Source organism: Plectropomus leopardus, chromosome 1 (assembly GCF_008729295.1).
Source record: "Plectropomus leopardus isolate mb chromosome 1, YSFRI_Pleo_2.0, whole genome shotgun sequence".
Taxonomy (NCBI): Eukaryota; Metazoa; Chordata; class Actinopteri; order Perciformes; family Serranidae; genus Plectropomus; species Plectropomus leopardus.
In genome coordinates, this window is record NC_056463.1 from 32225566 (window position 1) to 32290165 (window position 64600).

The 64600-nt window shown below is 39.4% G+C and overlaps 1 protein-coding gene across 1 annotated transcript; it reads right to left on the bottom strand.

The window, feature by feature from the left end:
• Nucleotides 1-9070: 9070 nt before the first annotated feature.
• On the bottom strand, nt 9071-51692 carry LOC121941079 (collagen and calcium-binding EGF domain-containing protein 1-like). The gene is made up of 11 exons (XM_042483802.1): nt 51326-51692; nt 48282-48362; nt 18910-18962; nt 17265-17399; nt 16824-16961; nt 15920-16053; nt 15535-15649; nt 14735-14874; nt 14206-14241; nt 13592-13627; nt 9071-12495 (listed from the first exon to the last, which is right to left on the bottom strand). The coding sequence occupies exons 1-11, from the start codon at nt 51436-51438 to the stop codon at nt 12307-12309; spliced, it is 1170 nt and encodes a 389-aa protein (XP_042339736.1). The 5' UTR covers nt 51439-51692; the 3' UTR covers nt 9071-12306.
• Nucleotides 51693-64600: the final 12908 nt, after the last annotated feature.

Sequence of the window (64600 nt, forward strand, 5' to 3'; positions counted from 1 at the left end):
TGAGCTGCCAAGCTCTGGTTGGGTTGACACAGAATGACCCTCAAGCATCTACAGGGTAAATAGCCAGATAATTAAGTGCCACGTAACAACACTGTACATGAATAGTTCAGTATAAACTGTGGAAATTAACCTCAGAGTCACTCTTATCCTATAGCCGACATGTCCTTAGCCAGTTATAATCTGTCCTCACCTGTGAAGCCTCACGCTGATGGTCAGTGCTACAGCCTGGTCTCTGTCCTGACAGCTGCATACTGCTTTCTCCCTGCTTGATCTAAAACAATACAGACAAAAAACATGTTCGTAGAAATTTTAGAAGAAGAGCTGTCTATTGCAGTAATACAGATTTAAAAAATTAAGAACAGTAGTTTTGAAATAGCTGTGGAAATTAATCTCAAAGTCACTTGATATATATTTTCTCATCTGTGAAGCCCCTGCATGACCACCAGTGTTGCCTTCTGGTCCACCTTCTCCTCCCTGCTCTTTCTATTGTAGTATTAAAGATTACAAAATGAGTGCAAATCAATAGTGAGCAAAAATTCTGCGCAGAAATTAAGGAGGAGTGGGTCTTTTCCTAGCATGAAGCTAGCTAGCCAGCCATAGGTAACAATATGATTAACATTCTTGTTCACCGAGCTATGTTGGCATCTAATTAATTTGACATCATTTAGCTTAAGACAAGCAACAGCATTACTCAACTTACATGGTTTGTTTTGAATAAAGAGTGCAAGGTCTTTTGCCTCTTGATAGTTGGTTTGATGTACATTATTTGTGGTACTTTAGTTACAACCAACAGTTCAGAGAAGAGCTGCTCGCGCACGTACGCCGCTTATTCAGGGTGCGTTTCTAGACCGCTTGGAAAAAGGAGGTACGACATGTTACAAAGAAATTGAACTGTTGTAAAAAGTGAGGGCATGTACTCCGCGTCTGCTACACGCCTGAGTGGTAGTAAATGTACAGTGTAGGTTTCAGTTGTGTGCATCCATGGCCCTTTTCACACAGAGGTTATGCTATAGGGCCACCATGAAGTCCCTTCTTTATACCCCCTTTGCATTTTTACACAAAATTAAACTTCACTCCAGTGTGTGATTGTAGACAGGATGCCAAGACCCTCGGGTATAAAGAAAGACATGACAGGCATGACAATACAATAGCGTTGGCCTCTTGGGTGACAAATAACATGTGTTGGCAGCATTTTCTAAACAGTTCTGTTATATGGCGGCTACTCTCATCCTCCACTCAGAAGGAAGGACCTCCAGAATCTTTTTGTTTTCCCAATTTGCAGACAATAACAGCCACTGTTCTTCCTCTTTTGGTTATTTGCTAAATGCTGCTGGCTGCTTTTTAAGTCCACCACAGTGAGTCACACTCATAACACATTGTCGAACACACCTGTCCTGTCCATGATCCAATTCCGCTGGCTGTCCTGTTTAAACAGACACTGTTTAGGTGCTGTTACTACCTCCTGTGGTAGTTTAAAGGTGAGGCTACTCTGTTTACCCATTCCACAATCCTTATATACTGCACAGCAAGGCTGCACAACAGTGCGATATTTCTGCCCTGAACGGGCAGTGTAAAAGTGGCTGATGTGTGTTGTACCCTCTCATTCCTAAAAAGCAGAGTTCCTCCAAACAGTCAAATTCAAATACTGGAATTTACCAGCGGTGGAATAATGCAAATCTTTCTACTTAAGTAAAAGTAATGATACCACAGTGTAAATATTTTCTGTAACAACTTAAACATAAAATCAAAATCATATTCCAACATAAGTAACCCACTTAAGTATTCAAAATCAAAAGCTAGAACCAAAGTGAACGTATTCATTATATTCTAATTATATTACATTCTGCTTTTGACTCTGTTTTGGTCTCCATCAACTCCTGCTGAGTTCTTTAGTTGCTAAATGCTCCGCTATGTTCACCAGCTAATCGCTAACCATATCTATATGCTGTTTATTGGTTTTATGAAAGATGTTGATGTTGAGCTTGAAACAGCGGTTTGATGTGAGACACTGATGAAAGTGGTGAGGGTGAAACAAACACTTAAGAAGGGGGCCGTAAAAACCAAAACGACCTGAAAGACGGCAAAAATTTTTGAAGATCTGCAGGGAACTACAAAGTCATTACTTGTGTGTTTCTCTCCATTTTTTTTTACCATTAATATAATAATACTTAGTGCAGCTTTAAGAACACTGGCATGGTTGCATGATTTTCATGTTAAATGATTGGTATCTGTCACAACCTTTCCTACCTTCTCAGATCTAATAGCCTATCTGCATTACTTTACACATATGGACGCCTTTTTTAGGGCCCAGTTAATTTTAATAGTCTCTTTCCCAGGAGGCGATAATATAAATGTAAGCATGTACTTAAGTTTTGTTCTCTTTTTAATTGAGCAATAATTTTATTTATTTATTTTTACCACGTCCCACTAAGTCCAGGCACTGGCTACATTTAATACTGCCAGTGTTGAAAGTTTTATTTCCTGTGTTGCTGATCATTGTGCAGAGATGCCGCTCCCATGCTAAGATGCTGCCGTCAGTCAGATGCATACAATTGCCTTTCATTGAGGATGTGTATGCCTCTAAGCATGTAAAAAAGAAAAAAAAAGTTGTAAAAGTGCTGCTGCCACAGGCCAGGTCAGGAGGTTGGTAGGACTAAAAAGATGAAGCAGTTGTCCTTTCGCACTCTGCAACCAGAGGCAACACTCGCTTTTCCCTAAAAGACAAGCAAGCTGTGAACTTGCTCATCCGGTTCTTCACACTTTTGGCTCTGCTGCGTGCATGCGAACAGCTTGTAAATGACAGAGGAAGCCAAGGTGTATAGAGACCAAGTGCCTCAGGCCAGGGGAGTTTACACAACAAGTTGCCATTAATCCGCCCTCTCAGATTTTTCTATTCAATTCAGCCATAACAATGCCAATCAAAGTGCAACTTTCCTGTGAAGCTAAGCGTTTGGCAGCTGTTTCATATGCATTCTTGACAGATGGGATATTGTATCTGTGTTGAGTCTGCCAAGAAGCACTGCTGTGGACAATAAGATAATGTGTGTGTCATGTACATTGTAAATAAATCAGGCCTTTCTAACTGTGAGACTATGGAGACATTTCTTACTCTTGCAGACATTGCTCCGTGCACCAGGCTTTTTCAGTATGTAATATTTAATACCTTCATAACCTCCTGAAATTTCACCAGTGTATACAGTATATGACAGTATAAGTGGACACTACTTAATACCAGCCTTTCAGACCAATTAATACACAATAGTAACCCACAAAATGTTAAGAAAAGTAATATTCTCACACCTATGTTCCTTATTAAACAGAGATATACAACTGCACACCTTTGAATTCAACTTTCTCAGAAGACTGCTGAGGCTTAATTACCTTGTTAATTCATCAGAAAACACACTTCATTCATACTTAACAGAAACAAAAGAAAACTCACCCAAACCATTTTGATAACTCTTACAAGTAATCTAGTTTCTAAGTCTACTGTTCCGACATAAATCTTTAGAGTTAGATGTAAAAAACATCTGCTGTAATTTCATACAGTCTCTGCCATTGCTGTCCGCTGGCTATTTACAGTTCTGTAACATCTCCCTCCACCACTAGGCGTCACAATGTCTTTCAGCTTAGCTGCCTCTTCCACCAGCAGAGACCAGAGAGTGAGCTCTGGTGGTGCATGCTGTGCACTACATACAATGAGTTTAATAAAAAGAGGAATGCCTGTATTTATGACGATATTGAAAAACATACTTTTAGGATTTCTAAATACCCTGGTATACAGCAATACCGTGATACTCCCCAAGCCTATTGTGCACTTTTACATTAAACCATTTGGTGTTTTAAACATTTATTTGTTGCCTACACTGATCTTCACTGAGCTTGCATGCATGCCTCAGAGGGATCTGCATAGAAATTTTCAAATACACTAGAACCTATTACAGTGTGTAGACAGCATTCTCTACAAAATGTCAGATTATGCACTGTTGTAATGTCAGGGATCAGTGTCTCTGAAAGAGCTTCATGAAGTTGCCTCTTTAACAGACACCTGCAGGACAACAGATAATACATACTGATCATGGGATTGGTGGCATGCTTTTGACATAGCTAATAAGTCCATTACTCATCAGACAAGTGTCGATTCTCAGGCCTCTTAGCAGCTCCATTATGAACAGAATGACAGAAGTTAGCCTACTATCGGAAGAGGGTGTGCCCAGAGACAAGGACTGGAAGAGGAACAGGCTTCAAAGAGTAAACTAGGGTGATTAGCCTCAGGCACGTAGCTCAGATTTAAGAATGAGTTAGCGTGTCAAGATAGCGTGTCTAGCAGCAGACCACGCCTGCACCTGTCAGGTGTTTGGTGGCATGCCTGAGTTTCGTGCAGGAGATAGTATGTGTGTGTGTTTGTGTGTGTGTGTGTGTGTGCATGGTTGCATGTTAGATAGTAAAACATGCCGATATGCGTGTGTGCTCCCTCTTTCTGATGCACGCAGCTGCATACTCTTGCAATTATGGACACCTGCAATGATCCCTGGAAACACCTAAATAGTGATCAAGGGTTGCAGTGGTTCAGCTGCTTGGCCAGGTAACCTTCTCATCCTTTTTGCTGACTCATTCAATTTGGTTACATAAACTGTAATATTTCAGTGTCACTTCCAAATATCCCAATTCCCTGTGCCTGTGGGTTTGATCAACAGACTCTGACTGAAGCTGTTCCAACCTGTGTTGTGATTGAGTGATGTTAAATTTTTGTAGGTCACAATTTTCACATAACATAATCAATCTGTAAAACGAATTGCCCTTGGCGCTCTGGGAATGCTCCATAGTCTCTACGCCAAACAGCACAAATTTGTGAAAGAAAGTCGGGAAAAACATGAGAAGAAGTAGGGAAGGAAACCACACATTTTTGACAGATGAGGAGACACAATTTTTATATTTTTTTTAGTTAAACATATTAAGTACATGGATAGAAGGAAAATCCGGAATAGCGAACGTCGACATGCAGCCCGTTTGCTGCTTGCTAACTTGTTTATGTGACATAATAGGTCAACAGGAAGAAGCTGCAGCTGAAATGGGGTATTTACCACCTCCCATGGCAGAGTCGGACATACTTCCATCAATAAATCGATTCACCCCCAGCGCTTGTATACTGGGACAAGGAAAGTAGTCCAATTAAATGGCCTAATAGAGCTACGATCTTAGCTCAGCTTAAATGTGCATGTAAACATACTAACTCATCACATGCCTCCTGCGAAACAATATACTTCCCGTCAAGATGAAACTGCAAATGATGTTGTGTATAAACCATGGCTGTACAAAATGAAAAATATTGCAGATATAGGGCCTTGCCATTTTGCGATAGCAAGATAATTTAGAGCAACAGTCTGTGCTGTAGCAATCAGGAAGAAAATTTGCATGTATAGCAAAGACCTGCCCTACTCTTCCCGGATTGGCTTGTACTCAGTGCCTTTGTCGATTGGATTGATTAGGTTTGGGCAGGAGAAGTGGCTAGGATATGGGTGAGAATGTCAGGGTGAGCTGGAGTAAGGCTGATCAGGGAAAGTAATGCCTTCACTATTCTAGGAAATGTGGAAGTGTGGTAGTTTTCCCACCCATACCCAATCTGAACTAATCACGAGCGCACCAATTTATACACACAGCTGTCAATCACGACGCCAAACCCCGTTTTGAGGACTAATTAGATTCCAACGGAAAAAAATCTCACATTTTCATGTAAATTATGCCCGCTTAGCCTGACAAAACAAGTCAGGATGTTAATCGACACGGCAACAAATTTTAAACTCAGGTAGCATGTGAACAGTTTTGGAAAATACCCGTGAGTAAGTGATGATATTGATGATTATAGCTTTAACGTTTGTCCCTTGCTTATTATACCAGAGGGCCCTAAAGAGGTGAAAGATGTTATAAGCAATTCCAGCTTATAGGGCATTCAATTGCTGCTGTTTGTATTTCATTCTTTGGTTTTTGTGTCAGCCCTCAGACACTGAATTTTTATCTTAGTACGTGCCTCTTCTTTGTGTCACTAGGTGGTTTCTTCATGGGGTTACAAAGAATAGATGAATGATAAACTTGCAGCTATGTTGACCTGCTGTTGGAGCCTGCATTCACTGAGAAAACTATTTTTATACTTTGGTGGAGAAGGCTAAGTTAGTCTGCTTTCAGAGTGAATACTTTTTCCTTCATCAGTTACATCAAACTGTGGAGAAAAGTACAGCTCAGTGGTTCCTTCTCATGTATTGTATGCAGTTTCCATATGACTTTATAGCAAAAATAAAACAAGAAGTTCAGAGTGGTTTCAGGAAGCCACACAGAACCTTAAATGTCCCATTTGGAGTATTTATATAAGGAGGAGGCTCAGTTCCATTAAGTTTCCCAGTAAGCTATTCCAATGATCCAGTGTGGACAATACTAGTGCCTTCTATAAGTGGAATTCAACTACTGTTAATGTAATTAGATACAGCTTTGCTTTTCCAACATGTCAAAATATCTCCAGTGAAAAGGTCTACACTTGGTCACAAGCTTCTACAAAGATGCCCACAGCCTGTTTTTTTTTTTTTGGTTGCAATGAAGAAATGGACTGTAATTATTGTATGTACTAAATGATGTCAGTCAATAACAAAAAAAATCAGCAGTTTCACTGACCAACAATATCCTTATTATTTAGGGTGGTTATTTGCTGACACTTTGTTTAGTGTGTAAACAAAGTGTAGTTTAGGCACATCAGTGTATACATGTTTTAGCCCATTTACTTCATATTACTCACAGTTGACATTATCATTAACATTTAACAAAGCATATCCCATTTTTAAGATATACAACACTTATTTCAGTGGATTTTGATACCTTTATTTGATAACCCATGAGCGTGTTATGAAACAACAGGCCCCGGGGGCACAGATATGCAAAAGGCTCCTCCACCTCTCCTACTTACAAGCAAGACACACAGACTTTGTAGTGGTTTTGCATGTCTTTGTAGTGTTAATGCATCTTTTTGTGGTTTTGTGTCTCTTTGTAATTTTCTTGGGGGGGTCTTATTGAGGTCATTTTATTTCATTTTTGGTTGTTTTGTGTTTCTTTGGGGTTGTTTTGTGTCTTTTTTGGCCATTTTGTGCCCTCTTTTGGTTGTTTTATGTCTCTTCATGGTTAGCACATATTAATTGGAGTGAAATTTTGCTGGTGAAGGCCAAAGGAGGACAGACCATTAGGCCCGTTCAGTAACCTATCCATTAAATAACATTCAGTAGTGAGATGACATTGACACGGCCCTTTGATAGCAACTGGGGCATAGTGATGTGGAGACTGTCTGTGACCCTTTCTGACCTGTTGATTCGTCCTTGAGCTTAACACTGAATAATAAACCACTTCTGAGTTCGACCCCTGATCTCCCCTGAAGGCAGCCGAAAGAAAAGACCTACAGTCACAGACCAACAGAAGAGAACACATGCATCTGTTGACCTTAACATTATAAACATATTTCCAATAACACAAACCGCATAAACACACTTCCCTTACACACAACCCCACCGCATGCACAAAGATGCTCCTTCACACAAGAAAACACCACACACACACACACGCGCACGCATGCACGCACGCACGCGCGCGCACACGCACACACATACACACACACACACACACACACACACACACACACACACACACACACACACACACACAGGCCCAGGCTGTTTGAAGTGACAGCCCTGTCGTGCATGAAGTGTATTTATGAATGGTCATAGTGCGCCAGTGAGGAAATTCCTCTCATGCTTGGAAACATCTGGCCAAATTTTGTCTGTTGTGTCTTTATTGTCATCTAAAGATGCCAGCAAATAGTTACATAAGTCTCCTCTCAGTGCAACATTGGTGGAGTTTGGAATTCGGCCCGAGAGAAAACACTTGTAAGATTTATTATGTCATAGATAGTCAGATATAAGATTGTATGAAAAGCTTTAAATGAGAAAAAGGTGTATGTTAAAAAGAAACTATGATATTTATTATTGGAAATCTGAGCAAACTGGGGAGAAGGCAACAAAATTAGTAATAAGAAATGAGTAGAAATGATTTAAAATAAGCAAAACAAAAGACAGTGAAAAACAAAAAAAAAAGAAAATTACCTTAAAAAGCACTAAAAATTTGGATTTTTTTTCTTAATTTTAAATATAATCATAATTATGTATGTAGTTTTCTAGACATTTTTTCATAACTCTCTTTCAATCCTGCCCTTAGAAAAAAAAAATAATTTTAAGGTAATTTTCTTTTTCTTGTCACCTTTTACTAATTTCTTGTCATTTGTTGACATTTCTTGCCAAGCTAGTCACTGATTTTTTGCCATGTTTCAAAAGTAATCAAACCAGTTTGCTCTGGTTTCAAAGGGTCACATAGCTAAATAGCTTGTGAAAGGCAACTAAAAACAGCACAAGAAAATTGATACAGGTTTAAAAATATATATATATATTATAAGCTGACAATTATGAATGATGATATACTGTGAGTTGTAAATGTAAGATAAATGAATGTTTTGTTGACTGAAATCAGGACAGTTTTTCTCCCATTTCTGCTTTAACTGCGATTGAGGTGACAGAGATATTGTCACAGTTGGTATTTGAACTTTTTGCTGCGAAGTGAACTCTGCTGACCTCATCTCTGCTGTCCCCTACAGGCTGTGTGGAAAGCCTCCAGTTGCATGACAAGTGGTGAAGGAAATGAGATAATCTCTTTCACTCTTTTGCCTTTCCCTCACTGACATGGTTCTTAAATTGTTTCATGTTGTTTTTCCTGACCCTGGTTGCCCTGACAACGACTGTACTGTGAGCAGTGACCGCACGGCAGGAGGCGGAGCTGTTAGGTGAGAAGCCTGTCAAGTCTCTCACACACACACACACACACACACAAACACACTGGTATAGGTATGAGGATAAACATAAACCAATATTAAAAATACACACACAATCAATATTCTGTACTCATCTATAAACATTTATTTGTACATAGACACACACACACACAGCTCTGCTACACACTCACTCCCTTTCTCTCTCACACAAACAAAAGCACAACAGAATTTACTGAGATTTGCTCCTCAGGATCAAAACATCAAACACAGCAAAAGGCCAGACAGGGTGAACTCTCGCACAGCAGATCAAACACTGCAGCGTGTTATTTTTCAACCTTCTCTTCGTCGGTGGGTACGAGTCCAGACAGGCCCCCTCTAACAGCCTGTGGTCTATAATCATCCCTCCAGCTGTTTATACCCCGGCATTTGACCTCTCACCTCTGATACCTACTCCTTTCATAATGACAGTCAGTCACGCTACAGTTCAACAGTGCTGAGGATAATGAGCAGGGGCATGTGCCTCGCACATAAATTCTAGCATGATTTACTCCTTTTACATAACTTACGTGTTTGGGAAACAATTAATATTTCTGGATGGTTATTATGAACTGTTTGTAATGCTGTCAAAGCCGTGAGCTGTCTCACCTGGCTGGTGATTTAGTGATTCAGTGGTGTGGCCTAACTTTCAGGAGGATTATCTGTCACTTAGCACCCTCTGCTGGTGGAGAGACTTGAATTCAGGTAGCAGGTGCAGAGCAAAATGCATTTAGTAGCAGAAATAAAGAAGTTGGAGAAAATTGTGGGATTTGAAATGCTGAATCTCTTAGATTTTTTTTACCTGCTAATGGCATTAATGGTTTAATGCTTTGACCAAATAAAAATTCCCTCAATCAAGACATTAGAGCCCCAGCTAATCTACTTGAGCTGTCCACTGTAATAACAGATATGCATTGTGCATGTGAGCAGTGCTGTAGCCTATAGCAAGAGACTGTCTGTGAGAATGCACTTAACTGTGCTCTCATGGACATATACACATACAGGCTGCTGCAGATCCTAAATGAAGGTTCCTGAATCGATATACCTGTCTTTTGAACAGCTGCAAAGAATCACTTCAATCACTGTTTTATAGTGGTGAACTGAACTGCATTTCCAACAGATTTTTTAGGGCTATCACATCACACTGTATAAAACATAACAGTCAAATGGGATAAAAACATCATATCACCTAGTGGTAATTATGAGTAAGAGAGACATTTCTGAAGGTTATATGCATATCTCCAGCTTAGTTTAATTAACTGTAGTGTGGTCACTGAAGTGTCAACAAGCTGGTGCCCAGATGACTGTAAAACCACTGTACTGGGCACTTACAGGTAAAGTGCGAGATTTTGCAGTTAGTTAATTGATCTTCTCATCTCTGCTAGAGAATGAAAACTTTTCAACATATTGTATCTTATTTGTTTAATCTACACAAAAACATTCAGAGGAGTCACTAGTTGACAGACTCTGTTTCAGTTGGATAGAATCAGGCTAGCGAGAAGCTCCAGTTTATTCAACAGACAAAGGCTTACATATATTGTTAATATGACACTACCTCCTGCAGGTGGTTAGCTAAGCGTAACATAGCGTAAAGACTTGAAACAGCTAGTCTGGCTCTGTCCAAAAGAAAACAAAAATCTGTGTACCAGCCCCTCTAAAGCTAATTGCATTTTTGGCTATCTCTTGTGTCAACCTGCAACCCCGTATCAACAATAAATGTTGTCATAAGTTTCTGCAAGCCATGGATATATTAAATTTGTACATTTCATATATTATACATTTCATATGTTTATATTAGGGTATTGCTGTGGTTAACATGTGGTGGGGCTTAGGCAAGAAAAAAAAATTGTAAAGGCCTATGTCACTTTAGAAAGGTTGATATGATACGTATGAAACTTGCAAAATGTAACATACCCGTGGTTTGCAGAAACGTACAATGCCAACATTTGACTCTGGCCAAAGGGCTGTGTTTGTTTAATCTGCAAAAACCCGAGTCTACCTTGTTAACTGTTGTTTTCAGTCTATAAGTTAAGCTTTACTAACCGGCAGCTAGTGGTAGCTTCTTTTTTTAATGGACTGACATGAGTGGTATATTCTCATCTTACACTCTGCAAGACAGCAATTCCTCATATTCACTCAAAATGCCAAACTGTATCTTTAATTGGTTAATTTATGGTTATTTATTTTACTGTTTTTATTTCAAATACTGAACTGCATGACACAATATGCACTCACCTTTGCCATGCTTCACCAGAGCACATGTACTTTAATTCGACAAACCATTCAATAAAAAATAAAAAAAAATATTAAACAGATGTAGATTAGGACAAACAATTATTGAGCAGTGAGTTAGCCCATGTTGACAGCTGCTTCACAGTAAAAACCTCTTAAGCAGCCGTCCTTCTTTATGTCTCTTTGGTCAACTCCCAAGTAAGAGTATGAGTTTATGTGACTCTGAAACATCTATTTATTGAGAACATGTTCACAGTCAACTTGCCTGACAACACATGCGTTATAACAGTCATCATAAAAAGTGATTCTCTGCCTCTCTATACCTTTCAATGTAAAGTTCAGATTGTTTACAACCGCTGAGTGTAATATTTTATGCTGCGTGTTATTTCCAAGGAGCACAAAAAAGCAGCTTCCATTTATTTAAAATTTACTTCCAAAACATGTCTTACAAATTTAACATCTCTGGAAAATACCTGATAAACAAGTTTGTTTTTTTGTGTATCATACTTGAACTGAAGTTGTTTGATTTAATAGTTTGGAAAATACACCAGACATGACTGCTTTTTTGTCCAAACAGTACAGAATTGGCATTGTAATACTCATGAATATTGTGAATTTTCGTGAAGATGCCTCAGAGTAGAGAAGAGCTGCAGAGCTTAGACTTGAGGTCTGGATACTGCAGGCAGGTGCAGGGGAGGCTCACAATGCGGGTCTTTGGGTCTTTGTACCAACGCCCTGCAGGCAATCTGTCAGTGGCAGCAGAGCTTCCATGGGCAGACTCAGGAACGGGAAGAGATGTAGACGATAAAGTTCCTCGTTTGAAGTGGTTGAGCTCAGAGGCACAGCTTAGAGACTCAGACATAAAGGCACACAATGCATCATTCTCACTCTATGTCCTGCACACACATCCCTCGCTCAAGCCACAGCACATGAAAAGGCAGCCAGACTCCGCTTGCTGCGGTTAGAAGAGTCCAATTTTCAGTCCTTGTATCTCTCTGTTTTACTGTCTGTGGCAGTGTCCAGAGTGTAATCAAGGCTCCTTGTCCAGTTTCTCCCAGCTGTGTGGTTTGGGATTATTCACATTGTACCACCAGTGTCCTTTATCAATGAAGAAACAAGAAGTCAAGTTTGGTGTTTGTCTGGCTGAGTTTGAGTGGCTGTAGCTGTGTGCGGGATGTCAGAGGTCAGGTACTCAGCAGGAGGTCTCCTTGTCCAGAGCCCCACTCGACAAAATCCATTTCCCCGCTGGAATGAGGAGGACTGTCCAGAGAGATGCCTCGCCGCTCCCCAAACACCTTCTCCTGCAGTTCAATTATGTCATTACGGATGTCGGCCATCATTAGCAAAAGGAAATCGAAGGAGCCGGGTGGTCCCTGCAGACAGAAGAGAAAGTAAGAAATGGATTAGTATGCCCTGCTTGTCATTTTTCACCGGGTTTCCTTTTGGGAGGCATGAGGCCCAACAGTCCTTTTTCACAGCAGACATCATGTTATGTCAAAATTGATTAAAAACACCTGTATTCTATTAATTCTGAATGCTGGCTCACCGGTATGGCTCACTGGGACACTTGATGGAACAGAATCAGTGTTTATTAAATTTGATTTAGCTGTGCTTTTCCTGCCAGACACAAGTTTAAAACTACATTGTAGTGAGATGAAAGCTCTTAATCTAGGAAAGAAAAGCTGGCCAACATGGCAGCAAAGAATAAAAGTTGCATTAAAATGCAATCATTAAAACAAAGTTAGATTACAGATACATCGTGCAAATTGCAATGGGTGAAGAGGTGGTGTGCTCTCCCCCGCCTCCCCACCCTGCAGAGAGTGATACAGCACACCTGTAATTAATCTGCTCATCAGGATCATTGGGTAAATAAGGACTGAAGAAGCTAAACATCGGTGCTTGTGGGCCACGACGTGGCTACTGTGTGCCAGATTGAAGACCAAAGAAACTAGTTGTAGTGCACATTTGGAGGGCGGAGGGTTAACTCTTGTGTGTTTAGTTATCTAGTCAAGTATTTGAAAATTTAGTGTTACTTTCTTTGATTTGTAAAGAAAGTAATTTGTTATATTTTTAAGAGCTTATTTTTGTACACCTTTATCACCTTTTTTTAAACATAATCACAACCATTGTTTATATAGCCATTTCATCTTGCCTTTTTTTAGAAAAAAAAAAAAAAAATATTACCCACTTTATAATAAACATTTTTAAATGTCTCCGCAAAAGAAAACAAAACATGCAGGTATACATTTTCATTTACATGTGTCATTATAGAATAAGGGCATCATGTATAGATATGGGAGCCAAGTTAAGGTTCAGTTAGCAATGCTGGGCGAGCGACAACCTTGGATTTATAATCAGTCCAAAGACTAATCATGTGGGAAATGTTACTGGGGCATTTTAGAAGCACAACGAGAAGATTAACACAGTGGCTTTAAAAAATATGAATTTACTAATTTAAAATGGACTCACAGGTGGACCTCTGGGACCTGGTGCTCCTCTGTCACCCTGTAGATGAGAAACAGCGCAAATTGAACCAATCCAAATACACACAACTTTTAAAAACTGCAAGTAATTAGATTTTTGAACTTGATGGCCATTTGAATTTGGGCCTGAATGTTACCCAGTCAACAAGGCAATAATGCAGCTTTAATGGACTCCATTCACAGAGTGATAGGGGTCTAAGACAACAGTGTAGCTCCCAGGGCCGGCTCTTGGCATAGGCGATATAGGCGGTCGCATAGGGCGCCATCTGCTGGAGGGGCGCCGCCACGCCGCCAGTCCCCCTTGGCCTCGAGGGAAAATAATAATAAAATAATAATTTTCTATGCCCACTGGCGCCCTCACTTAGTGTTTTCTGTCTAGAAAATATATATATATATATTAACATTACAAATAAATAAACAGTGACATGTTCCTAAATTATGTGTGAGCACGTGATGTGTCATTATTGGGTGCAAAGGTGCGGGTTAGGGTTAGGGCGCCTAGGGCACCAAATTGGGTAGAGCTGGCCCTGGTAGCTCCACATATGCATACACAGACACATGTCAAGGCATGAGTTCATACAATAAAAATGTAATAATGACCTTTAGTCCATCTCTTCCTGTAGCACCAGGGGGTCCCTGTATAAACGATAAGACACATGAATGAAAAGGTTTATCAAACTAATAAAAGAAGGCAGCAGATTTTTAGCTGCAGCTGCACTTTTCATCCCAAGTCTGTCTGAAATTAGAATTTACACTGTAGGAGCTCTAAAGCTAAATCTCAGATAATTTGCTACCAGATTTGGCAGTTTTGATCAGAGGTTTAACATAAAAAAACTAAAATCCCACCACATGGTTTTAAATGAACACTAGTTGGTAACTGAGGATGATGGCAGGCTGCTGCTCGTGCGCACGATCACTTCCCACTAGATAGATACTTGATTGTTTACATCCAACCAGTGGCACCACATCTGTATTTGTCTGAACTGCTGACACGTTGGATCACTGGACACTCTGAGGATATGACCTCTGTCTTGAGACACTACTGGGATGTCCTTAAGTAAAGGATCCCATGGGAAATAAACTGAAAACTAAACATGATAACAGCATCATGAAATGTTTTTTTTCTTACCACTGGCCCCCTGCGACCTCTTTTCATGTGCTTCAGGTCAGGCTCTGGACCCATGGGTCCCATGTCTCCCCGAGGACCCCGAGGGCCAGGAGGGCCTCTGTCACCAGGGTCCCCTCTCTTCCCTGGTTCTCCTGGGTGCCCTGGTGAGGACAGATGGATACAGCAAAAAAGAGAAACATTTTAAATTGACAAAGTGCTGTATAAAGGAAATGGAGCATATCTTTCTACTGAGCTCCTCAACGGATCATTTAAAACCCTGCTCTTCACTTTACTTGTACCTCAATTTTTACTGACCTAATCTGATATACATCGTTTTCATTTTTTGTACATTTATTATTATGAGAAGAGCATTTTCATTTATCCAATTCTTTTTCAGCGCACCTCTTTAACTCTGAACTTTGCAATAGAAATGCCTACATTGGTATTTTTGCTTATTGTGATGTATTTTAATGGAGTACCTTCAAATGCTCTCTAAAGTCTGTACAACCTACCTACAAGGTATTATTTAAGTCATTAAACCATTATAACTGATAAAAGTATTTAGATGGTGTCAAAAAAATTATCGTATGATTTCATGAAATAAAATGACAGAGCATATTGGCAATAAATAAATTCTTTTTAAAGGGTTAAGAGATCAACATTATTTTGAGGTCCCTTTTTGTCCATTTACTCTCGATATTTACATTTAAAGCATCCTCTACATCTGCCTCTTTACCCTATTACTTTTTTTGGTATTCAAACAACTATAAGCAACATTGTAATTTTTGCAGTTTCTAACCTTCCAGTTATGTCTATATTACCTGGGACCCCGGGAGCTCCTGGAGGGCCAGGTAGACCAGGAAGACAAGAACTATCAGGACTTTTTCCTGCCCTCCCCAGATGTGGCTTATCACTGCTGTTGGCCAGGCTGGGTACCTACAGACACAGACAGAAAAGACTGAGTAGGATTAAGAGGAGAATGCAATGTAAGGTGTGTAGTTCCCCAAATTTTGATGTATGTCACCCTTAAATCTGAATGTATTGCCCAGTCTTGTACATGTTGAACATGCTGAAACATTGGCTGCAAAAAATTAAGTAACCAAATATTACCAAGTGATGACAACTGTTCTTGATTATTGTTCAGAATTAATACTTTATTTGGTTGAGTTTAAAGTGGACTAAAAGCCTCTTAAATAAACATGTTACCTGGTTGGGTGACTGTGTGTTGCCCAGCCTCAGTTTTAGTTGCAGCAGACTGTTTTTCATGTTCATAAAATCTTGACAGGTGAACGAGCAGGTACCAGCACTCATCAGGGTGTCTGACTTCCCCGATGAACTCACTGCGAGAAAAAGACATATATTACATTTTTTTCTAAAACACATCTTCAGCATAGCTGACCACACTGGGAATCAAACCCAAACATCCCTATTACTGGTGTCACAATGTACTGATCAAAACAGAATCATATCCCATTCAAATGCAATTAAAGTAAATTTCAAGAATGTAAAATAGTAAAATACTTACTGTAAAAATTCTAAAGCAACCACCATCTTAAGATCATCACTATCATTACCTATTGTTAAACTGAACAAATAATTAATGAACCCTAGTACTAATGCACTGACCCCCACTGGGGGGTGCTAAAGCTTCACAAAGTGTTATGGAGACTTCTTGATTTTAAGGGGTGTACTAAAACTGAAATATATGTATACAATAGGTTGACATCTCAGCATTTCATTATTTTCTGTAAAGAAAACTAAACAAATTTGTTATTTTTAAAGTTTAGATTATTATTAAAGGTATAAACTTTTTAAGAGCATAAGGGCATGGTGAAGACCTAGACATAAGTTATATTAGCCTTCACTCTTTGTCCTGCATTACAAAAAACAAAAAATTCAAAACAAACCAAAGAGCTTACTGAACACTGGATTGGTGTCAGGGAACAGAAAACATTTATTCTTTTTTTTTTTTTTTTTTTTAAAGCCGACTGAATATTAGATTGTAAAAACTACTGAGAAAAACAAAACAAAACATGATGTGGGCAGAAAATGTATAAAAGTTCCTAAAATATCAAAGGCTGTAAAGCTAAATTGTAACATATAAACTCACAGTTGTGTACAGGAATACAGGAGCGCTGGTCCGGTGCGAGTATATAGCCACTGCGACAGCGACACAGGAAGCTGCCAACTGTGTTCACACACTCATGGTCACACATGCTGCTGCCTGGGTGCTCACACTCATCAATGTCTGCATATGTGTGTGTGTGTGTATGTGTGTTGGGGGGGAGGAAAAAAAAATATCACAAATGAAATAACATTATTTTAAACAATCTCAAAAACAGGGAGGAGCTGTTTTTCCAGTTAGAAATCCAAAAAGTAACTTCCAGCATTTTACAGCTGTTTAAAGAAGCATTAAGAAGGTTATTTGTTTGAAGAACCTCTTTTAATATGCATGTGGGTCAGTGTTTGCTTAAAATGTACAAAAAAACAACCTCCCATTACAGAGATGAAAGTGTAAAGTATTAAACTCATGAGAAGGGAGTGAACTGACCCAGACAGTAAGGAGACTTGTGGTTGCGGTGTCTCTCTCGGTCAAAGCGATAGCCGGGGTAACATGTGCAGACAACTCGTCCAAAGTTATCAGTACACTGCTGCTCGCAGGGCGATGCCGCACACACATCTACACCTACAGAGAAGTAGGAGGAGAGTACACAGACTGAGCGAGTAATTTTGGGCATCAAAACCAACATTACTGGAATCATGCAGGAGAGCTATCAGTCTTTATCACCACATCCCTACATTCATAAAGTTCCACATCCACCACTAGGAGCTGACCAGTACATCTTTCACAGTCAGCACACAGACAGCTCTGTGAAATATCACAGCCAGAAAAATAATAACGTGTAAATAATAACATGAATGAAGGCTTGGCTCACGGTCAATGGGATCCTTAAATAGAATGGAGCCATTGTTAATGTTATAAGTAACAACTGTGCACACAGTGAAAAAGCTGTGTCCAATATCACTTCCATGTTGCTTCATTAGCTACTCCCTACTGTATTAACATTAAGTACATTACTCTAAGCAGTAAATTTTTGCATCTATAAATGAAACCCAATGCATTGTGGGATTATAAGCAGAAATTAGTCTACACCCATGGACACTAACTTTTGAGGGTACTATAGTGTGTATGTTTCACACAGAAAATTGGGTCTGCTGTGAAAAAAGCCTGATATAATCACCAAACTCACAGGAACGGCTTTTACCTGCTTCCAGGACTTTTTTGCCTTAAAGGTCCAGCGTATAGGATTTAGTGGCAACTAGCAGTGAGGTTTGCATAAGATAACTATGGTGGCCTACAGGAAATGGACATAAAAATGTCTCTTACTACAGCATGGTAGACTCCACCGAAGAGGACCCGTTCCAGATGTAGATATAAACAGCACACTTCATTTTTTTATATTTAAAAAATATGAGATAATTACTGATGCCTTTTCACCATTATTATATTGTGCTCTGTGGCAGTTTTCATTTCATTTCAGTAACTCCATGGAACATGGAACAGTTCAGAACTTTTAATACTAAATTGTTGATAGATCATATGACAATTATGTACTGTATTATGTATTGTATGTCTATGTGCATAATACAAAATATGAGTCTTAGGGCACATCCATCTTTAAGAGGCTGTTGTGTTCATGGAGGAACAGTGTTCTCTAGTGGACGATGTGAATCACTGTTATTCTGTGGAAGCACTCTACAGTATTTTGTGTATTGACGCTATTTAATAAACATGTTTGTCAATACTATTCACAAGTAGTGTGATCATGATTATGTAAGTCCAATTTTCACAATTATCTTTTTGTATGTATAATGACAACGAAATGTGTCAGTCCTCTGTGCCAATCCTGTGGGCACTTTCCTTTTTGGTTGGCTCTAATGTGCAAGTTATCTGAAACGACCCCTTAAATATAATCACTCCAAAATGACAAAAGTCAAACATAATATGTGCATTAAAATATCTGGGCTTCTTTGGAGGAGGTGCACATAGAAGAATTTGGTCTCCATCAGGCTTGCAGCCTGTTTTGATCTAGAAACTGCTGTAGTGTAGAAATGATATCAGATTTGGAGAATGTGAATCAGGTGTGGGAGTTCATGTGCTAATTTTAGAGAGTGTGTAGCTATGGTTTACCTACTTTCAGGTATGCAGTGGCCCATCACAAACCTGAATCCATCACAGCATTTCCTCCTGAAAAAAAAAGAAAAAAAAGAAAAAAATCTGAGGTTTACAATTCTACAAACATTTTCTGTTCAATGATACATATGAATACATGTGGAAGCATTGCTGCAGATGCTGATTCTGATTTGGCTTATTTCTCCTTTTGCTCCCTAACCGGCACTTGAACCGTGACCAAATACACAAGTAAAAACTATTACTGAAACTCACGTTTTTGAGTCCTTTACAGCCTCTGCTCTTGTGATGTAAGCTCGTAACGGTTCAGCAGATGCAGTAATTTGGAAATACAACATTGTGCAATGAATATTGGGAAACAATGTCTTCCCCAATTGATTTATGGTGTTTGGCAATGACACTCATCCAGCCATCCCGCAACAATCCACCACATGTTACAGACATTACAGTTGGAAAAACAGAGAGGAAATGGCTCAGAGATTGTGTAGCCACGCAACAAATATCACAGACACACACACACACACACATACACATATACACATACACATATAGATGCTTGAGGAAAAAGGGGGAAGAATGTACGAATCCTGTCCTACAAACTGCATGCTGTTACCAGAGGAAAGCTAGCGTGCTGCCTCATTCATGGCCCCCTCAAGACAACAAGTTGCTTTTATTCTCCTCCAGCCTCCATGCAGTGTAACCCTAAATCACTCTGAGATCCCTCCCTCCTCCTCCTGAATGAAAAATAACCTATAAAACGGCGAGGCCGGCCTAAACTGATGAGATCCAGATGAGAGCAGCTTTAATCTGCAGCTTGTAGCTGAGAGTGCTGAGAGGGATGGATAAGTCCGGGCATGGAGCTGAGGTGGAGACAGGAGAATGAACACTGAGACGTCACTTGTTCAGTCAGTCAATCAGTCAATGAATCCATCAATCAGTCATTTCAGTTGGGATAATGCATTGCAGATGCAAGTCTGCCCTAAAAGCCACAGAAAGAGTATCGGTTATCAGCCGTGACAGATCCACATGAAATTAAGTTTCTTTTATTTTAATTGTATTAGTGTCACAGCAATGTCCGGCCTCATGTTATCGTACATAAGAACGCTGCCAATGACAGCAGCAGCAGCAGTTCTTTGAGCTGAATGCTATCTGTGTGATGCATGTGTGAGACTGTGCGTGAGAACTTTGCTCTTTGACGCCTTCATTGCAGGACAACAGAAAAAATAGCCTTAAGCTGCCTCTCATCTCCTTTGTTTCGCTCTGGATTTACAGCATTACACTTGGCTGTCACCTTAAAGCTCCATGTGTGTGGGATTTCGGGGGATATACTGGCAGAAATGCAATGTAATATAACAAGTATGTTTTCTTTAGTGTATAATCACCCAAAAAAAGTTGTGAGTGCGAGTGTTTTTGTGTATGAATGAGCTGTTTATATTGAATCTACATTGGGAGCATTGGGTCCTCATGTATGGAGATATGTTGCACCACCATTTCTACAGTGGGTCAGAACATACAAACTAGACTCCGGCTCTAGATATTACCCTTTGCATTTTTACATTTTCGCATGGGCCCCCATCTATGGTGGCCCATGGAAAAACACAGACTTTTTTAACGTAAAACTGCTTTATTCAGTATTTTACCGGTTTAAATCACCAGGTCTATATGTTTTGGCGAAGAAGAAACCTCCGCAGTCAATTAAAACCTCCCATACGTCTGGAGTTGTCAGAGAAATAAAGTGAGGACATATTAGCAGGTGTTAGGCTTAAGACCCATCTTTGACATGCCAAACAGCATCAGACAGACACTGATTTGTAATGTGAAACCGCTTTATTCAGTGTTTTTACTGATTTAAACTAAGGATCAGTATGTCTTGGAGAGGAGGAGACCTCTGTGGATAATTCTGCTTCTGGTACAAACCTCCTGAATGTCTGGATCTTAAATTATGAGAAAAAAAAGGTGAGCCCACGTTAGCAGGTGCTGGGCCAGCAGCCCGTCTCAGACATGCCAGACTGTGTTGGAGAAACACTGATTTGTAATGTTAGACTGCTTTAATCAGTGTTTTTACCGGTTTTAATCACTGGGTGCGTTTGTTTTGGAGAGGAAGAAACGTCTGGATACTTCCCGAACACGCATACACATCTTTGTATAGTACCTGAAACCCTAATGTCAATGATAAAGCATAAATTTTGCACATTAAAACAAGCCAAAACAGAACAACTGAGAGCTCTCACAAGAATACATACAGAGAAACAGGAAAGATAAAGACATGACAGCCAGAGACAGAATAAAGATAGTAGCAAATAGCAGAAAAACAAATCCGTATCAAAGATCCACAGTGCAGTGAAAGCCAAGTGATCTCACTACAACACGCTACACATGCACATACATGGACAGGCCGTCTGTCAGTCAGAAATGCAGCAGCCTCAGCAGCTCTCCCCTGGGTGTTAGTGATGGACAGGACGGGGGGGACGGGGCCTCTGGACAAGCAGAGGAGGGTGGGGGAGAGTTGACCCGTGTGTTTTTGTTTTGGGATGTGAAAGTATGTTGGTCAGAGCGGCAACATGCCCGGTCAACATGATACGGCCTCTAAAACAGAGCATTACCCTCACTGGAATCTGACTTGTCAGTGTGTGTGTGTGTGTGTGTGTGAGGGCCGGGATACCATCCAGTAATTGGGTACAGCCTTTTAGTGTCAGTCAGGGTTTATTAGTGAGAGCGATCCATGACACAAGCAAGCTCCCTCTCGTCCTCTCTCCTTCTTCATGTCCTCTCTGTGCACTTTACTTCACTCGCGCTACATCAAGTCTGTGATTTGAAACATGTCGATTTATATTCAGGTCCTTCTATCAGCCCCTTGTTTCACAGAGCGCTCCATTGGTTCACCAGTTGTTGACATAATCTTTGTCTCTCTCTCGTCTCCTCAGACTGACATGTTGTTGGCCTCATGCTGCCCTCTGTCCATGAAACCTGATGAGGTGTCTGCCTTTTCCATCTTTATTTCATTCAGAGGAATATTTTTCTGTCCTCTCAAGACTTGCTGAAGCCAGGAGGATTCCTTTAACAGCAGCTTTTAAACTATAACACCGAACAGGACCATCTGTGTGACACACGTTTCTCTGTAGGGCCTACAGGTTTGCATTTTCAAAACTCTTAACACAGATTTATCTATAAACATGTGGCTCCAAAATGCACTGACACAGCTGAAACAGTTGATACACATCTCGCCTCACACCTCCATTGTCTTCAGTGTAAACACAGCAAAGACATATGGGTGGCAGCAGTGTGCCAGGATGCACAGCAATGTGCAAGCAAAGGCAGAGAAGAAGATGACTGGTAGAAAATAAACATGGATCCAAACAATACAGGATTCAAACAAAGAAAAATCAGCCCTGCAAATGTTTCCGTGGTCTCAAGGATACACATGATAGGTTTTTATGAGAAACGCTGACTGTAAACATAACATTTGTTTGCTTACAAGAAAACTGTACAGGGTAACATTAAGCTTTAGTTTACATGAATTCGTTTCTGCATAAAATTGATTCTGTCTAATTATTTAACTTTGAGGTTGGGGAACTCTGTGTAAAGTAGTTTGGCTGCATGAGGGACTGAGCACTGTAATAATTGCGTATGTTATGGCGGTGTCTTTGCTGATGTTACAAAAATGAGGAGTGCCGGTAAAATGAACCTGCGTACAATTTCAGTTTATTATATTTTTTGACTTAATATGTTTAAGATTCAGAATACAACCTTACTGGCTATGGGGTCCATATCGTAGCAACATTATTTACAAGGGAGACTGTATCCCGATCTGTACATAAGTACTCAAAATTGTGAACGTGAATCTCTGTATTTATATTTGTACATTTCCAATGCTGGAATAAAATCATGAGAGTTTTAAGGTGTAATGTGGTCATAAAATTCACTCTGAGCTGTCTGAAGTCAGTTATTGTAAGTTTTTCGCCGTGGCTCACAAAAATACGTAACAAATCAGGTAGACAGTAAACATGGAGGGAACTCTGGGGAGATGCAAGAACTTGTATAAGTTTCAGTTGACTGGAAAAAGACGAGAAAGAGATGGAGTTGTGAAGTGAACTCGAGTCTGCATTTATAATGTTTATCTGATCTACCGACTGGCACTTATTTTAATGAGAAATCTTAATTTTTGAAACGGTTCACCTCTCATTCCCACAGTCACCTCCCACTAAAAAAGCACAGCTAATCATTAGAAGCTGGTGGGGACTTGTTGTGACAAAATCCAAAATATAAAGTAAGTTTAAAAATTCACAAGAATACTGTCAACATATGATGCTGTTTAAATTGAGTTTTTATTGTTATTTTGTGGACATGTAAATTTGAACATCATATTTCTTACAGGAAGTTTGGTGCGATAGTTTCATTTTTGGGAAATGATCTCAAAAATGGGGGCATTTGGAATGGAATACTAATCCTTTCTACTTTAGACTTTGAGACTGATTTTAGTTGCCTTTATTGGTTGTTTTGTCTTTGTTTCACTTTTTTTGCTTATTGTGAGAAGATTGTGTTTTTCGGTTTTGTGGTTTCAAGTTTACTGTGTTTTTTTACCCTCCTGTGTTCCTGTGCTGCTTTTCCCTCATTTACCCATATACACACCTGCCCCTGTTAGTCCTTCCCTGCTCCTCAGTTTTTCCCAGCCAATCAGCTCCCTGCCTGTTAATCTGCTTTATCACCTCATTCTCCACACCTTAGCTTCTCCGCCCTTTTTCTCCACCTGCACTTCATCCCCTCGTCAGACTAGTTTGTATTTAAGTCCTGGTTTTCAGTTCAGTCTTTGTTGGGATCTTGATTTGTTTGCGTGATTTTGGGTTTCCTGTGTTGCTGCTCTGAATTGCAATGAAAAGTTAGTCGTTTGAGTTCTGGTTGTCTGCTGTGTCCTGCATTTGGTTCCACCTGCTCTAAATTGCGTGACACTTCAGTCTTTTCAAAGTTCTTTCAAAGTCTCCTTATGTATGGCAGCCTCAGGTGTTCTTAGTGAAAATGTGCAAAAATATCTAAATATAAGATATGAAAGCATGCACAGCCTCAAACATTCGAAGGCTGTAACTCAGGCAGAACTGAACTTCTCTCCTGAAGACTTTTCCCTCATCAATAGAAGGCCTTTTACATTTGTTTGTGTGGCACGTTTCAGCCTTTTACATATGTTCACATATCATGCATATTTAGAGATTTGTGTGCACACAGAGTGAGATGTAGTTTCACAAATGTTTACACACATTTGCAAATAATATCTCTAGAATATTGGCTCTATACTGATCCATTACAAGTGCTTTTCAACAGTTTATATTGTGTAATAAAATGAAAACAGTCTGACATTGTGAAATAAACAAGAAATCAACTTAAGTATACAACCACAGAATTGTTGCAGTGTTTGTGGATTTCGAGTGAGTGTGAGTGGTGAATTGATCAATTTATAACAGCTATTGTAACAAATCAAAAGCCTTGTACGTAACAACAGATATGATAGGATGTGTATATCAGTTGTTTAATTGTCGTCAGCTGATGTAAGGTTATTTATTGGTTGACATGCAGTATTTACTCTTCTAGCTTTGTAAGCCCTCATTAAAATTCATATATGTCATAATTAGTACCAATTTGCAAATGTTTCACAGCTGATTAGCTCTTCATTAAGAAAACATGGATGATAGAAAGGTTTGGAGAGGATTTGGACAGCCGCTCTTGGCTTCCGCCTGCAAACTGTCAGAGTGGAAATCATAACTGTGACTGCTGGCTGCTGTTGTTGACAGCTTGTGTACCCAGAGTGTGATAAGTAACAATAAACAAAGAACTGAAAATAGACTGGACATTATATAGCACATAAAGATCCATTAAAACACGCCTTAATTCACTCTGCTGCAAGTTAAAATGGAATGATGACCTTACATTTGTATGCCTCTGCTTACAGAGGGAAGTCTTTCAAGCTGCAGTTACAGTTTACATCCATGCTTTACACACATCTTCAACCCGGCAGTAAAGAAGATTTATGCAATCAGCACAGTCTCAGTGTGGACGCCCAAGATTAGTGTCACTAATTCAAAATCCACCAAGATGTCTCCCCTTCGCCTGCTGAATTATGACATTGAGTAATGGCCAGAAAAGTGTTTTTGCAGTGGCATTTAACGTTATGGATATTAAATGTCATCACTTCAACATTTTTTTATATTAGACATTTGTGGGAATTTTTTTTTTTTACTAAGATTATTTTTCTGGGCTTTTTTTCTTTCGCCTTTGTTTTGTCAGGTGTTTGACAGGTGTAGCATGAAAGCAAAGGAGAGAGGGGTTGACATGCAGGAAGACATGCATGCATGGATGCTGCAGCAAGGACATGAGCTGTGTTTGAAACTGTCCCCTCAGTCACTCACTCACTATTCACTATGTAGTGTGTATTAAATAGTGCACTATATAGGGAATAACCAAATGAGATTTCGGACATTATGTTGGAATTTCTTTCCCCTGGAAATACACGACCGCATTGCATTGTGGTACACGTGGGTTGAATGTAGTCTACATCGTATGTATGCTCAAATTTGCTGTGCTTTGTGGGCATTTTATAGTGCACTCTATAGTGGATGAAATTAACAGCAGAGAATTCGGACACCACTACAAATTGGCGAACACACTATATAGTGCACTATATCCGCGATAGGGGACACAGCTACAGACTTTGTTCATGCGGTCCACCAGGCAAGCTACTGGATGCCCCTCTTTCATTAAATTCTACTCAGTTCATTCTTGGCTCCAAGTGGACATTTGTGCCAAACTGAAAGAAGTCCCCAAAAGGTGTTCTTTAGATATTGCGCTCACAAGAATGAGAAAAACGAGGACACAGTGACCTTGACCTTTTATCATCAAAATAAAATCAGTTCATCATTGACTCCATGTGGACGTTTGTGCCAAATTGCAATAAATTCCCTCAAAGTGTTGTCGCATTTATAGAATGGGATGAATGGACAGACAACTGAAAAGCAGAATGTTTCCAGTCATGGCTATTTTCTGGTGCAGAGGCAAAAAAAAAAAAACATTAGCCACTCTGAACAGGCCTCTGAAATGTGTCTTGAAAATGGTGGATGATGTCTACATGCAACCTCCAGTATGCAGTCACTACTCCACATTGAGTCTGCATGCCACACTGACCTAAAGCATCCTAAACTCCATTCCTGTCCAGCCTTCTCTTTGGCCACTCCCTATGTGTTGGTGCCTGACTGACCCAGCAGCTACCTGCCAGGCGAGGGGTGCGGGCAGGCCCACATACGACCCCAGTTCGCTATGGTAGTTGCTGCCAAAATCAGCACGGCAGCACTGGAAGAAACCCCGAGACAGGATCCAGAGGCAGGCCTGGGCCTGGATCACCTTACACTGAAGATTATGTACTTTAGCAAGGGGTCTACTTCCAGGGGGGGGGTGCTCACTGTTATGGTTTTCCATCCAGTGTCACTGTGATTTATTTGTGCATTCACAGGCAGGAATGGGCTGCAAAGACAGGATATTCATAATAACACGCCAAGAAATCCCTACTACCTCCCCAAGTCTTCCACCCAGACAGTGCAGGGGTCCTGAGAGCGGGGGCACAGTGTGATGCTTTCCTTAGATGGTGCTGCCACTATGCATTAAGGGCCTCACTCACATTACAGTGTCACTCTGCCAGTTTGTAGGTAGAGTTTGTACATGTGAGGGAGATTATAAGAGGCTTCACTACTGATATCCTTTGAAATAAATCACATCTCCTGTGTATCGCCTCAGACTGCAAAAATCTGGGATGATCTGAAAGGGCATGTTATGATGGTGGAGGAGGAAATAAGGGAGGAGGACATTGATAGGAGGAGGAGGAGGATGGTTAAAAGACAGGGATGAAGGTTGCTGTCAGCTTCAAGTTTCCCTCTTGGGACTCCGGTGGGAGGAACACAGGAAGTGGAGCTCAGTGGAGGTCAATGGCCTCTTGACACACCAGGACAGGAGACCGGCCATGTGTGCGTGCAAGTGTGTGTGTACGTCTTGTCAGTTTGATGGATGCTTCTTACTGATGTGGCTTATACGTGTTACAATTACAGCATGCTGTATTCATCAGCCATGCTGTAATTGATTTATTTGCTCAGCAACCCACATAGTCGCGAGCAGTTGAAAAACTTGGCTGGTCGCGGTGTGTGTGACGGCGTGATGATGGATTAGGCTGAAACACATTAACATGATGAGACCAACAATAAAACACATTTTTGGTGGGCTGCCATGTCTGTCTTTATATGTTCTTTTGGGACTCAGTATCGTTTATTTCTGATGTTCAGCTTCTTTGTTTAGGTCTTTTCCGTGTGTTGCTAATTTCCTTCTGTTGGCAAATTTTATGAGATTTTTTTATAAGGTGTTTTGTCTATAAGCCCCTTGTGTATTTTTTAAATCCCCAGTGAAAGCACATTTATACTACTTTATAAAAAGGCTAAACTAATTTGTCCACCCATGTGTCTCAAATATTTATATTCAAAATGTCCTTAACCCTTTAAAAACTTGTTCGACATAGGTTTTCATGCTGCTTTCAGACACCTCTCAAAAGCTCTTTAACCCTTCCAACCTTAGAAACTGGTTTTATTTCTTTCAAAAACACAGGGAAAACAGGTAAGGACCAACTTGGTAAGAAATGTCCTACAAATTGAAAGAAATTAGTAAAAGGTGATGAAGAAAAAGACTTGAAAATTACTTTCTTAAAGGGGCAAAAACTAAGTAAATATATCCAGAAAATATATTTATAATCATTAGAATTATATATTTAAAGATATTTTACATCTTAATTTTCTGCACTTTTTTTGGTCATTTTCTTGTTTGTTTTTGTTTTTTTGCTTATTTTTCAGATAATTTTCTTGTTACTTTTTTTTCTTGCTATTTTAAGGGCCTTGTTTTCTTAAGTTGATCTTTGCAGTCTCCCCATGTTTTGGAAAGAAATCAGACCAATTTGTTCAGGTTTCAGAGGGTTAACTTTATCTTGGAGTCTCCACAAACTAAACAAAACCAGCCTCTACGTCAATTTCCTCCTCAAGGTGTGAAGGTGTTGCAGGCAGCCGCATGTACAGCTCTTTCAGAATAGTGTATAACTGTGCGTGTGTGTATGTGTGTGTGTATGTATTCTTTTGAAACTCTTGTGAGTATACATATGTGAAGGTGTTAGTGTGGTGAGTGTGAGCACCTCCTCACTGTTTATTTGCTCTGCCAGCCCACTTCCAGGACCCAGGCCTCAGGGGACACATCAGAGCTCTGGCCTAACAGAGGAAGCTTTGACTGGGAGCACAGGAGGTCTGAACCACTTCCACCAGAATACAGGCTGACCTGCACTCCTCCTCTTCTCTGTTATGCCTCACCTCTCCCCACTCGCATCATCTTTCCATCGTTTCTCCTGCCATTCTCCCGTCTTGACCCCCTCCTTTAAAAACACCCTCTAACCTTTCACTGCTTGCTCTAATTTCTCCGCTGTCATCACTGCAGGATTAATCAAACGTTCATTTTTCATTTTTTTTTCATTCATCTCACAATAGCAGAACTATCATACAGGTCTAGACATGCACCTTGTAGCAAAGACACATGTAGAAATACCGTGTTTTCACAAACAGATGGTGAACAAGCAGGCGAATGGATACCTGACAGCAGACATTTCCTGATAGGTAGCAGACATCGCCCAAGGCAAAAAAAAAAAGAAGCTTTGACAGCTTTTAGGAGTGGAGGGAAGTTGAATACATTTCCACTGTATCACTGTATCAAACAACTGTGTTTGTCTCATATAGACACTGTTTATTTTTAAATAACCTATATGATGCAAAAAGCAGCTGGCCCCAAGGTATTTTTACATTATCTGTTCTGGCCCTCACTCAAAAAAGTCTGGACACCCCTGTCCTAAATGGAGTTTAGTGCTGTTGCTACTTTTGACAAACAACACATTACCTATCTGTGTAGCACTTCCATGCAGCATTTCTGGCTACAGCATGGGTTGCCAAGTCCTGTTTTGTTATAGGTTCCTATACATCTGCATAATGCTAGCCTACCAAACCTGGCAACCTCATGAGATGACAATCCTATAGGGTGCTGCACACAGTCACTTCCCCCAGTGGCTGTTCACCAAGAACAGTTAGTTACAGCACACAATTCTGTGTGTTAAGTGTTAAGTGTTAAGAGAGAACTTAAGTGGTATTTGTAACCCATTTTTCAATTTGAACACAGCTTTAAGCTAACCAAGATGTCCCAATTACCCAAAAATAATGAATCATCTGTGTAAGCAAAATCCTTAAGATATGATGAAGAGCGAGGAAAACAGGCTAAGTTGACTCATATAACTGTTAGGGTTATTTAAAGTGTTTGTGTGGGGCCAGACCCCTTTCTTCCTGTCTGTTCGTTGTTCCATGAAACACCAAACCTCAGATACCACAGACCAGATTTCCTGATGATGTAGAATGATGCAGAATCTTACCACCTCATTGTGACATTTTGTAAATTACCCAACATTCTCAACACATGATTCCTCACAAACCGCTGACCAGATTTAATGGCAAATGATTCCTTTTCACACTTTGTGCCAGATTTTCAAATTGGCTCATAACGACTATGGTTTGGTTTCTAAGTGCTCTGCCATTGAGAGACAGACATTTACGGGGCAACATTCTTTTTTTTTTACTGTTGCCTGATTTCTGCTTGTTCCAAGATGAATCATGATAGGATTTCATCATTGTGATGACCACGTTCAGAGCTGTCCCAGTGGTCTCGCTATGCTGGAATGTGACATCTCTGACCCTCTGAGCTGCTTTCCTGTGACAGACTGTGATCTGCTCTGTCCAAGTCTACAGGGGTATAGATGTCTGGTATCATACTGTACCTGACTGCAAAGAGAAGGTGGAAAACATGTGGGGAAGCACATGGCAAGAAAAGCATCCAGCTTTATTTACATGCAGACAATTGGTAGTGAAATGTTTAAAATGTTACCAAAAGTAAAACTTAAGTTAGGCTCAGCTCCATCATGACTGACATGGATCAAAGTCCTCATGACTCATCAAAAAACACTTCCACGTCATAATCCAACATTTTGCATTGATGGGTATTGATCTCACATGTCAGTAAAAACACATTTATGGACAAATATTGTATTGCTGGCATTTTAATGTATGTAACAGCTGTAATGTTTTAGGCCAAAAAGACTTTGATTTACTCACTGGCCCACTGATACCAGATGTTAATGCCTCCTGCCTGCATTGTGAATGCATCTGGGAAGCCGCAGGAAATATTGCGATACTTACCAGACCAATATGTTTCCATTATTATTCACTGTATCATTTTGGCATAAAAATACATGGATGGAAACCCAGCTGTGGACTGGTAGAATGTCTCACGTCAGTATATGTCATCTGATGTGTGTGACAGAGAGAGAAGCTGTCAAAAATAACACTTATTTTTACTTGGATGCTTGAATAAAACTTTTCTTATACCATACACAAATGCCAATAAAACACACTTTAGCTGAATGAGGGAAACAGTGACGGGTGAGCGTAAGATAAGGGTTAGTGAGAGCAGCTGAGCGGTAAGGTCAAGCTAACGACAGATTGCTCATAATGACGTGTCTGGATGAATTTTCATGCCAGACAGGAATGCTGTTTTTACCCTTTGAAACCTGGATTAATGCTGCGTGCAGATGCCTTTCACAGCCTATTTGACCCTTTGAAACCTGAGCAAACTGGTTCGATTTCTTTCGCAAACATGGGGGAAAAAGGCGATGACCAACTTGGCAAGGAAAGCCCAACAAAATGCTTTAAGTCAGTAAAAATTGTGAGAAAATTTGCTAAATATTAGTTTAGATTTAGAATCAGATTACTCGAAAATTATCTTTTAAAAAATCTTAAAAATGTCCATCAAACTATATTAATAATAACATAATTTTATATTTAAAATTTATGTTACAGAAAAAAAATAAAATGAAGTATCTTAAGTAAATACATATTTTACTTTTTTTAATTCTAACTTTATTTTTTGTGCTTTTCTGGTAATTCTATTGTAGCTCTTCTATTAACATTTTGCTAATTCTTGGTCATGGCTTGTGAAGTTGCTTGTTTCTTTTCCCCGTCTTAATTAAAGAAATCAAAACCATTTTGCGCAGATTTTAAAGGGTTAAAGGATGAGCTTTTTTTAAAAAAAAAAAAAAATCCCACTGGAGACTGTAACTAAAGCTCAAAGTAATGTACTGATAAGACCAAGAGGGTCCGCTAAGTCTTCTAAATGGCCTTGATGTTGAAAAATCCCGGAGGTGTTGAGAGAGTGATGGCTGTCACTCCCCAGTTGTTACACTCCACACCTCCTTTATTCTCCGTTTTCAATTTTGCTACATGAAACAAAGCTCTGTGCTTACAGGAACATACACCCCGCTGGGCTTGCCAACTTCAAACAATGCTGCAACAATAATGTCATTCCAGTCTGTTATCAATTGGCCAGTGATTTGTTTTGTTGAGGTATTGACAGTGACAGCACCGCCATAAAGGGATAGAAAAGAGCTAATCTGGACCAGATTGTACACAAAACTCAAAGAAAAAAAAACGCCATTGTTCTTGTCTAGAGGGGTGTTCAGGTGCACACTAATCAGAAAAAGATGGAATATCATGACTGGAGTTTTTTGGGAGGTCCGACTCTGTTCTGCAGCTCTACGAAGACAATTAAACCTCCATTAAACACAGGAAGCGTAACTCAAAGGCATTATAAAAGTTCTCTCTGGGAGAAAAAATGAAGACAGAAGGCGGCGTTAAGTGCTTCTCAGTGAAATGAAACAGCAAAACTCAGAGCAGTAGTATAGCTTTGCTGAAAGAATCCCGACGTGTGAGAAAAATGAACAGGTTGCTGTTTCCCACAGCTTGGCATTTGTTGATCGCCATCCAAATTACACAGAGAGAAAACGCCAAAGGGAGAAAAGAGAGCGATAGTTTGAATAGGATGCCCCCGTGGACTTCTGGATGCAGTGCAAACAATCCGTAAGCGGATCATGTTCAGGCTGAATGTGTTGCCCTCATGTGCAAGCCGACTATTTGTTTCCACTTGACGAGAGATTTCAGCAAGTATTTTAACGTTTAGCTGAAGGCAAAAAATCAGTGTGTTAACGATGAGGAGTGAGCTGAAGACAGAGCTGTCAGAGCCTCACTAAAATCCTATGATAAACAGTAGACTGCTGCAAGAGGGAATTTAATCTCCAACACACACACACACAAATGTACATACCATATATGCACACACATGTTTACGGTTTATCAAATGTCCAATTCGGTAACACCACACATCCACATAGTCAGATTGAATCCAGCTCTTGTGCACATTTACAAGCCTGAAGGATGATCTCATTTGTGTGCACCTGTGCACAAAAATGCAGACAGACACAAACACATAAAAATATCAAATGTCTTGACATTCAATACAGACATCTTAACAACATACACATGCACAAACATTACATACTACTCATAAACATTATGTCCAAACACAAGAAGTATACACTGATGCAGGTATCTGCTCCTTGTTACCTGAAAACCAAAATCAAATCACCTCTTTCCATTCTTCAGTCAGGGATTTCCTGCTGTTTGACATAACTGGCTTTCACACCAAATTACACTGTTTACTGTTGGGCATTTTTGTATTGATCTTAATGCATTACTGTAGGACATGTGACCGGAGCTGCCAGTGAGGTATGGTGTATGAATCTCGTCGAAAGCAAGAGGAAACTGAATGGATGCACATTTTTAGTTTGAGTGAGAAAAACTAGACTGTCATACTCAGTAGGATGTTTTTTTCAGCGACAGCAGCAATGTAATAGCTTGTTTTATGGCTTGTAAGAGGGGGACCTCTGACTGAAAATCCCAGCAGGCCCTTAACGTTCAGCAATACAGCGTACAGTGTGAGACGCACAGCACCATACAGCACGCAGAGGGGAGAACATGTGGACACACACACACACACGTCTGCTTCTCATCACAGACGTAGGTGAATAGCACTTCAGTGATGTGATACATTCTCTTTCATTTCTAATTTCTCTCTGCATCTGCTTCTCAGACACACAGAGAGAAACAGACACATCCAGTTTGAAATCAGCTTCACTGACATAAATAATAGCTAACCAGTATCATAAAACACTTCAATACAACTGAACAAACGTAACACCAAAACTTCTTGTGAAAGCAAAAGACGGTATTTTGCTAAAGAACGTTTATCTTGATTTTGCATACAGGGCCCAAAAATACAGGGGAGCAGTGGTAACCTCGGCTTCCCAGGGTGCCTCACCAGATAAATTTAAATTATCTTACTTTTTGGTGCCACTGTTTTTTTTTTTTTTTACATGTTTACAGTATTTAGGTTACTGGAATAAATAGTAGGCTAATTGTAAGGCAATAAACACAGTGCTGTCTATTCCTGCTTTGGCCATTCATGCATGGGGTGCACTAAGCATATGATAAATATTATAAGTTCTCAACATCTGAAGTTTGAAGTTTGTAATTGTCATTGGATAAAACCTAAATCCAGTCTGTTGAATAAAGGAACTTCGACAACATTCTCGAAACCTGTAGTTCTGTCATCTGACAATGATGAACCTTTAGGGAGTAGCCAATATATCAGGAGATCTTGTGTAGCCAGGGGATATCCATGCCAGGATTTCCTCTTCCGTACGCAGGTGGTTTCAGCTAATGAAGCTCAGCTTAAGTTCATTAATGAAGACTTTGTTTATGCTTCATTCATTCATAACTCCCACTGCCTCCTTCAATCAGCTGATTGTGGGCGTTCCCTCTCCTAGTTAACCAATCAAACTTCGCCATGATCTCATTGCATGCAGATGAATATTAAAAAAGCTAATTTAGAGCTAGATTGTTGTGAATTAGTGAACAAGGGACTGATTTCATATATAGCACGCCCCTTAACAGTATTAATGTCATTAGTAACACGTGGGTTTTCTACAATGACAAGTAAAAACAAAGAAATGCTGTATGGACATGTCAGTCTGTCAATGTCATTTTTAAAAAAATGTAACCTTACAATTGTTGTCATGTAGACATTTTGCACTGGGGCACTTTGATGAGCCATAGCAGGAAAGGCACAGGTGTGCATGATAATGTAATTGGAGTGTCTTCGGACACTGGCATTAAAACAAAACCAGGGAACTTGAACTGAACACTTCAACTGAGTGCAGCCATCATTAACGTTATCAGCAACACCCGCACTTCTCCTGCTGTGACGAGTCAAAGTGTCTGCTGTGAAAAAAGTCAGCCTTTACCAGGCCAGAAAAACAGTGTGGATATAATCAAAACTGATTCAGTCAAACACACACATAGTAAGTCCTTTCCTCCTCTCTCTCCCGTCTGTCTGAATATTGCTCTATATATCTCTCATGGTCAGTTCAGGTGCTGTAGGAGAGGGGAAATCCCTGCTCCTGTGCACTGTAGACATGTACAGTTAAACTGTACACATGGCAGCTAGTTAGACTAAAAAACACTGTTACACACGAGGAAAGATGTGTTTGTGTGTATTTGGGGCAGGTGCTCTGTATTTCGTGCGCTGGGACCAATTGACCAGGAAACATTCCAAATATACTTCTGCACTGATAAAATTACTGATGTTTCTGATACAAATAGGAGATAGAAGCCAGAAATACACACAAGGACGAGTGAATGTAAGTCAGTGAGTGAGAGGGAGAGAGAGGAAGTATGACCTGGAAAAGGGATAAAGAGATATGGAGAAAAAAAGAGGAGGATAGATGTGTGAGTGAGGATGAGAAAAAACAGAAAGTGAAAATAATGAATGCAAAAAGACAAAACTGAGAGAAAAGAATCTGTGGGGAATGCAATAGAAAGTGTAAAGTGGGTATTATATCAATATCTCCTGAGGAAAGCTGCACGTCTGATTCGCTGACAGTCGACTCTCAGTCAGAATCCCACCACATGTCCTCATCTAGGCAGGAAGCCACTTACAGCAGAGAGGGAAAAACACTCAGCAGCTTCCCTCCCTGCTCCGATTTCCCCTTCTTGCTCTTTTTAAAGACTTTTTTGCCGTTCTCCAGGCAAATCCCCCACAGAGGCGAGCGCTTGGCCTGCCAGGGTGCAACTTTATTTCGTTTGGATCAAACAAATACCTCTGCTTCCAAAGCCCCCCCCCCCAACTCTTACATTACTTTCATCTGTCTTACTTTACATCTGCCACCTTCTTGTGCTTTACCCTGCTGTTTATATCTTTTGCAGATTTGTTATTAAGTTTCTCACTACGCTGTTAGTTAGTGGCCTAGGAGCTGCCAACAAACTTTTAAAAATGGCGTAATGATCCTTGTTACCGTTAATCCATCAAAACAGAAAAAAAGGATCATTATACACAAAAATGCATCACATGGAATGATGTTAATTTCTCCAAAGCCTGACTGTTATGACCCAGCTCATTAGGGAAAAGGAAGCAACATAAATCCAGCTTTTTGGTAAAATTATTCATTTACGAGGAGTTTAGATAATGAAGACACAAAAATAGCTGAGGCAGACTACAGGGGGAAAGGGCTTGTGGGTATGTTTTCAATCAAAACATAAATACAAGCAAAAGAGAAATCTCAAAATAAGAAATAACTTAATCTAACAAAAACCAAAAATTAAAATAAAACCTCACTATCTTAACTTGATGGAAAAGTAAAACATGGACATCACCCATGCACATGGTGTCCCTAAACAAAGGACTTCCCAGCATAGGGAATAATCAATCATATCTTAATTTGACACACAAAAAAACAAGAAGCATTTTACAAGTGGGACAGTATCAGGCACCCCAACTGTCAAGCTGGCCAAGACTTTATAACGACTTGGTCCCACACTGCACCCTGTAGGTTGGAAAAACAAACCGGATGCCACTCCAATTGGAATGGGTAACACCTGAGGAAATCAAACCAGTCAGGTGCAGGGGACAGAATATCCGCATACCTCAGAGGAGAGGAAAATTCAAAATATTGCAATAATACACTGTAGTAATATTTATTTTTCTGAAATAATCTGCTCTTGAGATAAAAGTAAGATCCAAAAGAAAAGTCAAACAAGTCTCAACTCTGTGTATTTATTCTGTCTCAGAGAAGCCTAAGAGCACAGCAAAAGAACTCCTGATTTATTCTTTTGCTCCTTATTTCTCATAAGTGGGTGTTAAGAGAAACAGATCTAGTGATTTAGTAATCTCCAAATAAGAAGCTGATTTATTTCTCAGAGACAAAGAAAAAGACTGTTGTGAGCAGCAAAATTTTCCTCTGAGACATATCAAAACTAAATGAGGTGTGTGAGAGCATGTTCAATCTGTAAATCACTGGGTTTTTTTTTTTTTACAGTTTCCAGGTCGAAATTTGAGTTTTTCCTCAAATTCGTATGAAACTTTTGCAACAGGCTTTGAGATATATTTTCTCTTGGTTGGTGGGTGTGTCAGAGGTGTTATCTTGTCTAATCCAAATTCTGCTAGACCTTTACATATTGTACATTTTGTACATATTGTACGTTTCCCATGCCAATAAAACCAGTTTCAATTTAAAGAAATTAAGCCTCACCGTATTAAAAGACTGTTTAAATAAAAATATTGTGCTACATTTTTAGGAATGCAGCCAGACACTTGAAAACTAGTCACCTTCACCCTACGTTTCCTTTTTGTGCTTTTGAGAAGGTACAATTTTTAAGGAAAGGGAAAGGCAAGAATGAAACCTGGGGAATAACTGTTTATTATACATTTTTATGACAGTTAACAAGATTTTAAGTTTCATATCAAACTAGTTATGTTTAAAGCCCAAACTAATGATTTGAGGATGATGGCTGTTCTTTATATATTACTTTCTTTTTTTTTTTTAGAGTTATACAGTGCTTAACAGTAGAACCAACAGCAAACAATAAAAATGCTGAGGCTGAGAAACTAAAGTAGATGGATTTGGCTTTTTGAAAACTTAAGAATTGGCTTGAGAATCAAGCCAAAACTGGGCAGCGGAACCAGTTTTGGGGGTTCAGGACTTTGTTGAGAGAAGTCTTTTTTTATCCATATTTCCTGCTGTTCCCACAGTTTCTGGAGTTTTCTGTATTTCAAGTGTCAGATTACTATCAAAGAAACATGCATCAGCTTTTCCACTTATGAGTGACAGGCTGCACATTTCTAGCTGCCTGCATGAAAGTCACCATGATATTAGAGAGTAAAGAAATGTCTCTCAGCAGCACACATCATGTTTTCCATTATTTCCTGGGGTACTGTGTCTCAGATGTGGCTCTCATGTCTTTATCAGTCCTGTTTACTCTGTATGCGTCTTGGTAGTCTCACTGACTGTCATGGAAGTGTCTGGTTAGCTGGATAACTCATTATGTCCATGTATTTTATCCGTTTATCTAATCTAATGTTCTGTTGCTTGTCTCTGAATGGTTGATGGCTCTTCTGTTTATGCACTTTATTCTGAATGAGTCCTGCTTTCAGTCAGCCTGTTTTGCAATTTAGTGATGCATCACCACTACTTTCACTGTGGTTTCACAAGTACGTCTATGTGTGTGGGTATGTGTTTATGGGGGGAAAAGGTTAGTAGCTTTAAAAGTATGTGGAGAGACCATGTAGGATCCAGAGTTGAGGTGAGAGCCAAGTCTAATGTCATAAATTGAGAAGGAAACCGAGGAGATGAGAGGAAGCTTAAGATTCTGAGATAACGCCTAATCTTGAGTCCTGCATTGAAGGTGTTAAGGAGCAAAGTTCACACACTCTCCCACATGTATCACACACAACACACACCATACAAGGTTGGATCTCAGCCCGCAGCTGTCAGTATGTAAATCAATTATCCTAGCAAGTCAGTCAGTCAGCAAATTGGTCAGTTAAGTGATCAATGAGGATCTAGTCAAGATAAAATCGACCCTGTAAGCAGACTCTGTGTCTCACATCTCAGTGGTATTTCAAAGACTGAAAGTCTAAACATTCTCATCTCTCAAAGGGACAATGCAACATGCTTCTATCCCAAGTCATCACATATTGCTGCTTTGCATGGACTTCCATGTCTACATACAGTATTACTGGGTATTATTATTCTAGGTATCCTTTTGTGTCTGCTGTTTACGTTCTGGGATGCTACTGTCATGATGTCAACACAATCCCATGGTGGGATTACACTGCACAAGGTTATATTTACACAAAACAAGCACCACAAGCACATGGGAACAAACTTTGGGACAGCAACAAAAGCACATGGTTAGTCTTTGGAGAAGGAGGATATGGTATGGTGTAGAAAAAAAAACATCACCAATTTTCAACATGAGACAGGAGGCAAACACCGGACTCCTGCATGAAAAGGCCAAAGTTTGTTCAATCCTTCCAAAGCTCCTCCCGCCTATAGGCCCCCTCATGCTCCTTATATTACATCATTAGTGGCAGCACTTCAACCTGATACTTTCCAGTGGTGTATCATGCAGATGTGACAGATTCCTTTTGTCTGCATCTGAAGTGACGCCACCCGTTCACATATTATGCTGCAATGGCAGGTACCATCCAGACGTCTGTTGGCATATAACAACACTGCAAATGGTGTTGTCTGATCATTCGGACGTGAAAGTAGCTTTTGGCCTCGGGATCTTACCCCAAAAGCAAATGCTGTGGTATTTGACAATTTCAGAATGACAGTGGGCTGGACAGTGACACCAGAGTTGCTTCCCTGTGGCCTCCTCCTACCCCGATCCAAAGGCACCACTGTTCAAAGAAGTGCGATTAACAGTACACAAGTAGACACTGCTAGCCTTGTACTGCTAGACTTATTCGCAAATGCAAAAACCTGGAACCTCTTGTCCCATTTTTGATTTCCAAGGAGTGTTATTGATGGCTGTCGATTATAATGCCTCTGAATGCAGTTGGATCGACCTACAGTCAATCAAAGCGACAAAACTTGTGTCAAAGCATTAATATGTCTGTGAACAAGTGTTGTCATTTTACCATCAGAATTTTGAATATAGACCGTTTCAAACTTTTGTATTTCTTTTCTGTTTGAATGTTTTGCAGTGTATGTCAATAACATCAGCTGACAGGAAGTAAACGTTAAACCATGATGTTGCCTAGAAATGTAATTCAAACAACAAAAGTCACTGGCTACTGTTTTGAATTGTGGAGATGTATATTCAGCAAACTTGTTTATTTCAGTTGTCATTTTCAGTAATTTTAACATTTAAAGATATAGAGTTAAACACATTGGTCCAACCGATCTGACGTTTCTGTTGTGCTTATTTTATGAACTGCACTGCTAATGTCTTTGATAAACTAAATTTACAGAAGCTAAGCAATGTACTGTTATGGATGGGGCTGCAATAAAACACATTTTAGCCTCCTAAAAAAAATCAGTATCAGTTTAAGTGCACACTATGTTTGAATATTTGACTCCATTGTACCTTACACAATAGGTGATCGAGGCAGCAGTAGACTAGCAACTTCAGTGGAATACATTTTTTCTCACTGGAGTCTGGTGTTTTTGATACAATGGCCTCAAATCCCTGTCAGCATGGGCTGTCTCATGGCAAGGTAAAGTGGTGAAAATATTCTGAATATTGCATATGCATTGATATTGATTCTTTATGGTGGGCCTTTTTGGGTGGCTAACAATGAATCAAATGAAGCATTTGCTCAGCGCTATTTGATTATATGGACATGATGCTGCTGTTTTCTAACCAGAAGTTATTGTAATTAAATATTGTGATTTGGTCTATATTACTTAAACAGAACGTTTACATCAGCTGCAGCCATCTTGTTTTCAGGATGCCTAAATGGTGCTCCTCTTTACTAAGCAAGGTTACACTGTCTTGTCCCTGCAATGAGGGCGCATGAGTTAAAAATGATATTGCATATTTTGCAGTTTATTGTATCAAAAACACCCATGTTATATAAGTGGTTGTGATCAGCTGGAAATTGTCTGTTTGAACACAGAGAGAACCAGAAACATCTCCCAGAGCACATAAAACATGAGCTGGCAGATTCATGTGATTCCCAGGCTGAGAGTCTGCTGGTGCTCAGATCAAAAACCAAATCAAGACGGACTTAAGTGTTTCTCTTTATGTTTTCTTCAACCCTAAAATGATCAGACATGATCATTTTTGACAAGGTCAAGGAGAGGATCAATTTCTCAACACTAACCTCACTGACCCTCTGTGGTCTGGTTGCCCTAACAAGCATCAAAGTTCTGTAATTACGCTCACTTCAAAACAACACTTAGCATTTAAGAAACTTCTTGTTAGTTTCATTTGACCTGACCTCAACCCCGGTGTTAATACTCGGGCTACTAGATGGAGGCCTGGCTTCTGTCTCTCTCGAGCAAAACAGAGAATCTGAGTCCTACAAGAAAGAGGTAAGCTGTAGAGGGGAGATGGAGTCCAGGCCCGAACCCGAGTCAGTCTCAGTCGGGTCTCATTAATGGACACTTTAAATGTTGAATGTTAAATGCAACTGTGGGTGGGGAGTTTGAACTTGGACTCAGTGCTTGGGAGAAAATGCCTTTTACAGACCACTTTCGAAGTTCCCAAACATCTGAACAAGATCTTTAACATTTCCACCTATCCTTTCTGAACAAAAAACAAAGTCAACAAATAACTCTGAACATTTGTTCTGCAGGATGTTCAAATTATGCTATAAACAAACACTGTGGCATGACCTTTAAAACCACAGGTATCCACTCTCCAGGCATCTCGTGACAGACCCCCATGTCCGAGACCAAACATGATTAGATGATCTGGCATGGCCTGTACAATGAACAAATACTTTTAGCTCTGAAGTAAAGAGGGGGATGTGTAGAGATCAGCAAACAAATATCTAACCTTCAGTCACCCCTAGTTGTAAAGCTGTGGCCCACTACCTCCACCCAACAAAGAAACACACTCTGGTTCAGTTAGCGAAACAATCAAACCCCAACTGTGCAGTTCAACAACTTAAACCAGCAAAGCTGTCAAGTCACTCAGTCGAGCCAACAACAATGTTCACCAACCAAAAGCAACCAAGTGCAAATTTGAAGCTCATGTGGTCATTATGAAGTCATGGCTTTTATTTCTGGGTTTGCATTGGTAATGCTTAACAAGCTTCAGATGTTTATATTGTCTCCCATGTGGGTGATTGGACTTTTAATTAGAAAGCGTAAAACACATTCATAGCTGTAAATAACAGGTGTCAATGAAACACACAGTGCTGAGGAAACCAAATTCCAAACTGACAACAATATATTAATGAAGTGAGTCTGTCTTAATTGGATTATAAATCTATCAATGACTGATCCAAAAGTCTACGGTAGTGCTTGCAGCTTTGTGAGGCTGTTCTTAGGCACAGCAACATTTTGAGCTGCATGCTGCTGGCTTGCTAACATATTCATTTTTAGCAAGTATCATGCACACCATCTTAGTTTAGTGTGTTAGCATGCTAACATACACTTCTTAACATTAAATACAAATACAGCAGAGACTGATGGGGTTGTCGTTAGATTTCCCAGCGTATCCTCGTTTAATGGTTGGTATGATATCCTACAAATTTGTGCCCCATGAATGACGTTACATACTTTACATAAAGTTATGTACTTAACATAAAGTTACTGTTTTAATGTTTAGGAAAACAAACAAGAGGACAATGTTACTTAAAATGACTCAAAGTTCACATGGCTGTGAACATTTTCCTCCTGAGAAAAGTCCCGTGTTTTGTAATCCATCCACCAACCCCAACCTCAGTGCACTGGTCTCATGATCGCATTGTGAGGTATGTACAAATTTTGGTGTATAACATTTTGTATGAATACATATAGTATGTGCATGAAAACAGCGTGACTATCACATAGTTCTAGAGATATTTCACTCAAAAGCAAAAGTTTCAACCTCATGGTCATGCAAGACGGAAAGTCAGGGGATCATTCAGGCCCCCAGGAACGCTGCTAAGCCTTGATTCTGGTTTTTCTGAGTGGCCTGACTTATACTGCAGCAAATAAAATCCCCTGTGGCCCAAAAAGCATTTTCCCCATAGACCACATTTGTAAAAGATATGTCTGTAGAACTGTTGACAGGACACCTTGAACTTAAAACAAGGTCAGTTATGATTCTTTCTAGATTGTATTTTTGATCCATGGAGGATTTGTAAAAACCTTCCTTGAGCTGAGAAAAGAAATTAAAATATCTGCGACATCATCACAATGTAAAGAGTATGGGCCGAGTGGAAACTCACAGGTGAGGCCAGTGAGAGAAACAACACATACCCTGGATGTAAACCCAAATGATAGAAACATTTTTGGCATATGCGCCAGGTGAGCAATTCTCTTCAGAATGAATAGGCACCATGTTAGTATCCAGAACCCATAATGCATTCATGGGATCACCAAAGTCAGTGTATTTTCTCTTTTGGGGTCATAAATGAACCAATAGGTTGGCCAAAAATTAGGATGCAAATGGCAGTATTTGATCTTTTACAACAAGATTGTGTACATTTTAAACTTTCCAATGCCAACACCAAGTTCTGGTGTAGCATGTCTCAATCTGGAACTGAAGGTTTGCCTGAACAAACCACTTTATTCGCAGAGAAAATTATATTATTCTGGTTGAATTGTGGTTTGTTCTGCCTTGGCTTATAACAATGGTTCTGAACTGGATTACCTCATGTGGAAAAAATGGCCCTTTAATATTTTGTTGCATGAATATTAAAAGGACTGGCTAAAATTAAAAATTTTATAAAGCAGCAATTAGTTATTTTGCATTAATTCCGCGAAGGATTAAAGACTTTTAAAACACACCACTACACAGGTGGACGTTCAACCAGGAAACACACACAGGGGAAAAAAAAACAACTTGGACAGAACTATACAACACATGTGTTATTTTAAAGGCTGGAAATCACAAGAAGACACTCGTCCAAACTGTGTTTTGGCAACCAAACGAGGAAAGGGAATGCATCTACAGTATATCAGATGTGGACACAATCCACATATGAGACGCATGTGAATGCCAGTTGTAAAGAGGCCTTCCCGCCTTCAACAGTCAGCATGCAATCACGTGTTCACAGAGGCAAACCCTACATGAGTAGTGTAATAATTCAAGACAGGAAGTGATTGTGGTTAAAATCTTATCAAAGCTATGTATCTGACCAGTGGAGCTCTTTCATACCACAAGCATAAATAGATCAGAAGCAGGTAAACCATGTCAACAATGAAGAGTTCTGATGTCCAGTGAAAAAAGATGTAGTCAGGTCATGCACAGCTATATTTGTGTACTGTATATGAGTTAGCACCTCATCTATAACAGATGAATGGTGAATGTGGAAGCAAAAGTGTGAAAGGCGCCAATAGTCTAATGATATAAGAGACCCCCGCAAAGAAGCATCAGAAGCAAAAACTATGCCAAAATGACCAAAGTCTATGTGACTCAGCCTTGAGATATTCCTGGAGGGAAAGTCAAGAGGCACGTACTGACTCTAAGTATTCCTTTTTTTCAAACTCTTAGTGTTTTCTGTCGTAAATACAGTTGCACAGTTTTCATCCGACCACACGCTCTGCACTTCGTTGTACTGGAGGAATGTGTTTGTGGAGGAAAGCGAAAAAGGGAAAGTACAATGGGAGAGGTGGAAAGAATATGGACACATGATCTTAATTCTGTAACTGTCTTGACTTTGTTAGATCCTCTCCCTTGAAATGCAATTGAAAAATGCAAGGAATCGTGGAAACAGATGCAGTATTGCACAACTCTATACGTCATATGAGACTTTGTTAAGAATCATCTGAAGTGAAGTCAGTTTCTTACAATGGCTGTATACCTGGATCAGCATCTTGCTTTTTTGTAGTCATACTGTAGTGCCAATCATCATTTTCGTCCAAACACACCTCCTTCCTAAACATTCAAAAAGTGGTAGCTGTGTAATACTGAGATCGCAGGCAGGATGAAGATACAGAGAAATAGAAATGCATAGCAAACATAGCAATATTTTAGTGACCTCCCAAATCTTTATGAATTATGTTTTCAGGGAGCTCATGCAAGGAGCCAAGCTCCCCCTGACTCCCCTGTTGTTCACACCCTAATTGAAGCAACCGAAGAAGCATAAAGTATGGAAACAATAAAAATCAATCATGCCTCCATGACTTTTATGATTAACCCTTAATCTGGGTAAGAACCTGAGCTCACATACTGTAGCGTAATATTATGGGTGTTATCTGCTGCAGTAATGAGCCATGCAGGGTACTTAAACCAGAACAACATGCCAATCAAGTGAAAGGATGGTTTACAGTTTAGTGGAGCCCATCAGTCCTGTCAGAGTCTGACTGCACAGCTGAGAGTGTTTAGAGAGAGAGGGTTCAGAAAGCAGCAGAATATTAACTCTCATCATCATAAAACTGCTGGAACTGCCAGCACAGGCAATACAGAGACAACACATACAGACTCATACATAAACATGCAAGCTCACACACACACTCACATCACTCAGAATCTGGGTACGAACCATGTATATTTGGCTTGGCACGGCTGAAATCTGACCTCCAGCGAAGACAGAATAAGAAAGCAAAATGGCCAGAACAATAGAAATGTAGAAATCGAGCCGATTCACTCTCAACACTGTGAAAACCACACTGGAGGAGGAGGAGACCTGCGGCCAGCAACATCTTTGTTAAGCTGGTGAGAGCAGCAAGGGTTTACTTCTGCACAACACCACAAAACCCTCTGAGACAGAGACATTTACATTTTAGCTTATCCATAGCACTAACACAAAGTGCAGAAGGAGAATGAGAAGAGATCGACAGCAAGACTGAGAAGACCAATCAAGGTCAAGACATAGAGTCATAGTCATAGAGCACTGACAAACAGACAAAATTAATAAAGGCAGTTTCTATTGGGATACATAAATCATCATAAGAAATTGTTTAATATTTCTTGTAAAATATCACTGTTAGACTTTTCTTAAACATTCTGGGATCCTTTTCAGAAAAGGTCATGCCGCTGTTGAGTGCTACTATAATTTAAGTACTATAAGTACCATAATTTGCTTCACTGTTTTTATAGCAACTTAGCCCACTTTCTTTAGGAAGGTGTGAATTTTGCCAAATGGTTAACATGTCATCTTCAATCAAAACTCTCGAAATATCACCGTTTCCCAGATTCTTTGACTATGAGAGAGGTGTGCCAGGTGAAGAAATAAGAGAAGAAAACCAGAGAAGATTGGAAAATGTCCAGTCTGTCTGAACACAGCAGAGCTGTGGGTAGAGATTAGACTATTAGCCTGAGCAGGACTGGGTCAAATACAGTTTAAAACATCAATTGTCCAATCATAGCTTAGTGATGATAACTAAGCATGGCAGATCTGTCAAGCTTGGGATTTCTCCACATGCAGACTGGTCTCACTCCAAAGGGACCAAAATACAATTACAATTTGGCAGTGCCTGGTGCCCCAGCGTCATCATAACTACACCCTTTACCGTCTCTATGAGACACAAATCGGCATCATTACTAGACGCTTAGAACAATGGACGCAGTATTAGGACAGAGAATGTGGGTGGGTGGGAGTAGAGGCGGATGGCCCAACAAACACAGAACTTTGACCCAGGAGACTGGTGGTCGTGTCCTGTGTGAGACTAACAGTCAATGTTGATTTGTCATGTCAGTCATTCCTCACATAAGTCATTATTCACATCAACCACAATCTTCTTCTAGCCCTAACCATGTAGTTTTGTTGCCTAGACCTAACCGCTGGCAGTTTTGTAGTCACGTAAGTCGACTGACTTGACTAATGCCTAGTGTAGGAAAATCTTTTCCTAACACTAAAGCAAAGTGGTAGGTTTGTTTCCCAAATCTAACCACGGACCCATTCTTAGTAACGTAAGTCTACTGATGTGATTAACGTCAACAACAGTCTCTCCCTTACCCTAGCCAGTTGGTTTTGATGCCCAAACCCAACTGTGAACCCCTTTATGTCTTAATGCTGACCCCCTCTGCATCAAGATCAGCTGACCATCTATTTCAAGATTCAACAAAAAAGGCTTCTACCCGAGTTTTAAAATATGACAAGCAGGGATACAATCACGTTGCCACATGTGCTGCAGTATGATCATGGTAGTTTTGCTGCTACAAAAAAAAAAATAAAACCAAGAGAAAAATTCACAAAAACTGATTAAACGGTGTGTTTATCTCCTCTAAACTAAGATGCAATTGTTAGCAGTCCAGCTAACCACCTTAGTAGTAAGCAGTGGTTACTTCCAAGGCCAAAAAGCACATTGTTAACTAACTTAGCTAAATTAGTTTGAACAGTTACAGTTTTGTAAATACAAAAAAAGTGGCCTGTTAATGACAAACACATACACTGTTAAGTATTTGGATGACAGCCATGGATAAGTTTAGAGCTCATGTTAATTGTGAGCAGCTCTGTTTTGTTCTTTTGAGGAGGCATCTTCAACATCATTTTTTAGCACACCATGTATAAAGCCATTGACTGCATATAAGACAAATTTAATTAAACATGGAAGCTTTAAACATTTTTTAAAAATGGCTGGAGACAGCATTTTCAGACTCATTGGCTGCAGTAACATCTCTTTCCGAACTGGACGTGAATAAGTGACAAATATCAGATTGTTTCAGTGTTTTCCAATCAAGATATAACCTGTTCTGTGCGTCAGCAAACAGGCAAAGCTAGGCCTATGTGTCACTTGTTTGAAAAGTCAGCCAGTTTAGCTCTATGTTGGTGAGCTTTGTGCACCTCCAGCCTGTTCACATGCTCGCTGTATGTTAGAAAGAGGTGTAAGAAGTAAACATCCATCCAGACAAAGTATGACTTTAACTTTCAGTGTGTCTTAAGAGATAGAAATATGGGCTGGCCCTTTCCGGACAATATGCTGCTCCCACTGAAACTGAATTGAAAGTAATATTGATGTAGGCTATAGACACAGTGGATCAATCTGGTTGCCCCTGAAGTTATTTGCAAAAATCAATTTGATCCAGTTCTGTGCTGAACTGCCTTGAGAAACATGGCAAGGAAAATTCAACCTCATCTAATCTGCCTCCTCCAGCACCACACATCTCTCGTAGAGCCAGAAATTAAACAAGACGCAGAGCCTGTTACAGCCTAACCTTGACAGTAAACAGATCAGATGGTCTGGCCTCACACCAGACCTGGTGCCTCATTTATTAAAGGATCTTCTTACGCCAGCAGCCAAAGCCGAGCCAAAGTTTGGCTTCAGAAGAAAGTTATCTGAACGTCAAAATGAGCGATTTACATTGATTTTTCTCCTGTTGTGTATGATGTATCACAAGCTTACAACCTGCCACATTGTCTGCATTGAAACAATTTATTTCCTTCCACCTATGTTTCAAGATGCTCACATGATATGATATCAAAGGATGTTTTCTTAAATTAGATGCCTGGAGACTACACAGCAATGTATTTACTACAGAAAGATTATGGATTTCATCAAGAAATATTCCATACCTTTCATAAGCTGCACACTATTACTATCTTACATTGTCCTTGTTTTATTTACCCTTGTTTCAGTTACAGAAAGACACTGATGACTCAATTCTTAAACCTAATTTGGTGTTGTTAAACACTTTAAGGAGTCTTTCCACTAAATGGAAACAGTGCATAACTAATGATGTCCTCTTCTGCCAGACTACTTCTACTTTTTAGGTTATAATGCAGGCCGATCTCCCTGAGGGGTATGCCTTCCCTAAATGTTTTAGCTCTGGACCCAAGCTGAGCAAGTTCAAGTTCTGTTTCACTGTCACAGAGCCAGGCTGGTGGAAGTAAGGTCAGTGCAAAAATAAAACTGCTGTACAAGAACTAGAATAACAGTGTTGTTCAAAACTGATATTAGTCACTTCTATTTTCCATAAAAGTAACTCTAACAAACTAGAGCATGAAGTTAGAATAAAGTATAGTGGGACAAATCTGTTTCTGGCAGTTAATCAAATACAGTGACTAATACAAGGTAAGTAAATCCTCATCTTGACTTCTTAAAGGGTCTCTGCTGTTGGTTGACAAATTAGGACACTTAAAAAAAAAAAAATACATTTTCGGTGAAGATCATCATTCAGTCTCTGAGTGATGATCTCCAGGAAATCATTATTTTTCTCTCCCAAGTGGATATATAGTTTCCAACAGGAGATACTGTGTGGAGTTCTGGAAATGACACAGCTGGGTGGTTTAGTGGTCACAGAAACCACTCCATAGCCCCAGATTGTTTCTGGGTCAACAGGCATCAGCAGCCACTTGTCCTGTCAAAGTGTCCTTGACCAAATCTCTGTTCCGGGAAAGGCAGCCAGCAGGATACCAAAATATAAATGTATAGTGTATAGTTACTCCCTGCTGTTTCATTCAGAGGCTCAGGCTTATTCGACCATGAGCTGGGAGTCTTACCTGAAACAAGTGCTGTTCTTTCCCCCAGCTCTGACACAGGGATACTCCACGGTCAAGATCTTATTATCCGGACACTCCGTTCTGAGAAAGGAAAGATGCATGCAAACAATTGTGATTGATGGGCACTTTAAACACGTTTAAGCACTTTTTTCCACTAGTTCCTTACATGCTCATGAAACAAGAGGAGAGAAATGGGGAGTGACATGCAACAAAGGTCCAGGAGCTCAGGGGTAGTTTTACAGGATCTTGCCCGCTGGGGCGTGTCTCCACCCAAGGAACTGCCGCTGTAGGACAATTTTTGAGAACTTCTACAGGGGCAAACAAGTCCCTTCCTCGTGGTAGGTACTTCAGTGCGGCCCTAAAAAAACTGCTGGGTGGGACATCAACAAAAGAAGCGCCTTTTTTAATGCTGCATTCATGTGATGCCATGTGAGTAATTGGAATGATGACTTTCCTGGGAAAATTCATATTAATGACCTCTCATGGTGGAAAACAACTTGTCAACTCTGAGATCATTTTACAAAACGAGTTGCCGACTTGAGGTCATAAATGAATAAACATGGTGAGAAAAAGTCAATGTTTGGTCACAGCTACCAACCTCTTTCTTAAATGCTCTTGGCATTAAAATGCAACCCATCTTCTTTGTAGCTTCCATGGTGTTCTCTCTTTATGACCTCTAAGTACATGAACACATTGTAGTTGGCATCACATGAACGCAGCAATAAAACCCAACAGCAAAGGAAGAAGAAAAAGAAGAAGAATGACTACATCAACATCCAGAGTCCAGTGTGTCCTACCGGGGACCTACACTGCAATGGAGACACAAAGGCTGAGAGGACCTACTACAAGGCTGTTCCTGTAAATGTTCCCATCTCTTAGGTTTTACCCTGAGTTCTCGCAATGGAAACACACCTATTGTGATTCATAGTCGGGGCCATAAACCTGGTAGCTGTCCAGAGCATCAAAGGGTTATACATCAACAGTACCTTGACATGAATGGCCACATTTTACAGTGTTATAAATACATGGCCTCATAAAAAAATTATAGTGCCAAGCAATTCATCAGTTAGTCGTGAAAATAACTGGCAGAACAAATGGCAGTGCTCTCTGCTGCACAAGCTATGTGATGGAGACACTATTACTAAATGACCTCTTACGCAGCTTTGGCATTTCTGTTCTGTGTCACTTATCAACTGACATACTGTAGCCTATATAAGTTTTGTGGTCTATGAATGTGAACTTGTTCAGTTTAATCTGTGTAAAGTGAACTTTGAGGTAGTGTTTGTGAAGTGTGAACGTGCACAAAATCATTGATAATGAAATATAATATATATACGTTAAAGCTACAGTTAAAGAGCCGAGGAGTCTCTAACACAGCTGTCAGTTATGTCAATTACTGCTCGTGGAATGCGGTCAAACTGTCAAACTAGGCAGCGCTGATCAACATGGCGGCCAAGTTTGAGATGAGGCCACCATGTTGGAAACAGTCAACCAAAATATCAATCACCACGCACCAGCTAGACCAACTTTTGTATGTTATAGCTAAACAGCAACTGAAATATGTTTCTGGAAACATTTGAGACAAGAAGGCAATACAGTAACACGATCTTGACTCATATTTTATCAGCGCTGCCAAATATAACAGAGTGACTGCAGGTCACGAGCAGCAAGTGACACGATTGACTGCTGCATTAGAGAGTCCTCGACTCTGATTGGTTGTTTTTGCCGTGATGCTATTAGAAATGCTTCAAGGCAACAGAGTAGGCAGAGGAATATGTTTTGTTGTTTGCTTGTTTTTTACAGATTATCTTTATCTTTAGAGCTGTGTGAATGTGACAGGTACAGCTAATATCTGACAAAAGTTATTTTTTTATAAACGTTACTGACTACAGTTTTAAGCTAAAATATATTTGGCTGACTGATTAATTGTTCTAGCTCTTAGCTCTGTTGTGAAAATTACATAAAATATACATTAAGATGTCAACGAAAATAACAATGAGGGTACTAGTCTGATTTTATTAACGTCAATTTTACAGCCAGAGGAAATAAAGAAATACAGTCATACACAGGCTATGCTTAAATGTATACAGCTATACTTATAAAGGCATTAACACAGCTATTTGAGTTAATACTGAACCTTTAAAGCATAAATCTGAGAGTATATGATCCCTTGTCATCTCAAACAAGGTGGCCAAAATGTGGGCTAAACATAAAAAATAATATAATAATAAATAAAATAATAACATAAATCTTGCCTTATAATTTGGGGTTTAACCTGCAGCAACCTGGTTTCCTCTTCTCCTCGTAATATTGGGTGCACGTGCTCCTCTCAACATCCTCTCCTCACCTCCTGACCTACTGTGTCCGGGCACCTTAATAGCATCTGTCATGTTTAGTCTGAGCACAAGTAACATTTGGCTCTCTGCACCGCAACCGATTGCAACCATTTGGAGTTTCCCTTTGCCTTTTGCATTTCCTTGAAAATCACATTAGATTATACACGCTGCAGCGGTTCACTCAGGGGTCTCCTCTGTGTGACAGGCTGCTCTCACAGTATGTCGTAAAGACAAGAAACCAATAAAACATAGTCTAAACTCTATTATGGCTTTTGGCATAATTTGGCATAATCTGACAGTGGATTTTAAATTAGAAACCGAAACAAACTACTAATGCGATTGAAGTGGGTGTTTCCAGTTTTTATCTCACAGATCTAACCACATTAGTAAACTGTGTCTCAGAAGTTGTGGTTTAAGCTGAAACCTACAAACTGATGCTTTTTAAAAACCTTTTGTTGAGGTTTTACGTGGAGTTTTGCGTCATTATATATATATGTATATATATATATATATATATATATATATATATATATATATATATATATATATATATATATTATATATATATATAAAACATCTGAAAGTCATTACATGCCTGATTAAACTTATTATGGATGAGGCTGACATGGATTCACCAGTGTACTGTCGTTCATTCACAATAAAATCAAGATATTTTTAGGATCCTTCAGTCAAACACTTGAGACTCACCCCGAGTTGTCTACAGCAAGCGTCGTCCTGATAGAGCTGGCACCAGATTCCCACAGGAAAATAACACAGATAGCGCCAAATGGTAAAAGAGTCGCACCATAAAGTTGACCCATGTCCCCTCTGCGCTCCGGGACAGATGATCCTTTTAAGGGAAATCGCCTTCACATCAGCAAAAACGCCCGTGTTTTCATCTGTCAGTGACCCGCGCGGGTTGTGGGATCAAAATATCAGAAATCCTTACGTTAAGTACCCCGCAGAGGTGACGCACATGGAGCCTGTGAGATAATAAGTGCTGCGCGTCCGGAGCCCCGTCCCAACTTTACGCACTGAGGCAGAGACCCCTTGGAGAGCTACTGAAGAGTTTACAGCCCACTGTGTTCTCACTAATCCCTCTGGATTTACATTCCTGCCTTTAAAGAAGAGACTGAGTATACACCCGCACTGCCCATTAGTGGTGATGATGAGGTATAGTGGGATAAAGATAATAGTAGTAATGATTATAAAATTTGTTAAATGGTGCTCTTAATTCAAACCTGACTCGAATCTTATACTGCTGATAATGTTAAAGTCAATAATTTTCACAATTAAGCTTTACAACATCACAGTGAGCTGTTAAGAAAAAAAGGGCATTGGGGGGCGCTATTGGTGGGTATGACTTAAAAATATGGGGTAAATTAGATTACAGTGTCTGATGTGGGGGGAAATCATTAAAATAAATAAAATGGGCTGAATGATGACTAATGCACATAATGCAAAAAAAAAAGACTCTATGGATAACATTTCAAAAAATAAAATAAACGGTATAGACTCCTGCAGTTATTTCTCAATCATCACTTGACCCACCAGAAGCACGTGGCAGTATTTGTAGAGACTGTGCTGTGCCTGTGTTTTCTTATTTTCTTCATATTTACGCTGTGTTCAGGATGTTCCTGGTCAAAGCGTGCAGGTAAGGCCGGGACTTTGAAAAAAAGGAACCAGGTGCCAGACCATAAGCAGCACACATCCACAAGAAAATCCCGGCACATTGCCAAAATGCAAATATAGTGAACAAGGTTTAATCTAGGGTTGGCTTTTACTTTACCTGTTGCTGATGAAATTTCTTTATAAACAATAATCTACAATTGCTCCATCGTAGACCTCTATTACATTGACACTAAAACAATAATAAAAGATAATCAAATTGCAAATGAAATGAAAATTACAACAAGAATTTAAAAAAAAAAAAAAAGAAAACTACCTTTGACTTAAAAATGATTGATACTGAAAAGAGTTACAGATCTTCTAGAAGCTCCAAATATGTGCAGCAGAGCAGCTAAAGCAGTTTCACCATCTTTGGATTTCAGTTTTGGGAATAACCCGACCAGTGCCAAGCTCCGAGGTCTAGTGTGTTGATGCAGTAGCTGAAGATCCAGCATGTATTTTGGTCCCCAACCACTTCATGATTTATAAAGGAGCAGTAATTTGTCATCAGGTCTTAACAGACTGGGATTCAGTGCTGAGATTTGACTCCAGCTGAATGAGCTGCAGCTGTTTGAGAGCTTTTTTAAGAAAAACAAAAACAAAGAAAAGCTCATTACAAAGGGTGCAGAAATAAAGACATGGATTAACTCTTCTAAATCTTATTCGAAATTAATTTCTGACAGCTGTTTAAATTTTGATCTGTTAAGAGCATCAATTGTCATTCATTCCTTTTTGGCACCAAAAGTTTTTGTTACAATTTTTCTTTTTTTTTTCTGGCACTTTTGACACACTTGTTGGTTTGGTCAGTGCATTTAATCATGAGACAGTATTCATTGTTTGATACAGATGTGTAAATGTGAGTGTCATCGGCATACTTACGATATGAAAATTAATTGTTCCAAGTAGCCACAGACCCACAATACAACTGATTTATGAAGTATACCCACTGTGTCCCACATTTAAGAAGGACTAGAACAATTTGTCTCTACATAAATTAAAAAAAGAGCGGGCTGTTGTAAAAGGAATAACAAACATATGTTGCGTGAGATGAGATGGGTCCGCTTGCAAAATGCTTTTGGAACAACAAGATCCAAGATAGAGTCAGAGTCAGGAAGAGCTGAAAGATGTGGTAACTTCCAGGCTCACCCAAGAGGTGCTCAGTACATGTGCTTTTCAAACCCAAGGCAACTTAAAACACAGAAGATTTATTATGAGTTTCTCGTATGATCTATGATTTTTCACATATGATTTTTCGTGAAAACAGTTTGTTTTATATACTCATAAGTACATATCCTCTGTGACCTTTCTGCACACTCATTATAGTTTGTTTAGATGGGTGTAATTATTGTGTGATATGTATTCTATGATTGAATTTTCTGTTTTTCCAGTTTTTATTGCTTCATAATGCACATACTTGCAAAAAATCCAAATTTTGCAATTAACAAGATGAACCTTATCCAGACACAATTATCTGTCAAGTTTGTTTTGGAATATAGGCGAAAGGCAAAGGAATGAGGACTGAAAAAAGACGGGGAAAGGGATTTTTCTTTTTGAAGTATCCATGTTGAGGTTGTTATTCTGTGCATATTAATAATCCACTTATTATTTGTGTTTTTTTAATCATACTTGCAGTCAAAGCCTGATAACATGTGCTGTAAGTTTGGAATACTTTAGGCTGTAAAAGTTGGACTGCATGTACAGTTACGTATGTGATTAACACAGTACACTATGTACAGAGTTTGTATTTTCACATTATTATGATAAATTATAAAGTGTACATTAACATCTAGATCCAAGGACATTAGTGAACTCATGCAAGTTCTGCTGACTGTACATGCAAGTTTCTTTTTATTGGTGCTGAAAAGTTTATTCTTCAGGTCTTTCATATTACTGTGAAATGAATATGTCTGCACTGGCCAGCTAAGAAGATCCTGTCTTAATTCCTCCGCTTGACATATGGTTAATATAAAATAACATTTATACAAATTAGAGCCTACAGTAGATGAGTAATTGAATGAAACCAGAGCCAAATTGCTCTGTATTGCTCAACCTTATACTACTTTGCCATTTTTTGAAATATTATATGATGTTATTAGTATACTATAGCCTACTATATGTATTAAATGTGGCAGCAAGTCATTGTTTTGCAACTCATAAGTAAGTCTCTAGTCTTTACACTCAAGTCCCAAGTCAAGTCCCAAGTCAACACAGGAAAGTCCCAAGTCAAGTGACAAGCCCTAAACAAGTCATAATGCACTCTTCCACATGTGTAATGCCATTTTCACAACAGAGTAACAATATATTTTTAAATTTACAAAAATCATGAATGCTTTTTTAAAATTAGTTTGTTAAAAAATCCTTTAGAAGTTGAGTTAATGTTATCTAAGCATTAGCTCACTAAATGCATTGATATTAGCGTCATCGTTCTTTTTGCAACTTCAAATGGTGAATGTTTTTGGAAGTTGTTGCATCTTCATCTGCCATTTTTAAACCTGCACGTTTTGTAAGCTGCACTTTGTTTTTTATTGACCTTTGCATAGTTTTTGAACACAAACAAAATTATCCTTAGTATTATTTTTGATCTCCTGTTGTCAGTAACATATTAGTTCTTCATGGTTCTTCCCTGCTTGATTGCATGTTGTCAGATTGGTTCAAACAAAGTGTCACTTTGCTGGGAATAAATAATTGTAATGTTAGCTGATTGAGGAAATGAAGGAAAATTAGTTTATTTGTGGGACATGTTTTAAATAACACACTTTAGAATCTTTGGGCTTGGAGGAACGTATCAAGTATTTTCAAGTCAAAGGGCTAGAGTCCAAGTGAAGCAAAGAGTCACTGTTAAAGTCCAAGTCAAATTGGATTCATTTTGGATTTTGTCAATTTGACTTTAAAGTCCAAGTTTGTGACTTGAGTCTGACTCAAGTCCAAGTCATCTGACTCGAATCCACACATCTAATGTACATTACTGAATGCACTTACAGTTCTGTAGAGATGTATGTGCCATAATTTCACAGTGAGTATCACACACAACATAATTCCCTATGTAAATCAAACACTTTGCTGTCCCTGAGCATAATATTTTATTCTGGGTGACTTGGTTGCCAGTTGTATTACTTGATTTTGTGATGATTCCTCTAAAGAAATAAAGGGTTATTCCATTGTTGTGAGATCAGATCTGACCAATAGTCACCTCAGTGGAGAGCACGGCGCAGTGGTCAGTGGATGGTCAGGCGATGTTAGGTAACTCTGTACTCAGTGGTCTCTTACGCCGTTTATTCCCCCCGGTGCATGGGGTTCTTGGCCACCGTTCAATAGAAACAGCTGGTTTTATTCACCTCAAATGAATCATGTTAGAATACACATGCACTCACTCACACACATACTGTGTACATTCATGCACACGGTAACTTGGTCTAGCACATCAAATTAAACTGCACCGTCTCCTTTGGCTCCATTCCTGCTAGAATCAAATGAATTCATAAAATATATAGAGCAACATCATAAAAAGAACCGCAGGAAAGGGCAGCTGTTGAAATGGCAGTCTCTGCTTCATTATTGCGACCACACAGGCTATGGTTTCTCTTGTTCCCACGAAGGAGAGTCTCCTTTCTCGGTTTACTTTGGTTGTGGTTTTTATTTAGTGTTTGTCTATCTGCTTATAAGCAGGCTGTAAGAAATGTGTTTTTCATTGAGGGCTGGGGCCACATTCTGCATCGCAACCAACTTCTTGTCATTCATGGATAAAACTGCCCAATTGTGCAACACATAAAAGCCAAGATGTTTATACTCAGCTTCACAATGGAGAGGGGATTTTAAATGTGCGGCATAGAATGGGCACAGCTTTGTTGCTCATCACCTTTAGCCCCAATAAATAAAGTGCAGTTACCACTTAGTCTATATGGCTTGAAATTGATCATGCGTTCCAGGTGCACAACACAAAACATAAAGAAAAAACATGACAGACAGTGACGAACTGGTGTTTTTGTGACTAGTCCATGGACAATTGCACCGTCAGCAGGACTGCCCCCTTATATTTGAATAATATATTAATATATAAATTCTAATAAATACAACTAAATTCTAATATTTTGACATCCGTTTACATGCAGAACAGGTTTTACTATATGACAGTAGATGTATTATTTTAATTAAATACATGCAAATATACTTTACACTGCCTTTTAATTGATTTCTTACTAGAAAGTATTTACAATGTGCGCCTCTGTGGCCTCCATGGATGCTGCCATTGTTGTGTGACATCAGACTGATGAAGTTGTATATGGATTTGCCCCAAGTTTACAAGTAGGAACTCTGACTTTGAGTGGCGTTCAATTGTACTTTTTCCAAGTTCAGGGTTCGGGATATCTTGACCTCCGACTTCAAATGGAACACAGCAAAAATCTCAAACTTTCAAGTGCCTTCATAGCAGGACCAAATGAGTTTTAAACACACCCTCCATAAACACTGTCAACAGGACTCAAATGACATCAGGAATACTTCAAAGGGGTGTGTTGTCTCCAGTCTTATTTTTGCTCCATTAGTTCCAGAGACACGGGCCTTGATGATACTATCTGTGTTGAGTATGTGGAAGACATTAGCCTTTCTGGATGCCTTGTTCCTGAAGTTTCTTCTTCCAGACATGTCCATGCAAGTGGAGGTTCAGCATCTGAACATGTGAAATGGTTTGACCCTGGATGACAAGAGGATGTAGGAGTTACACATTTCTTGCATGTAAAGCCTGTTGTTGTCACTGTATCTTTGTAGAGAAGCCAATTTTATGGCTCCAGCTGCTCCAATTGTCCTTATTAGAAACAAGTCACATGTTGGAGAGGCATCAAAGCTTATCAGTTACTGACCCACTCAAGAATGTCAGTGGATGACGCACTGCTGGTTTTGGTGCAAGTTTAGATCATCAAACAGGGCACTGCCCGAAGAAATGAAGCTGTAATCTCTCATATTAAGGACATGATGAATCCGTCTCTCCTACTGCATGAACTTCACTCATACAAAACTGAGAAAGTATTCCCCTCACCAGGAGTATGTCCAGCTGTCTGTTCCCACACACTGCAGTCTCAGATAAGCTTGAAGTATGACGCCTTTTTAAAAACTGTATGGTTTAATTTTTTTTCTATCCTTTTTTTAACCTTTGAAGACACATCTCTCAAACACTCTCCCTAACAAACATCACTTCTCTCAATTTTCCGCTTTCAGTCATTCTAAGAGCCGGTGTCTCCTTTCATGCGGCACGAAAAAATGTTTTATACACTGCAGACATTTCACAATATTAAGAGACACGATACTGCATGCACATTTGTAATTTTTGGCATTTATTAATATCTAATACAGTAAAGCACCTGCACATCTGAGACATTTCTGTAACCTTACACGCCAAGTAAAAAAAGAAAAGATCAAAATTAGAAAATAACTGTGTCTAATTCTATTTTTTCATATGATTTTTGTCCTTAAAGTCCATTATTATGTGCACACTGGACAAGCAAGATTTTACAGTCTCTATTCATACTGTTGGCAAAATATTAAAATCTCCCTTGCCTAATAAACGTAACGCAAGTATCATGAACTCATGTCACAGAGCTGCACAGAGATAACTTATTTTAACTGGACTCAGAGGACTAATAGATCTCTGTAACTTCTCTTCATCTGTGTGATTTAATCATAATTAATAGTCTTTCGCTGCCATTAGCAACACTCCCATCGAACACTGCTTGTCAATAAAATACTGACAAGGAGATGTATGAAGCAAACCTGGCAGGAGTTTTCAAGTCCTCTGTTGGAAGTGTTGCTGCAATTCTGTTTTTATTGTAGTTCTGTTGCTTGGAACCTGAGGGAGTTTCAGAAATATGAGTACTACATGCCTCTCTTATCATAGTAAACACCTGACTGTTCAGGCCAAATAACACAGAAGCGATCCATCAGTGTCAGAACTCATCATGTGGAAGAAAAACCTCTTTTGTAACACATTGCACAACTCAAAGGTTTTGGTGTTGGTTTATGTTTAGCAGAGACAAAAGTTAATAAATTGACATTTGGCTAACCTTTGGACAAATGCTTTGGCTGTCTTTGTTGTTTCCGTCATCATTTCTGACAATTTGTTGGGTTTATTACGACAGACAGCAATGGATTTAGCAGAGCTTGTTCTCTAACAACAACAGACTATTCCTGTTAGAAGTCTTCATCAGGTCTCATTGTTACATTTTGGCAGGAGTTGAGGTCAAGGTGTCATATAGCTCAGTCTTTATTCTCACACTAGCATGTATCAGGGGCCTTTGCTCAACGGGGACAAGGTACAAACACAGCGGCATCACCTCTTATTGTTTATGAAAAACTGGAGAAAGAAGACTTCTTTCCTGCTTATAAAAAGCTCAAGAGATGTGGCACAGCCAATGGAAAAAAATGTTTTGGTGTTCGTTAAAAGGTTTCATCCTCCCACCTTCCAACTGCTGTTCAACATCTGACTTTCAGCCTGAGAACCAGGTTGGAAAATGTTATTTTTAGTACTTTTTTTACTGTAGATTTACTTTTTTGAATAAGGGTGAAATACATGCGCAAGCATGAATCATTTACACAGATTTCCTAGAACTGTCAAACTACTCCAATCTCTCAGTTTCCATTTGTCTGTACTATATCAAGCGCTATGAATCATAAAATCCTGCCTACTGCCTTTTGTCCACTGGGACGGATTTCCGTGCTACATGACTGTGAGATGTGCATGCACACATGTGGTAGAAAATAAACCAGAATGACTGAAAGCTCATGGGGAGAATTTATTTTATTTATCTATATGAATCCCCATTAGGTAGTGGGTACTCCTCCTGGGGTTCATAAAAATAAACCTTACATCATAAACAAACAATGACAAAAAATCAATAATAATAAAACAATTAATGACAATAATTATTACAATTAATTACAGCAATGATGACAGTACCCTCACTATATCTAAATAGTCAATAAAATATTTTATACAGCTCAAAAGTAACAGCAGTAAAACGAAAAATAGCATATACTGTAGACTGACAATGACCAAAAGAGTTCCTCTTAATTGATCCTATTGTTAGATTTAATTGTTAGATTGTTAAAATTTTAAAAAAAATACTTAGTGAATTCTGTGCCATCCTTTAACCTCTTAAAAAACAGTTTTACTAGTTTAAAGTTAAATGTCTAATGGCAAACCATTCCATGTTTTCATTCCTCTGAAAGATGCCTTGCCTTGGTTTTTGAAATAAGAAGTTTAGAGTAACCTCTTGATGCATGCCAATGTTAGAAAGGAAAATTGATTGAGAACATTTGGGATTTTAGACAATAAAATTTTTCTCATAAAACAGAGCAGAGAAACAACCACCCTGTCCTTCGCCAATGACCAACCTAAGGCTATGTGCATTCTGATGACGTTAGAATTTCTGTTACAGTTCAGGACGAGGTGTGCGGCTCTCTTCCAGACTAACTTCAGTTTTGTCAAGTCTTTGTTTGATGCACTCGACCACACTACTGGACAGTAATCCAAATGAAAGAACTCGTGTTTGGACATTTTGAGAGATGCATTGTTGTGGTAGGGAATTTAGCACATCTCTTAATAACTGCCAGACCTCTTCCCATAGCTGCAATCACTTTTGTTTTCAGTGTGTTTTGATCACTTCAATCTGTTGTCTAATATCACTCCAAGGAGTTTGGTTCTCTCTGCCAATTCATATAAAGACAAGTTTAGTTGTAGTTTATGTTAAGTACGTCTGAAATTTGATTTTAAAAAACTTCTTCTTGTTTTTGATAGATATAAAGGATTTGGCTTTGTGCCCACATTGCAAATGATTGTCATTTCCCATCCAAAATGCTATAGACAGTTCCCAAAGTGGTGCTTCTGCTTAATACATTGTTGTATCATATGCATATAACTGCTTGATTTAGAACTAGGGGGAGATGGTGAAGATTGAGAATAATAGTGGCCAAACAGGTTCAACGTGAAAAGTTGTTTTTGTGTCATAAAATGTATAAAAGTGATTATTGAAAAAAAAATGCTCAAAACCCCAAGAATGAAACCTCTCTTGTTGATTAAGTTCACATTGTTACTGCATGTCCATGGCTTTTCAGCTGATAGGGGTGGCAGAATTTCGACTTTGGACAGAAAGTGCATCACATTGTAGTACAAAAACATAAACAGGTGTGCAGAGTCTCTTTTTATGATCTAGTGCTATTAACAAACAATACTTATTAAATAGTGTATTGACAGTTTTGTATGAGTGAAAGCAGGAACTTCATACACACTTTTCTCAAGAATGTTTTGGGGGTTCTGTCTTCGTAACTCAGCAGGCAAACTGGACTTTGTAATGTTGCAGCAAGAAGTTTTTTTAATTGTTGTGTTACTTGTGTCGAGGGGGATTCCATGCTTTAAAGCTGTGTTGCCTGTTGATGGTTTTGGACATACAAAAGTGATCTGTTACTACCTGCAAAAGTTAACTTTGAGTAGTCTCATTTTATGTGTCATGTTAGTTAGCTAGAGCTGGCAAATGTCCAAAATCAGTGTATGATAAAACTTTTTGGAAATGCAACCGCTTCATGACTATTCACTTCAAAAAAGTAATTTATAGGTTTCCAGCAACTTACTTTGTTTCTAAATAATGACTTTCTGATGTACTATATACATAGAGTCAATGTTTTTTCTACCTTCCTGATTCTACCTTCCTGATTAGCAGACTTTCTGAGTTGTTTGTATATTTAATAAAGTAATGGTGGAGACAAATTGCCATTGTCAAAAGCTGGTTTCAGGCTAAAAGCTTTGTTCGCAGCTCACACAGTTCACCCCGTGTGAATTCACCCTACCATTTTGCCTTCTTTGATTTCAGTCTCAACCCATACTGTACCTGCACAAGCTCCTATGATTTATAGTTTGTGAGAGGCTTTGAAAGGGAAAGTTTCTTTTGCTCTCACAGGTGCACCCAGCAGTAAGCAGCTGAAAACACAGGCGCTTGCGAGCAAGTCCGGCTTTGACATGACTCAGACCTCAGCACATGTCGCCCCGTGCAGCAGTGCGGCCGTGTGCTGGAGCTGCGTCAAGTGTGATGGATTTGGCTCAGCTTGGCGGATGATGACGTGATTAAGTAGCCTACACAAGGACAAAAAACAACAACAATAGAGGATGATTTGGGGACAAATTACACAAGAGCAGTTCAGTTCCAAAGCCAGAGCACTGTGTTATCACAGGTGAGATGCTTTTAGACATTGGGCTGCGATGTAATGGTGAACAACAATGTTGCAGTGTTGGAATATTCTGAATCAGTTTAGGTATATTTGCTGCTCTTAACTGGTGTTGTTTATAAGGACTTTTTTACTGAAAGATCTGTTGCTGTAAAGGAAGTGATTATAGCAGCAGCAACAGAACTTTATTTCGCATAAACAGACCTACAAGATTAGCTTAACACGTAGACTTGAAACAGGGAGACACTAACCTGCTTCTATCTATAACAACGTCCAACTTGGCACTTCTACATCTCACTAATTATACTTTATATGGGGGTTATGAGTTGGACTATTTCTTGGGTAGGCGCAATAACTACCTGAAGTTTGGTTGTTGCCATGAAGCTGCCAGGGATGCATGTTAATTATTGACATTTAGAGGTGCAGGAAGGCAGATTTTGTCACTTCTGACAGAGACGGGCAAGCTGTTCCCCCTTGTTGCCACGCTTAATGCTAAACTACACTAACTTGCTGCTTGCAATTGCTTCATATTTAGCATACAGACTATAGACTGAATATAGAGATGGATGACGTCTCTGCTTAGCTCCTCTGTACAAAAATGAGACCAAAATATCCTGGATACGGCCGCTGACATCTTGTGCTGATAGCATAATTTGAATCTAGAGTCTCTTTTAACTAACTTCGTGCCTAAACATCCAACCAGCTAATGGAGAGCTGTGCCACTGAACGCAAGGACACCTAATGGCTCAGAGAGTTGGCAGTCATGCTGTCAGATCCCCTTTTATAGTATCAAATTAACTAATTTAAACCAAACCCATCAAAAACACTTGGACATACATTAGGAGATAAGAACTACCTAAAATAACATAAACCATCTTTGGAAAACTTTGATGTTTACTTTGAGTTTTTAGTAAAATATCCATAAATATGAAGGGGGTGGGGCTTATGACCTTTACTGCAGCCAGACACCAGGGGGCGATCAGATGTTTTGGCTTCACTTGGGGGACCTGTTATGTTCATCATTACGCTTATATAAACTCTATGGTACAGACATACTAGGCATCAACCTCTTTATCCACATTTTAGGCAAAAAAGTAAAAAGTGTTGAACCACTCCTTTAAGCATGAGCCATAACAATATCTACCCTGACTGAATAAATGGATAAAAAGTGCACAAACTCAATCATTGTTAATGTGTTAATGCAACATTTTAATCATTGTTAATGCAATATTTTAGGTAAAAAATGTCATCAGAGGCATTTTATAGGGTCTGATAACATTGAGGAGTATCCTCCTCTGGGATTTTTTTTATTTATAAACAAGCTCTGTTTTGATGCATTTTTGTGCATTTTGGTGTGTTATTTACTTTAACCATGCATGACTTAATCGTTGAAATAGTAAAATGTATACTTTAAAAAACTGTCTACTTTCCAGATGATTGCAATGTTACAAATATTATTAGTTATTAGTAATTAGTAATAGTATTAGTAATATTTCGCAACTGTTATTGTTAAACTTTAATTGACTACTGTAACAATGTTCCAAAAGAGGTGCAGAAACACCAAAGCAATCATACCAAAGTCAGACAAAAAGGAACTAAAAGGTTACAACTTAAATTTACTGAGTGAAAAGCACAGTTACAAAGGAACTTAAAGGTGTAGATAAAACTTTGAGTTATTACGGTGAACCACCTGCAGCAAATTTTGCACTAGCACAAAAACTCCCCAATGATTTACTTAAAGTACTAGTTTGTCTTTGAAATTAGGAGGCAATTTATCTTTAACTTTCTGAAAAAAAACCCCAAACCCTATCCCTTGTGTGACCTCCATCAGTCATGCCAGTGGTACTTACTGTAAGGGTTTACTCTGGCTTAGTGGGAGGGTGTATTATGATAACCAAAAAGCTGTTTAAACTGATTCAGGTGGGTTGACCCTAAACTACATCCTAATCAGTCAGCCCAGAGGGGGAATCCTGCTGCAGGAGCACTGTGACCCAGCCATGCTGGGAGAGAGCTCACACTTTTTGTGTGTTCAGTGATCAGTTAATGGGGTAGAAACGGTGGCTATGTCTGGAATACCTCCCAATACGGCCATGACCTCCTTGGACGGCAGGGATTACAAACTGTGGGAGAGAACAGACCTTCTTTTTTCACACACAGATCCTGCAGATCAGCAACACCACACAGCCACAAAGGAAAAGGCTCTGTGACTTTAAGGTGCTGCCCTCTGCAATTTTTCTGCACATGCAGGTTTAAAAGGTTTACAAAGACCCCCTGACTGACTGGTCTGACTGACCCACAATGCAAATATAGCAGATTAAGGGGGGAGATCTCTACAATGTAGTCCTCCTTCACAGGAGAGGTTAAATACTTGATCCTGCAGCACTACAGGACCTTCAGAAATCCAAAGCCAAATGTAACATGCATGATTGTATTTCATCTCCAGCATGCATTGTCACAGTAAGAATAAAAGCTCTACGCCTGGCAGTGATCTACCACTTTGGATAAATGGGACCACATGCGGACAAAAGACAGATATATGACAGAGAAAAAGTGTGTGTGGCTGGAACTCTATTCTCCCAGCTGACTATGAATCTACACCCCGCCAGCATGAAGTGGGGACCTGAATGGGGAAAATGTGTAAATCTCCTCAGCGAAACAGCGAATTAAACAGCCTCTGAAAAGATCATGTGAAACCCTTGTCATGAATCAGGCCGTGCAGTCAGGCTGCACCATACCTAGCACAGCTGTGTGTGACATTCCTGCATGCACTAAGTCACACACAGAGATGGTGGTAGAACACACACAATGGAAAAGACAGCATTATTCATCATTCTATTCACACTCAAGGGAAATATTTTATGCCTTAAGTGACTTTGGAGGTGACGTTGTCCCGAAGAGAGCAGAAAGAGGGCGACTAATGGGGCCAGTTTTTCTCTTAGTAATGGCACACTGAGCCACAGCGAAGGTCTGCTCACTGTCCGCTCAGCAACAGGCTTCCCAAGTTAATCGCCATGCTTTTAATTAAATGGATGACATGCTTCCTAGAAATCCAGAGCTAATCACATCGACTGGATGAATAACGATGACAGGCAATTCTAATTAGAGCTG

Coding starts and splice junctions, on each gene's coding strand:
- LOC121941079 (XM_042483802.1), bottom strand. CDS start 51,438: ATGGGTCAACTTTATGGTGCGACTCTTTTACCATTTGGCGCTATCTGT. Junction 18,963..48,281: donor AAGAACAGCACTTGTTTCAG/GTAAGACTCCCA, acceptor TTTTTTTTTCAG/GAGGAAATGCTGTGATGGAT. Junction 14,242..14,734: donor GAGGTCGCAGGGGGCCAGTG/GTAAGAAAAAAA, acceptor TCGTTTATACAG/GGACCCCCTGGTGCTACAGG.